The following is a 72,089-nucleotide window of genomic DNA, read 5'->3' on the forward strand; positions in this document are numbered from 1 at the left end:
TAACATAACATATTGATTTAGATAGTAACACATTTAAAACTTGGGGCTCCTGAGCTGAGCAGCGCCAGACCCACAGTATTATCTCTGCTTTTTAGCTTTCCCCCTACATCGGCAGGCTTAGTCATGTGCATGGGGTCTTACACTGGCCTGTTCTCTGAGGAGATGAGTTACATTGCGAGGCTGTTTGGTATGGGTTGTATGTGTTGGGATCTGTAGGAACTAGAACTTTGGTTCTGGTGTCAATTTGAAACAGAGAATCGCAGCTTTAATATCATACCAGGTTAATTGTCTGTGTAGAATGGGAGGAAATCCACGCAAACACAGGGAGAACATACAAACTCCTTGCAGATGTTGTTCCTGGCAGGATTCAAACCCAGGACTCCAGCGCTGCAAGGCTGCAGTGCTAACCACTGAGCCACCGTGTTTCCCCATCTTCTATTACATCTTTGTATCATTTAGAACCACAAATATGGTGCATTTGTAAAGCTGAGATTCTCTGGTTTAGAATGATGCCAGAACCATAGTTCTAGTTCCTACAATTGAAGGTATCCCACGAGCTTCTCTAAGTGAATCATCTCCTTAGAGAATAGGCCAGTATGACTCTTATCTGAGGTTAATGTACGCTTTTTAATATACAGATAAAATAAAAAAACACAGCTCATCGACTAGCATGGAAGATGAAATCCATATTTAGGAGATGGGGCACGAAAGACAGTCCTGGACAAAAGACTGTAGAATCTTCACAAATGACTATAAAAAAGTATCAGCACCGGTATATGTAAAAATAAAATGTTATTTTTAACATATAAAAATTAAAAAAGAGCACAGTAGCAAACCATGGGTTCAGTAGTCAAAATTCACAACAAGTCTACGCATTTCAGGACAAGAAACTTCCCTTACTCATGACATGGTTTCTTGTCCTGAAATGCGTAGACTCGTTGTGAATTTTCACCACTGAACCCATGGTTTGCTACTGTGCTCTTTTAAATTTTTATATGATTAAAAGTTAAATTTTACTTTTACATCTACCAGTTCTGATAATTTTTAACAATCATTTGTGAAGATTTTTAATATAACCCTAGTACCAGGGGTTCAGGGGTAAAAATTCTGGGAACAGAATCCCAGTTCAGGCATGCCAATAAAGGAATAGCTATTTTTACTTAAGCAACATCTTGTTATGCATAGTAGATCGTCTCCACATGCTCTGCAGAAAACTACTAACTTTCTATCTCTTAACTATAATTAAGAACATCTTTCGTGCAGCCAGGTGTCCTCCAGATTTGTTTAGTTTATATTCTCAAGGTTCGTCTGTCTCAATCCTTGTTCTGTCCGAACCTAAAGTGCTTTTATTATAGTCCGGCGTCTCTATATGTATAGTGTAGACATCACATCTCAACCACAGTATAATAAGCAGAGGATCAGGGAGGTGTGGTAAAATGATGAACACTTGGGGTATGTTCACACAGTGGAATTTGCATTCCGCGTGTGAACACTTCCACGCGGCGAGCCGCGACGGGATGCTGGTGCAGTGCACCGGCATCCAGTCGCGACATTAAGCTCCGGATTAGGCCTGAAGAATGGGCCTAATCAGGAGGGAGCCTTGCGCCATGGCTGAGTTAGCCACAGAATCTGCGGCAATATAGAGCAGCTCAAAGAAGCGAGCGGTTCAAATTGAAGTGAATGGGAGACATTTTTGGATCCAGATTTTGAGGTGGATTCCGTGTCAAAATCCACTCCAAAAAACTCTGGGTGAACATACCCTAATATTCACCTTTTCTCACCTCTCTCGGGCTCCCTTGCAGAGGTTGGTGCTCCATCGTGTTCCTCTTCCATTATCTAGTAGCCTTCTGGATGATGTCATGAGTAGAGATGAGCGAACAGTAAAATGTTCGAGGTTCGATATTCGTTTCGAGTAGCCCCTCAATATTCGACTACTCGAATCGAATATCAAACCCTATTATAGTCTATGGGGGGAAAATGCTCGTTTCGGGGGTAGGCAACGTTCAATCAAATTATACTGACCAAGTCCACAAGTGAGGGTCGGGCTGGATCCTCCGAGAAGTCTTCCCCGTGGTGTCTTCCGGCTCTGAATTCACTCTGCCAGGCATCGGTCCTGGGCAGAGCCGACTGCGCATACCCGCACTACAAGCGGACATGCGCAGTCGGTTCTGCCCAGGCCCGATGCCTGGCAGAGTGAATGAAGAGCCGGAAGACGCCGCGGGGAAGCTGCACGGAGAAGACTTCTAAAGGTAGGAGAAGAACCAGCGTTGATTGGCCAACTGTATAGCATTCGGCCAATCAATGCTGGTTCTGCATCGAACTTTTTTCATTCGAACAGCGAGTGGTACTCAATCGAGTACGAGTATTTTGAATACCGTAATATTCAATTGAATACCTACTCGATCGAGTACTACTCGCTCATCTCTAGTCATGAGCATCAGGAGACTGCTGAGGCCCATGTTTGGATCGGATCGGTCATGTGGGGTATGCCAATGTCAATACACTTTTTGGAAAATTTGTAACGAACCAATTTGCTCTTCTGTAGTTACTACCACTATAGTTACAGCCATGCCACTGCAGATCATTCCCTGCATTGCCAAGTAAAAGTAATGAAAAAGTTTTGCTTTGCCTATTCAAGTCACAAAGGATTCTGAGATTCCCCTAGAATAGAAATAGCAAAGTTTAACTTGACTTTCTGCACTGCGCTATCTTATAATAGAAGACAACAAAAGCCATTAATCCAGTCAAGTTAACGCTCTGTGTCACAATGTTGTTAACAACTTAACACATTAACGTCAAGCCAAACATCTGTACATAAGATCCGATGCAAAGTTACTATCAAATAGTTTTACTGCACAAATCGTTTCACCCCACAACTTTTAACACTGTTCTCACTGAAAACTGAGCTAAAACTATTTTTAACTGCACATTTCATTCCGTTACAATATGTGCAAAACACTTGAAAACCAGACCAGAACTGGCCATGTGAAAGTAAGAAACCATAACTGGAAACAAACCAAAGACTGGCCCAGGAGGACACTCAAAAAGTCACCGCTCAGACCAAATGTACTTTCCTACTTCCTTAGTAGTGACTCATAAATAAATAAAAATAACAAATATACTTACCGGGAGTAACATATTACCAGGTTTCTCGAAAGAACGTAGAGCGTTTCCTGTCAGTACATTTTCATTGGCAGATCATAGTGTTCATTATCTGTCCTTTATGTATAGTACAGTCATCACCTCTCACTCAGTGAGTTTATATCTGGACTGGATGCATTTCATTCTACAACCTTAAAGTCAGATTATGTTAACTAGCGACGTGTTACAAATGCCTATGAATGGTCTGCTCGCTGCGTGTATTTAGACTCATTTCTCCGTCTCTCGTACTCACAGTTCAGTTTCTGACAGAGCCAACAAGTGTGAATGGCTGTACAGGAAGTTAGCGGGAATACAACTGCCAACAACTCAAAGTGTGCCGTCATGACCTCTTCACCATGAAGCCATTCTGTAAAAACTACTTCCCAAAGTTTAAAAAAAGCCAAATCTTCTATATCTGTTCATCTTTATAGGCTCGGATGGCTTTTTTGAGAGGAAAATATTACAAGTTATTGGTTTTAAAATTTTGCATTGAAAAGTTGAGCCAGAGCTTGGGAAGAATCATCTTCCCACTTGGCATCAGCCTCATATTTTTTTGTTTGCCGTACTCTGGATCAACACTGTAAGGTTATAGGATGGAGTTCATAGAGCCATGTCTCCCTCCAACCTTACCGACTATGTTATTAAACAATGTAAGGTTATAGGTTGGAGTTGATAGATCCATGTCTTCATCCAACCTTACCGACTATATTATTTATTTTATTTTTTTAAATGTAGATTGTGAGCCCCACATAGAGCTCACAATGTACATTTTTCCCTATCAGTATGTCTTTTTTGGAATATGGGATAGAAATCCATGCAAACACGGGGAGAAAATACAAACTCCTTGCAGATGGTATTTTTGCCCTTGGCAGGATTTGAACACCAGGACTCCAGCGCTGCAACCACTGAGCCACCGTGTGGCCCCTACCGACTATATTATTAAACAATGTAAGGTTATAGGTTGGAGTTGATAGAGCCATGTCTTCATCCAAACTCACCTACGTATATTACTAAACACTGTAGGGTTATAGGTTGGAGTTGATAGGCCTATGTCTTCATCCAACCTCACCTACTATATTACTAAACATTGTAGGGTTATAGGTTGGAGTTAATAGAGCCATGTCTTACCAATACAAATACAGTATATGAAGGCCCACTGTGTGTATGAGACTTGAATAGAGATGAGCAAACACTGTTTGGATCAGCCGATCTGAACAGCACGCTCCCATAGAAATGAATGGAAGCACCTGTGACGCAGACTTTGCCGGCGGCCGGCGGCACAGGTGCTTCCATTCATTTCTATGGGAGCGTGCTGTTCGGATTGGCTTATCCGAACAGTGTTCGCTCATCTCTAGACTTGAACATTACAATTTTATATAAAATTGCGCTTTCATATAATTATCAAATAGTATGGGGTTACTCCAAGACAGAAGTAGAGAAAAGTTGGCGAACTTGTTAACTACCATGAGTCCATGGGGGCCTATTGATCTTTGCCCAACAGAAGATGTTGGAGAAAGGAAATACTAGACATGTTGAGTTTCAATGCCAGATTTTTTTGTTCTTAGGAGAGATAACCTTCTGCCAATGGTGTCATGTAGAGTTCAACTTCCCTCTGCCAATAGCCATCACATGCACACTCTATAGTGGCCATGTATATAGGGAAGTCATTCAGTTGACAGTTATTGAAGGTATATGGGCACTTTAGGTTACAGACAAGTGTTTACATGCCCTAGAGGCAAACCAGATGCTTGCAATGGAGCTCTTGGAGAAATGGGGCTCATTTCTGGCTGTTTCCACTTAATAGGCCTACTGCTTGGTAAGAAGGTGTACAAAAATTCTCTCTTCTCTCAGGAGATAAATTCTTACAAGTCAAAGGGTGATGAATTGGCCCAAAGGTCATGACAAAGATGTGACTCTAGTAATCGAAACCAAACACCATAATGAGGATCCAATTTGATCTATATTATGGTGCTCCCACTCTTCAATGTACACCACTTGTTACTGAAGCTAAGACAGTTCTTTATACCAGCATCAAAAACCTTATACTTCTCCACTTTTTGCTAAAATATCAGAAGTTAGTCCTGGCTAGCAGTAAAGTTCATTTTTGCCATTTTCTTCCATGGAGGAAGGTAGACACAAAGTTCACTATCTCTACCATTCACTGAAGTGTAGAACTTTGGTATTAATGTGAACATGGCCCACAAAGTTATCCATGAACATAAATAAAGATCTGAAGACTTTTTGGAGAATATTTATTTTTGTAAAACTTTGAATGTTGGATCTTTGGTGTACTTTGAGTTGTTGGATGTCTACCCAATATAGAAGGTTGTAGACTATAACAATAGGTAGAAGCATTCTCACTTGAGAATTGGTATTTTTGGAAATATTAAGTTTCTTGGGGGATATCTTCTTGCTACGAAGTTTTCCAGTCCCAGTGACTCCTATTCAGGTCATTAGCCAGCAATATATACTGATCACAAAACAACAGCTCTCATCATTAGTACTAAATGCACAATTTAGTTTGATGTTCCAAGTAAAGTGAAAAGACGCCTGTGTTTTTAAGGGACTAATTGACAGAGGTGTAGAAATACGGAGAAGCTAAACTCAGCGTAGAGGCAAAATGAGGGGGAAACTGGGATCCAGCGATGCTCATTGTAAAACCGTGTTTTCGTGCTACACGTGCATGCGTTAAGTAAGCAGCCTACGGGTCCTTTCCTACATCAGAAATTCTAATTCACCACAGCTGCCTCATGAATTATTATTTTCTCAATGACATTTTGCAGGCGCCAAGCAAAAAACAAACAAACAAATGTAAATGATCAAGCTGGTTTTCGCGCTCATTATGACACAAAGATGATGTTCAGTTGGAATCCCAGGCTGAAAGTTCCCCGACTTCCCAGTAACAAGTGAAGGCCTCAAAAATACAAAGCAATCTTTACTAAAAGTTGTCAAGGAAGAATTTCTACAACTCTCGTTGGTTGAGACGAATGGAATTCCCATTTAGTCAATGGGAATTCCCAACAGGAAGTGACATTTGTCAGACACTTCCTGTTTTATCTCCTCCTACCGTCTTTAAGCTTCCTTAGGCGGCTGTGCCTCACACAACAGCCTAACAGAATCTTAATAGATGTGCGAATTGTAAGATATTTCATCCGTTTATCAAATGTGGGTGAGGAGCAAATTTATTCTTGACGGCTCCCTAACCTCTATCCATTCATTAATGCTCAATCCGAGCAGCCATTGCTGATATAAACGGCATCTCTTTTTTGGAGACAGAGAGACATGTTTTCAGCTGATATAAATCTATTTCTCCTCCTTCCACTGTGCTGTGGAAACCTGTGAGCTCATGTGGAAATAAGAAGACGATTAGGCATTGTAACAGTGCTTTGTAACATCACTGGTGTATGAGATGATAACGCAAGACGTCTGCGAGGATAATGAACCATTCATAGATGTCTCTTCATTCATATACAATAAATTATATAGAAGTAGAAACACTCCGCAAGTCACCCTAAAAAAAGAAGAAGGAATACATATTTTATTGTCTATTAGAACTAAAATTCAGGAAATTTGAGGTTTTGCTTTATTTGTATATCCATTCTATCTATTTACGTCTAATACAGGATTGTTGTTTTACCATCGTCTTCTTTTTTTGTTCTCGGTTTATCAAGAATTTGTATTTGTTTGATATTTTATTAGATCCCATTATAGAATATGTCTGCATTAAATATATAAAATAATATATAAAATAACATATTAGATTTATATATTTAGTCCTATACTTTCTATACGTCTTAATTATTATTTGGTATATTTAATTTTTCTTACAATCATGTCTTTTATAAGATATTGCCTATTAAAAAAAGGAATCAATATTTATTCTAGTAATAACTGAACAATTATAAAATCTAAGAAGGAAATTAATTGATTTTTCATCAGGCATGGCAATGTTTGAACACCTATAAAATACGGTATATGACTTATTATTTTTGGAATTATTATTATTTTAGAATATCTCATTTTCTGCCAGGGGCTTATCGTTGGTCCAGGTCCCAACCAAGGTCTTAACAAATGCTTTTCTAAGGATGTGTGCCCATAGGTGTGATCTTCTGCAACTCTTAGGCATTGTGATGACGTAGAACCTCTCGAAGATTGTTTCTATTTAAAATTATTATTATATGAAGTTATTGAATTCTAAACCTACTGCAGTCTCCATAATGGAAGGCAGAGATAAAAACGTGTAACCTAGAAGAAGACGTCTAGTCAAAATAGGTTCTATAAGTAATCTAGAAGTTAAGAAAAACCAAGTGATGTGACTTTTTAAAGGAAACCAATTGGATTTGTAAGTCGGCAGTAGAGTTGCTTAGCTGAGCAGGTCAAGTCTAAATATAAAGTAGCTAAAATAGATCTTCTATTATGTGTTGCGGTGATGATATGCATGCTACGTAGCACGATACATGAAGTGGATATGGCAAGGAATGCTTAGGCTTTACAAACATGGCAATTTCTATTATCTTCCGCTTTCACGGCAGTAATTGGTTAAATCGACTCGTCTATAAAAAATCTCTCTTCCTTCATATGTTGCACCTATCTGACAGATCATCCTTGTCACCTTTTGTCTTGCATCTTCTCAGCACCTTCTAACATCTCTTGGCCCAGTGGACAACTTTGTGTCCCTTTTGTTTTCACTAGACACCTCACTACTCCTCACAGTCCATTGCCATCTGTCTATGCATTGCTGTGCCGCTGAGTAGTGTAGGATTTCTAAGACAAACAAATCTGTGTGTGATTTAACTGTTCACCAATGAAATGATGAACTGCCATCTGCTGTTTTTAGATTGGAAACCTTCAAAACAACAATGGAAATATATACATTCCATATATTGTATCTGGAATCGGAATGTTATTTCACCCCGATACATTCGTGAGATGATTCCTCCGTCGCAAGCAGCGATTTTCTATTCTATTGTACTTGCACGTCGCCAAAGTCACCAAAATGTTCGGCAAGAGAGAAAAGGGGCATAACAATAGATTTTATTTTTTTTGCATTTGTCATAGAACTATGTTTATGGTATGCAGTAAACTTTTTTTTATATAGGAGTGTAGACTACAGGATGAGCAGAAACATTTTGATGTGTGTTAATTCTCTAACAGACAAGCAATATACAATTTATGGTTTGCTATGTAAAATAGTGGTTATGAATAATGGAGCATTGTATTATCTCGACTCAAGAGAATACAAAAATAAAATCACCTTCTCCTCCCATGTATTTTTTTGTCATTCTTTTGATGTGGTGGGATGTTCCTGCTTACCTAGCTGTATTATATTATGTTTTTTGCATCCCTTTTCATATATACATGTTATAATTTTACCACTGTTCTGGTAACCTAGTAGCAGGTATATAGGAGCTAAGCTTGATAGGCTGGTGGGTGAGGGTGTCTATGGGAATCTCTTTTGTCTTAAGGTGCCTATACACCTTCCAGTACTCTCAACCTAATGGATTGTTCAGTCAACAGTAGAGTTGAGCCGATCTTGAGATTTCAGGATCGATTTTCCAGGTGATCCCACTCGTGAAATTTGCTCGATCGCTGATCGGCATCCGATCTTTTCCAATCCCAATCGCTCAAGCCTAGTCAACAGCTACTCATAGACATTTCATTCGATGGAGCTTCTTGGGCTAATCTCCTCAAAGAATGGGCATCGAAATTCAACATGACCCTGATATTATCTGTTGGGAAGCCTTTAGGCTCAGCCAACTTATCTCTTGAGTATATGAGAACTTTTACTTAGGTGTCTACTCCTGAAACCATCAATAGAAGTTACTTCCCGATACACTGACTTTGTTCGATGCTTAGATGGTTCATTGGCCAAGTCATTAGCTCACGACAGGCAATGCCTTGTGATATGTGACTACTACCGGTTGGAACCTGGAACTGTCTTAGATAAATTGGCTGGAAATTCTAATGCATGCTTTCTATTACAATATGCTAAAAACCTTACTCTGTCCTTGAGTTTATATTTAGGTAAGTCACATTGACCACTGGTAGTGCTCAGATGGTTCCTTGGCCAAACTAATATCTCAAACTAATATCTCAAGATAAGCAGTGAACTGGATTATTTGACCAGCTCTATTTTGGAACTAAGGACTATTTTAGGCATACCGGCTAGAAAATTTCTGACCTTGAGATTATGGTTGTATGAGTTGCATCCAAAATGAAAGGTAAACTGCTGGTAACGTTCTGTAGGTAACAGGTTACGGGGCAGGAGGAGCAGTGCAGATTCATATAAGGTTTTGTGAAAATATATTCCGCAATACTTACTTTATTTATCTAACCTTCTGCTCTTTCTGGGTTTAGGAGTCCAGTGGGTGGTTCTATATGTAGTTTACATGTCAATGACTTATTAGACTCCCAAACCTAGAAGAGCAGATGTTTCAATCAATAACCGACAAGTTCTACTCAATCTCCTAACTATAAAATGATACAAAAATCTTCTCCTGCCCTATAACACAGTGCGGCCTAATGGACTGCATAGTCAACGTGAAAGGTTGCGTAGTGTAAGAATGCTTCTTATAGGTAACTTTGTGCTCACTTCCCATAAGCACCGATAGATTTCCACAGCATCCTCACGAGGAATCTTCTTTTGCATTTGATAGAATGGGTTAATACTTGTTAATAGGCGTAATAATACCTTCCTTTCATCCGAAAACCTATTCTTGTGCCTAGCTGCCCATTGAAAATGTTGGTGCCAAAACTAGGAACACAATAGAGACACATCAATGATCGTATCAGTGATTGTTACGCATTGTCTACCCTAATAAATATTTGTGTGCAACGCGCGAGGCCGTCTTGTCATATATTAAAGAAAGAAAGGAATTTTTTTTGGAGCGTCCAAGCGCTGATAACTTAAAAATGGAGATTTCTTTGACAATACCAATTTCTGTTTTTGAAAACAGTAGACTGCGGGACTTTTGGTCGCAGATAAATGTGTAAGTGAAATGCAGACAGACAACATAAATGTTGTTTTATTCTATAACAGGATGTCACTCATCGGATTCCAAGCTCCCTCCTTTTAATTGCCGAACGCTAGCAATGCCTCCTACTCCGCTGCTTATGGAGAAGTGGCCAAGTAGGAGGCAATGATGCCTGAAATCTTGTGTGCCGCTCTGCTCTAGCTGTGTGTGTTTTCTGTTTGCAGCGGCATACCCTGCACACAATCCCTTCTAAGTGCCTGTTTGTGTGCAGGGGGAGAGGCTCTGATTTCTGGCTGTGACAAGCTTGGCTCGGCTACCTTGTACAAGCGTTTTGCAAGCTTTCAGACCCTTCTGGTGACAGCCTGCTGGGCTGATCCACAGCACTTCACATGATGGGCTGCTTGTTGTCTGATAACCTTTGTGTTGCGTTAACAGGATGCCTGTGTGTGAATGAGATGTTCCATAGATAAATGATTATCCTGTATACAAATAAATAAAATGCAAATGTGGTTTGTAACGATGGCTGGGGGCAAGATGAGCCTTCTGTTGTGTTTCTCCATGCCCCCCTACGAGAGCGTAGGCGTTTCTGTGCCACCCTGTGTGTATGGAAGTGCTCTTTTCTTTTGCCTCGGTTCCAGGAATGAGATGGCTCTGCCAACGTGGCAGTGCTGTCACCAAGCAAGGAGCTTCCTGAGGAACAGATGGTACAAGCAGGGAGAAAGGAGGTGCCAACTGCCATCCCACGGGCACTTGGCACCTGCGTTCCAATAAATGTGATCCAATCGACTTATGCGCCAGGCTCTGTTCCATCTGAACAATAGCGCCGCCCGTCCATTGGCAGTGAAAAGGGCCACAGAACCGAAGGGAGGGAAATGGATGAGGAAGCACAATCAGTTAGTCATTCTTGGACTATAGCAAATATTGATTTTTTTCCTCTCTCCCCGTACCTCAGTCATTATATAGAAGCTGTACTCATCCATGGGGTATAGAAGGACCCGCCACAATACCTTCTCAAGTCAAGATTGCATAATACAGGTTACTAACTTCTACCCTGCGGCATTCAATAAGAACAAACATGGGAATAAGAAGGGAATATTTAGAAAGAATCATTGCAGTTAATTGTCACATTGGCCATAAGCCATTACATCTTATTTCCTTGAGCTGCCAATGTGATTTTACAGAAAAGGCACAAAGGATATCCAGACAAGCAGAATGTTTTTAGCCCCGCGGCAGTCTGTAAGTAAATAAACAGATAAATGTGGAACTTGGAGTTCTAGGCTATTAGAAAATGCTGCATTACTCCATAGAGCCTGCCGGGGTGGTTTATGCGAAAAAGTCATAGAGGGGATAGGTGCTAAGGGGCATGTTCCAGAAACAATGCAACATTTGTCCATGGTCTGTTTTGGGAATTACAGTTCAGAGAAAGTTGCTTGGTGTTGTTTCAGAAAAAGTTTTAAAAAACTTTTATTTTCTAGTACTGGACTATCCCTTTAAGTCAGAGGTGTAGCCAGTGGGGAGGCTGCCCGGGCCCACTCAGTCTGTAGGGCCCACCTGGGGGCCGCCATAATACTTTACTTTTAACTAGATCAGTGTCTGCATATCTACCGGTAAAGCCAAGAAAGTCTATAAATGCGTCTCACAGTAAAACTGAAGTTAAAGAGGACCTTTCATGGTTTGGGGCACAGGCAGTTCTATACACAGCTGGAAAGCCGACAGTGCGCTGAATTCAGTGCACTGTCGGCTTTCCCAATCTGTGCACCGGGTGAAGAGCTATGGAGTAATGTGAGTGATGACAATATGTGTACAGCGTTGTTGAATATGTTGGCCCTATATAAAACAATTATAATATTTTGGGGAGCTCATGAATCTCCCACAACTACCATGGGTAAAAAAAAAAAAAAAAAAAAAAAAATCACACTTGTTGCATATGAACATATCTTCACTGGATAGAGAAGACACCACCAGAGGTGTCTGGAAGTGGAAGCGAACACACATGCATGCTCATCCAATAAGAACGTCAAAATAAATGGTTTCACTATTGAAGGTGTATAGGCACCATCGGAGGTGTTTTCTATAATTTGCTATGGTCATTAGATAGCAACAGTCCATGTAGGTATCGGATTCTCATGTGTGATCATTGTTGCTATGACACCCTACCTATGATGGATCAATGGTCTATTACAGTCTAATACAAAGCAATCTATTTTCTCCAGCCAGGACTTTGCAGAGATGCAGCTAGACGGTATAGGATAGAAGCCGCTTTCTGTGCTAAGACCGATGTGCTTTCTGGAAAAAAAATGCAGAGTGGTCAGAATAATAAAATAGACAGGGTAGATGTGTCTTAAAGGGGCTATTCAGGAACTGAGATTTACCAGTTTCTGGTCTGGATTCTGTACATTTGGATCCTGACATAGTACCAATGCACCTGATACCTGGCTTCTTCCTCCTATCCCGGTTCCTTGGTATTAAATGCACTGTGGGGGTAGCAGGCTTGTAAAGGGAGTCAGGTATCAGACATGTGAACCAGCCCAAAAACCCAATGTTCCAAAAATGTAGGACCCAGGCTAAGTTTTAGTCTCTGGATAACCCCTGAAGAGTCCATGAATAAGTATTTGTCTTATATTATTGGGTGGTTTTCAGGAATATCAACTAGTATCTGAAGTCAGTGGCAGATTGGGCATTTTTGGCACCCCAAGAAATGCTATATCAAGGGCTCCCCCAATACTGCCCTCTTATTGTCCCCACACATAATATACTGACCCTTATTGTCTCTACACCCAATATATTGCCCCTATTGTCCCTACACCCAACAGACTACCACCTATTGTCCCCACACATAATATACTATCCCCTTAGTGTCCTTACATATAATATATTACCCCCTTATTATCCCCACACCTAATGTACTGCCCCCTTATTGTCTCCAAATACAATATACTACCTATTTACTACCCCCAAACAAAATATATTACCTCTTTATTGTCCCTGCACATAATACTACACCCTTATTGACCTCACATATAACATACTATCCCCTTATTATCCCCACACCTAATATACTGCCCATTATTGTCCCCAAACACAATATACTACCCCTTTATGTCCCTACTCATTATATACTGCTTGAGGTCAAGATCACTTGATCTTGCTTGGGTTGCTTAAAGAGTAACACCTCCCCTGCCTCTAGAATGTAGTATGAAGATTACTTAAAGAAGGCCTGTCATCTCTCCAGACATATCTGGTTTAGTATATCTTGGAACACCCATTTAATACCCCTGGAGCATCTTTTCTTATAACTGTGTTGTCTTATTCCTCTGTGATTCCTCTTAGAAACCTTGCAATATTAGCTGGGTTTGGGTGGTAAAAGAAAACAGAGGATGACAAGCTAAAATAAGATGGGAATAAAAAGCACAATTTTAGTAAGGTTCAAGTGTCAATTTGCTGAATGACTTGAGGGCTATGATAGACTATTCGAGTAGATGATCTATTTTATGGAAATTGAGAAATAGAGAGCCATGGACTTCTACTACTTTTTTACAAGTTCCTATAGACCGCCATGACTGTCCTTGTGAGACTCTACATATGGTTAGAAGCAACAGACAGACACCTTCTAAAACCATCATTGGCTATATAACCAGTAGATTGAAGGTGGAGTCGACAAAAATTTGATGTATTTTCAGAGAAAATGGGGGAGGAAACATAAAACAGCAGAGGGCGGGTTCACACCTGCGTCACGTCTCCACTTTTGGGTTTCCATCTTCTGCCGAGAGAAACTGGACTGGGGACAGAAACCCAGTGCTCAGTTTTCAAACCCATTCACTTGAATGGGTTTGCAAAGTGACCGCCCATGAGCGTGTTCTGCCTCTCTGCGGTGAGATTGTTTTTTTAACTGGACACAAAGTCCTGCATGTCTGACTTTGTATCCGGTTAAAATTTTTTTTAGTAAGACTGATCTTTGTCTTCATAACAATATAAATTCTACTAACTACAATTCTACTGATCTCCAGGGTCCTAACAGTCTAAGAGACCTAAGCGATCAGTGGAGGTCCAACACACTGCTGATCAACTGTTTGAAGGTACTGTGGTGCATCTGTTTTATAATGACCATGCAATGCAATTACAACTTGTAATTATAGAGCATAGCTGCTACAAAATAGATGCAGTGTGATGTGAATGGTGAGGAAGCCTACACAGTACATCTTCCACAGAACCCCCCCCCCCCCCCCACACACACACACACACACACTGTATAATGCTCCATAGTGGCACCCACATAGTATAATATGCTCAACAGTGGCCCCCACATAGAATAATATGCTCCAAAGTGGCCCCACACAAAGTATAATATACTCTACAGTGGCCTCACACAGTATAATATGCTCCACAGTGGCTCTGCCCAATATAATATGCTCCACAGTAGCCCCCACACAGTATAATACACTTCACAATGGCCACAACACAGTATAATATACTCCCCACAGTAGCCTCAAACAGTATAATATGCTCCAAGAGTCCCTCTTGAGCTGCTTCAGGTGAACCCCATGAAATTTGACGAATATTTGTGTGGTTTGGCACTCTGGTTAGTTTTGGTGCTATTATTATACACTGGGGTCACCTCAGACCCCAAAGTATAATAATCAGAGGCCCAGCGGAGGTGATGGAAAGTGACGAACAGTTATACTCACCTTTCTCCTGACTTTTGAACATCCCCGCCCCATCCACTACTGTGCAGCATCCTCCCTGATCCTCTTCTGCTTGCGACTGTGGTCACGCGCCCCAGAGCTCACCATTGGGGCCTGCAATTGGGCCTCAGCAGTCATCTGTGATATTCTGACATCGTCATGTAGGCGCTCCACATGTGACTGCTGGGACCTAATCACAAGTATAAGCAGTGACCCCTGGGGAATGAGACATCAGTCACAGGCTAGTAGAGCCCCAAAGAGGATGTTGAAAACTGTCAGAAGCCAAGGAGAGGGAAATATAAGTGTTTCTTATTTTTAATCACCTTCCCTGGGCAGGCTACTATTGGAAAGGAGCCCGACAGCATTCCATTAGCAACATGTCAAGTGGTTGGGGAATTGGACTTTCCCCAATTGCTATCATTATACCATCTCCAGCCAGCCGAGGGTCCCATACTACTCCAGGCTTGGTCGTATTATTACCCCCAGAATGAATTTTGGGGGGCATCAAAGTCGGAAAACACGTTACCTCCTCCTCCTCCAAAGGGCAAAGGTCTCACCAAATATTGATGGGATTTACATTTCTCTTTACTTCATTCACATTGCATGTTCTCAGTTCACTAAAATAAACTATTAACACTTCTATTTCTGAAAGCATTCTTACTTCGCATCATTTTTTCCACACCTGTCTAAAACTTTTGTCACTACTGTATTTTACAGTAAAGTTTATGATTGACATTGGCTATATTTATCATCTGTAAAATCAAACATCATTTCCACATTGCTTCCTAGAAACTGTCAACAAGTAGGACAACTGATGGTAATTATTCCAGATTTTGTATTACTTGTGTGTAAACCTATGACAGCTCATGGCATTGACCCATCAACAACATTTGTAAATGCGCATTAATAAATGAACAACCAATTGATTAATGTATATTATCTAATATCTTCATTAATATTAAGCTGGGCTGCAAGATCGGATTCAAAATGGCGATCGAGTAAATTTCACAATTGCGATGGGAATTCCGATCCCAATCTTTTCCAGCGGGATCTAGGCCGGAGGTTATCTCAAGATCGGCTCAGCCCTAAAAGTGACTTTTCCCATAGAGAAGCATTGACTAGGGTTGAGCGATCGGATCGGAAAAGATCGGATTCCGATCGGTAATGGAGCAAATTTCACGATCGGGATCAGCTGGAAAATGATCGGAAATTGGATTTTAAAATCGATCCTGAAATCTCAAGATCGGCTCCATCCTAACTTCCACCGCTGTCCGCCCATGTGTTTCCATCCTAAATCCCCGGAGAAACTGGACAGGGGACAGCTTGCCGACGGTCAGCTTTAAAACCCATTAACTTGAATGGGTTTTTAAAGGTAACCTCTGGTCTCTGTATGTGGCCTCTCTGCGGGGAAACTGTTCTTTTTTGCATTGACACAAAGTCGTCTATGCAGGACTTCTTGTAGTCATTGGGGTCTTAGCATGGCACCCAACCAGCCACTATCCCATGGATAAGAAGATAGGCGTTAATCTTGGGCCAACCACTTAAAGAAGCATTTATTATGCCTTGTACACCAGTTTTGCTCCATGCTTTTTGCAAAAAATTTTTTTTAGAAATTCTTTATTTATAACAAAATAAAAACACAACAAACCAGCAACGAGGTAGGACCCAATAGACACAAAGGGGTCCGTAAACAGAAAAAAATGGAACAAACAGCAATACAGGGCAAGTCAAATACAACAAAGTAAGTAAAACCCCCAAGACCACCCAGACACAAGCAAAAAGAAAGAGGGGAGGTGAAGAGGAGGGAGAGGAGAAAGAGCAAGAAAGGGAGAGAAAAGAGAAGAAGGGAGGAAAGAGAAAAAAAAGGGGGGGGGGTAGTTTTGGCCCCCAGAGGTGGGGAACAAGGCCCCCGGTGCGGCTTCAAACCATCAGATCTCTATATGATTGTGAACCCTGGAAGAGAATCCATGCTGTGCAAGCATACATAAAGAACCCCGCGCATCTCTGAGGGACGCCGTGTGATCCTCCGTGCACTGGAACCCAGTTTACGAACCCAGTGGTGAAGAGAAGGTGGGTGGGACAATTTCCAGAGCGCCAGGATACATGCCCTAGCGGCATTAATCATGTGCCACAGGGAACACCTACGGTAGGCACAGATAGGGAAGTCCGAGAGGTGGAGCAAGAAGAGGGCTCGGCGAGTAGGGGAGGGGAGTCTGTAAGATCTGGACAAGCAGTCTGTGAATGCCATCCCAAAAGTCCCTCAGCGCAGAGCAGCTCCAAAAAATGTGCAAAATGTCCCCTCCTCTATGTCACAGCACCAACAGACAGGAGATTCAAAAAAATTTTTTATATTTTTAAAACTCTGCGCCGCTTTTGGAAATTTCCCAAAAAGGGGGAGTGCCGAGGGCATGTCAGGGACAGGGCCATCAGTCGCACCAGATTTATCATCATTTACTGCAGAAATCAGGCGTAAATAGGAGGCAACATACTGGTTCAGTGGTGAGCATTGCAGTGCTGGAGTCCTGGGTTCGAGTACTGCCAAGGACAACATCTACAAGGAGTTTGTATGTTGTCCCCGTGTCTGCATGGATTTCTTCCCATACTTCAAAGACATACTGATGGGAAAAAGGTACATTGTGAGCCCTATATGGGGCTCACAATATATTTTTTTAAAAAAATGGCGTAAATAATGTATGAAATGTTTTGCAAGTATGAGCTTGGATTTATTGTCCTCGAGGCGCACAGCCCGACAGAGGGTGCACCTCATTTATGACGAGGCATGTATCTCATCATACACGAGGCTCTGTGCCCATGAAGACTGGCATTAATAACCCCAGTCTTTATAAATCTGCCCCATATTGTTCAGATTTGCATCCCTTGGTATTATGGCATTATCAGTTTTTCATCTTAGATCAGAAGAATCTGTAGGTGGATTTCAGTGCATGACCTGGTAGCCCAAAGTTGACTAAATATATTGATTAAAAGCAATCACATTGCATACTGAAGACACATTGCAAGATATGTCCCATTCCAGTGTAATATACGATGGAACATAGAAGTGGCTGCAAATGAAGAATGTGTCCAGTGGTCTCTTTATGTGTCACAAAGGGCACTTTAGCAATAGTATAAGGCCATCAATTCTTGGCAGGGACACCGTATCCCTGAGAGACAGAAGCACATAATTGAAGGCAACAGCTTTCATCATCTGTGCTTCTATTTTGAAAGATCATATGCAGCCATGTTATTGTATTATAAATGTCAGCGCTATGCTCCACATTGTAAAAATAAAATCATTTCATACAAAAGACAAATTTGCCGTCACATTTTGTGTCTATACAATTATTGCTGACATTTAGTCATAAATAATGTACCATTGATGGCATTTAATATATATATATATATATATATATATATGTAGATTCTGAGGTATACTTTATGATGTTTGATGATATGATTTCATGTTAATTTCCCTTAGGAGGTCTATTATATCACAAGGTGTCTCAAGAAATGATATCCCATGGTCCCTTAGAACATTTCATGTCATATGACATTTCCATATCTATGTATAAGTAGAATTCAGAACAATATATAGTAACTGCACATGCAGTACTCACATTAATAAGCAATTCGTCCATTAGGAAATACATCACAAAAATGAAACATATATACATACATAAAGATACATACCTATGCATACATACAAACATACATACATGCCATTATAAATACATACATACAGAGATACATACATGCATACATACATAGACATACATGCCATCATACATGCTTACATACATAGATACATCCTACTAATATTATAAATGTGAAAGTTTTTGTGTTTGTGTGTTTGGACGTTTGTTCCTCAATCACGCAAAAACGGCTGAATGGATTTGAATGACATTCGGCACATAGATAGATTGTAACCATGATTAACACATAGGCTACTTTTTATCCTGGTAAATGACATGGCTTCACGACTGTTATGAATTTATGTACACATTCTATATTACACTGCTCTTATCTCAGCTTCTGTGAAAGCCAGGGCTATCTCTCCGTGTAAACACATGCTAATCCTCAGTGTACACACATTTATATATTATCTGATCTGCTCCAGGCAGTGCTGACAAACTGACATGGGTAAACACCTTTAATCCAAATTGGCAGTTTGCCAATTTTCAACATGCCTGGAAAAAGAAAATCTAATCTGTCACAAACAACAAGAGCTATGAAGATAGTCAGAAGTCACAAAGTTCTCCTCAAGCAAAGCTGAGGGGGATCATCGACGCCAACAACACACTCATTATATGGCTTCCCATCGAGCTGCTGAGATACCAGAACAATCACGGGCACAGCGCGAGGAATAAGTTCAGTGGCAGGCCAGCTTGACAGCTGTCAAAACGCTGGAGCAGGCAGATCATCAACACCAACAACATGCTCATTATATGGAGCAGGCAAACCATTGACGTCAGCAATTTGCTGAATATAGGCTGATCATTGACGCCAATAACCCGCAGACGAAGTCGCGGGCAGAGGCTAGTACATACATACATACACATACATGCCATCATACATGCATGACCACATACATACATGCATTTACCTGCAGTTTTATTATTATTATTATATTATTATTATTATTATTATTATTATTTATTTATTTATTTTGCAATTGCACAAAATTTATAAGTTTATGTTCACATATGCTCTGAGCTGTCCGTTGTTCTTGTCCATCAGAGGACCAGAACATTGAACAGGCCGACTGCTACAATACCAGATACATAAAGAGCCCAATGGAACCCATTGACTATAATGGTAGCAATAATATGAACGATAAAGTTCTACATGCAGGACTTTTTCATCCACCTATTTTAGGTGGACACGGCAATGGATTCTCTTATGGAGATCCCGAGGCAGAGGTGAACTTGGCCTAAACAGTCTAAGAAAAAGTGAAAAGGGCTAAAAAATTTAAAAAATATATCATTGTAGGTTCTTCCATTTTTAATGGATTTTATATAATAGTAAGGTCAATGAGATAAGCATAATGTGAATACAATGTTCTGTACTTATAGCACTTAGGCCATGGCTTCATGGTGGACATGAAGTTGCATATGGTGATTTTATGGTCATATGTTGTGCTAAAGAGGACCTTTCATGTCCATAAAGTTTACCTTACGACTCTATTCACAGGAACATCAACACATATAAGACCTGATGGTGTCATGTCTTACCTGGATTTCATGCTGGAAGCCCCAATGCTCTGATGGTTCCATTCTAATGGACACTACCAAAGCCCAGTAGACCCTGCCCTGACAGAGTTTGTGCCTAATTTATGAAAACTGGCTTAAATGATGACAAATCAATTGCGGCCTTTGACCCCATTATTCCTCCATCACACCTCTAGGACCTGCACTTTAGTCCCCTCACCCCAACTCCATGGATGGAGAGGTGACCAAGCTTATACTTCTATGGGAGGAAAGGTAATGGCAACAGTCTTGGATGTTTTCTCTTACAATTCTCGTACAGATGTAACAATGTTTAACTTGACACTGAGAGTAATATGTTGCCACAAAGCAAAAAATGCCATTGAAAAACCATTGAAAGAGTTGAGTTAAAGTTCTGTGCCACCATGATGGGGATAAGGGTCCTTAAGGAGACAACCCTTACAGCTTTGCTACTTCTTTAGAAGTGAATGGAGGATGATGTGCACATACCACCTCTGCATTTACTCTTCACCTGGTTGTGGCAGACCTTTCTGGAGATAGGTAAGGTGCCACATCTATCAGTCTTTATGTGTAATATGGAAATACACCTTTAAAGAGGTCCTTTCGTCATCACCAACTACTTCAGCTCTTTGCATCATTCAATAGTTGCTGCTCCATTGATTTGGAGACTGATTTTTTTTTTCTCTAGCCTTGTCCATTCCTGAGCAATCAATGCTGTTAATGTTATGTCAGGCCGGGGCCTCCTCTGTGCTGCATGTAGGCACCCAACCCGATCCCTGTACAGTGCCGGAGTGGTGGCCTGTTCCGGCACTGGGGTAGGCTGGTGGCCTCCGTGCTTGAGTGTGCGGAGGTTCCGGTTTCTCTCTAGCACCAAGACCGGCACTTCTGGGGTCAGGGGGGTCAGCGGTGGGCTTGAGGCTATTTAAGCCTCATTTTGTTTTCGACCTGTCGCTGGTTATTCATTTCCCTGCGGTATTAGCTCCCCTAGTGACGAGCCTCTCTCCAGTTCCCTGTCTCCTGTCCTGTATCCTCCTGCCTCTTTCCCTGTACCTGGATTTCCCTGGATGTGTATGACCCGGCTTGCCTGACAGGCCTCCCCTCCATGATCCTGATTTGGCACCTTCCTGACCTCTTGTGTATAATTTTTGTTCCGCAGCACACCCAGGACCGTTTTTGCCCCAGTGCTTCTAGTTGCCCAGGGCTTACTGCGTTATTTGTTGCATCCGGTTCCTAACAGTTAATTTCAGAACAATAATGCTCTTTTATGTCAGGTGGGCGGCCCTTGTTTCCACTAAGGACCTCCCACCTGACAGTGAGAGCTAAATTAGTATATTAGGTGCTGAAACTAATAGAAATGATTGCTCGGGAATGGTGGGGGCTAGAGAAAAAATTCCAAGTGTGCAAGAATCAGTCAAGGATACCAAGAGTTGCACTTGGTGAAGGTCCTCTTTAACTATGATTTTACGATTAGGGTGTTTTATTCGTTGTGTCTTAAAAAACTCTTGAAAACTCCATCCGTATAACTTGTAATGGTTGCATGCATCTGTACGAGAAGTTTCAGGCCCACCGACATAGTACCTGGAAAACAAGACAATTCTGATCCTGAGCCCAGACTGTTCCCTCTGCGTAAATAATACACATTTCACACATTTATCAATTAGCATCGGAGAGCCCTGGGATCTGCACCTTTGTGTACTCAGAATTGTAAATTGCTAATCCAGGTACGGCAGTAATTGGAGCCTGGCGTGGTGTGAAATGCTGGTGTCATCACTTCAGTCTCCCTCTACCTGTAAATCTGAGTTGGGATCGCACATCTCCTGACTGAAGTGACAGGCCTGACAAATCAATCCTCACGGGCTCCGTCTTCACACCAAGCGAGTGTTGCAATATACGTCAATTAATATTGCTTCTTTATTTTCAGCATGGCGACAGCCCTGGCACAATAAGAGAATGACTGTCATACTGGAAACCACAGGAAGGGACAAAGAAATGCGCCGGCTTTCATTTAAAGTGTCCCAGGAGTATATCCTGAGGTTGTGGTCTCAAACAAGGCAGCTCTGAGTTAAGTATTTTTGTCGCAGGTTCGCTTTGATACTATTTCTTCGGAATGTCTCTATCTGATCCTTATTCTCGACCTTTAAGGTTGACGGAGATTAAATTCCTCATATTATTTAACAAATTGAGAAGAAATTACATGTTTATTGTGTTCACAGGTCTCCATCATTTGCATCTCAGAAAGAAAAGGAAAAACTATATTGAATGTTAGTCACTTGCAGAAGGGAAGCTACGGCTGTGATTGACTTATATATTATATGGTGCAGAAACACTGACAAAACATTGCAAATTGTGTAGCCGCTATGACTTTCAGGGGCACAGGCTTACCCTGTACATGGGTATTTGTAGATGTAGCATTAGGGGTCATGGGCATAACTACCAGGGGAAGATCTAAGGTAGAATTTGTGATAACTATGGATGATGGAAGAGGAATTGTACTCCTGTACTGTGACATTGCCATGTGCACTATTGGGACATCACTGCTTATTATTTCTGCACTGTGACATCACTGTGTGCATTATCCCTGTACTGTGACATCACTGTGTATATTATCCCTATACTGTGACATCACTGTGTGTATTATCCCTGTACTGTGACATCACTGTGTGTATTATCCCTGTACTGTGACATCACTGTGTGTATTATCCCTGTACTGTGACATCACTGTGTATATTATCCCTATACTGTGACATCACTGTGTGCATTATCCCTGTACTGTGACATCACTGTGTGCATTATCCCTGTACTGTGACATCACTGTGTGTATTATCTCTGTACTGTGACATCAGTGTGTATATTAATCCTCTACCGTAACATCAAGGTGATTATTAATCCCTTGACTGTGACATGATTGACATCACTGTATTTATTATCTCAATACTGTGACATCACTATGTGTACTATCCTGTACTGTGACATCAGTGTGTGTATTATCCCTGTACTGTGACATCACTGTGTGTATTATCCCTGTACTGTGACATCACTGTGTGTATTATCCCTGTACTGTGACATCACTGTGTGTATTATCCCTGTACTGTGACATCACTGTGTGTACTATCCTGTACTGTGACATCAGTGTGTGTATTATCCCTGTACTGTGACATCACTGTGTATATTATCCCTGTACTGTGACATCACTGTGTGTATTATCCCTGTACTGTGACATCACTGTGTGTATTATCCCTGTACTGTGACATCACTGTGTGTATTATCCCTGTACTGTGACATCACTGTGTGTATTATCCCTGTACTGTGACATCACTGTGTGTACTATCCTGTACTGTGACATCAGTGTGTGTATTATCCCTGTACTGTGACATCACTGTGTATATTATCCCTGTACTGTGACATCACTGTGTGTATTATCCCTGTACTGTGACATCACTGTGTGTATTATCCCTGTACTGTGACATCACTGTGTGTATTATCCCTGTACTGTGACATCACTGTGTGTATTATCCCTGTACTGTGACATCACTGTGTGTATTATCTCTGTACTGTGACATCACTGTGTGTATTATCCCTGTACTGTGACATCACTGTGTGTATTATCCCTGTACTGTGACATCAGTGTGTGTATTATCCCTGTACTGTGACATCACTGTGTGTATTATCTCTGTACTGTGACATCACTGTGTGTATTATCCCTGTACTGTGACATCACTGTGTGTATTATCCCTGTACTGTGACATCAGTGTGTGTATTATCTCTGTACTGTGACATCACTGTATGTATTATCCCTGTACTGTGACATCACTGTGTGTATTATCCCTGTACTGTGACATCACTGTGTGTATTATCCTGTACTGTGACATCACTGTGTGTATTATCCCTATAATGTGACATCACTCTGTGTATTATCCCTGTACTGTGACATCACTGTGTGTATTATCCCTGTACTGTGACATCACTGTGTGTATTATCCCTGTACTGTGACATCACTGTGTGTATTATCCCTGTACTGTGACATTAGTGTGTGTATTATTCCTGTACTGTGACATCAAGAGTTCAGTGGGTGGTACTAGTTATACTTATACAGAGCAGACTGTCAATCACTGAGAAGGACCGCCTACTGGACTCCTAAGCACCTCCTGCTCTATAATATACTGCCTATACATCAGATAGTAATTTCAATGTGACAGGTTAACCTCAATATTCTTCTTTTTCTGTAGCAATCACATATATAATGTATACTTGTATACTGTACATGCCTCTAACAAACGGCACCCAGTAAACAATGTCTACAAACCGTATACATCCTAAACTGAATATGTCATCACTCTATCAATACTGGGAATTAGATGTCTGTATTTCTTATTTTCAAAGGGGCCAATCCAGCATCATTGCTGCTAAACGGTGGTACATTTATACTGAGTGGTACCTAAAAAGGCGGTGACAGATCCAGGTGTGAAGTACTTTGCATTGCACATCACCTAAACCGTCTCCGTTCCTCCTGCCTTCATTACACCTTGTGGTCTAAACTTGCTGTTTCTAGAAAAAAAATCCCTAGTGAAAAACACCTACTGTCTGAAAGAGCGCAAACACTATATTATAGCCCACGGGGTAACAGGTAATGGACCGAAACTGGGCGTCCCAAGAGCATCCTTCTCAAATTTATCCCCAGTATTAGTATGAAGAGGGGCTTGAAAAATTTGTATTCATACCAACCTATTGTATTATTTGGGGTTCAGTCTTTTAGGTGGTCATACAGAATCAATAAGGAATAGATATTCCATACATAAATACATTTACTATATAGAAAATTTTAGGGAAATGGCTATTCTCAAAACTTTTCTGACCACATATTGCATTCTCTACAATGTGTTGTCATGAGTTTCAGAGGTCTGTAAGATTTGGCTGAATGTTCCTAATTGTTACATTTAACCCTATAAACCAGTAGGGGCCACGTGTAGCCCACAATGCCGTTTTAGGGGCAACCAATTGTATGGACAAACCTATGCTTTATTGGTTAGCTAAGACCTATAATGCAATATGTTGTGGTTTGGAGCTGAGAGCCTACTCTCTCTGACCTTAGGATAAGATTATACCAAATTTGGCTGTTTTTGTAACTTCCATAAAAGTCTATGGAGAGAGCCACAACTTCTCCATTCAGTCCACATCTGGATACGGTATATAAATTGGCCTCCCAATACAGAACCTGTGTTGATGGACGTCTGCTATGACTGTTGCTGTAGGACCTTAAAGGTGAGATCTACATTTATGGTGCATCCTACAAATAAGGTAAAAAAGTCTGAGTTAGGAATAACCCTTTAACAATGGTCTCCTATATGGTGTATAGACGGCTGTGTCATGTTAATATCACATATTACATATTATGACATCCATATGTGGATATTCCTGTATGCCACAGGAGGTCTATAGGAATGATATGATTACAAAAACATGGCTTCCTTCTTCCAACCATGGTGCTACATCTCTCCATGAGTTGGGTCTGGCATTGCCTCTCAGCTGTGAACGGAGACTCAATTGCTGTCTCACAAAACCTGCGGACAAATGGGGTCCTATTTTGGAAGAAGACAGCCATGTTTTTCTAATTCTGGGTCCATATATGCCTTGTACAAACTTTTCAAGGCACCCCTAAAGTTCTTTTGATTCCTTCTGTGAGCTTCCATCTAAGGCTGTATTCACACTGAGTAACGCTGGCGTTTTTTGTGCTTATTTTTGCACATAGCGCCGCGTTAACGCCGCATATACGCCGCGTTAACGCCGGGCAATGCCACCGCAAAATAACGCGGCGTTAACGCGGCGCTATGTGCAAAAATAAGCACAAAAAACGCCAGCGTTACTCAGTGTGAATACAGCCTAATATGTCCAGTACCAGTAAGTGGAAGAATCTTCCAGTACAATTCTTATTGACCTCTTTGCACAATAGTAATTAATCACTCCACTGCCGTGTACAAGATAATGTAGATGGCAGGACTAGGCATGTGTGACCACCAGCTTGGACCTGTTTGGTGGACATTCTTAAAGGGACTCAAACAAACAGCAGGGGGCACCAAAACTAAGTTGTAACAGCAATATCTGGACACAGGCACATGTGTTCAACTCATTCCAATTGAAAACTGTATGAGAATATGTAAAACCTCGGTGGTTGTGATATTATCTGTATAACGTTATGTCACGGGATGGTTAGAGTCTATACTATAGGCCATGTGTAATATATATTTGGTGTGGAATGTATTCTCTAACATGTTGTATACATCAATGTGTAATTGGCTGATTGGGGTCTAGTATGTTAGCACATTGTATGCAAATACCTCTAACTAGCAAGAACCAGTGAGGACAATGGGTGGAGATAATCTGATTGGTGTCCCCAAGAAGATGTTGGACGGTGCATTGTCCATAGTAGACAGGAAGTCTGCTCTCCTTGGTATAGGTGAGGGGGGAAGGAAGGATCTGTGACTCAGCCCTTCCCACCCACAGATATAGGATGTAACAGTCTTAGTATATAGTATGTAGTAGCAGTTAGTATGGGTTAGCCGGCCTGTGCACAGCTCTGCAGAGAGCCAGGATTTAGTTACAGGACCAAGGAACCAAAGCTATTATTGGATTGTGACTTCTGTGGACTTATTGTTATTACGGTTGATGTGACCGCCGCCGGCTACTAACTTTGTGGATTACAATAAATTGCTGTTGTCTCCCGACCTCTTGCGTCCGTGTTGATTCAAGATATCCTCCGGAGGAAGGACGTATACCTTCGCTCCGTGACACGTTAAATTCACTATTCTTACTTTTTACTGATATGGTAATTTTCCTATTTATCGGAGAGGACAGCCATTTGACCAACGCCCCTGTTATCTGAGGGAGGGGGTACTGTGGTTCTCCAAAACAAGAACACTATGACAGATTCTAAGACAATTGAAAGCCATAAAGGAATGAAGCTAGTAAGGAGTAACCTCCCCTAGAACAATGCCACCAGCGCTCAGCACAGGCGTCTCGTATACGTCTACGTGGAGGTACATTCTGGGTTTACTGTTTGTTTGTTTGTTGTAATTAAAAAGGTGCCATCAACAGAAATGCAAGAAAAACTCACAGCGATATAGATAGATATAAACGCCTCTCCCAGTGTGGAGATTTAACTCTCACTCCTCTACATGCTTCTTGTCCCATGTGTGTTCTATCATGAAACTGACAAAGCCAAGAGAAGTGACACATGTCCGTCATTGTAACATACATTCTGTTATCATACATCAGGTAATGCTGGCCAAGCACTACGCCGCAGCTACAGACATCAGCAGACATGAGGGATATATTGAAATAGAAGCTGTCACGTTCCATGTGTAATCCCATATGGTATCAGCACAGTATAGAGCAGGAGGAGCTGAGCAGATTGATATATAGGTTCCTGGGAAAAGATTCAGAAGGGCTTGTAAGTAATTCAGAGAAACCTAATGTCTTTCTGTGTTCAGGAGTCCAGTGGGTGGTCCCTGAATGCCATTCATTACGTAAGACCGCCCACTGGACACCTAAGCATCGGATTTTATATAAAGTTATTCAGAATATTTTTCCATAAATCTACATATAAGGTCTGGTTCACATTTGTGTTTGGATTTCCATTTGGGGAGTCTGCTTGGTGACCCCTGAATGGAAACCTATATGCATTAAAAAGCAGTAACCTAAGGAAACCTGTGGACCCCATAGACTATAATGGGGTCCGTGTGGTTTCCACTCTGCTTCCGCTCGAATCATGCGGAGAGAAAAGTGCTGCTTGCAGGACTTTTATCTGTACATGTTTCATGCAGAAACCACGCAAGTGTGAAAGCCCCCTTACCTGTGTTCTACCGGGTGTTACGATTATGGCCAAACTAAATTTATATATTTTTGTTCTATTTTAATACCTTTAAAAAATAAATAAATAAATAAAAAAAAATAAAATTCTTGGAGTTGCCACAGTCTAACAACGGTAACTTTTTTATATTTCCATATGTGGAACTATCAAAGGTATATTTTTTTGAGTGGCCAGATTTATGTTTTATTTTAGACTATTTTGGAGAATATCTGACATTTTGGTCACTTTTTATTTAAATTTTTTAAATTTATTTATTTTTGGTAGGTAAAATGGCAAAAAGTTTGGCTCTTTTGTACCACCAGTAGATAGACGCCTTGGTCATGCATAACCAAGGCATCTAAAGAGTTGCTACCCGCCATTGTAGCAGGGTCTTTGCTCAGTGGCGTAACTAGGGATGGCGGAGCCCCTGGCAAACTTTTCACATTGGGCCCCCTGCTGACCGACGCTGAAGACCTCGACCAACTGACCCCTACCGCCGCCGGTAGTATTGATCCCAGAGTATAATAATTGGAGACCCAGAGGGATACAAACATAACAAACTACTGTTACTTACCTATCTCCCAACTCCCCTGCATTCTTCGTCGCTGTCGGACATCTTCCGGGACGTCATGTGACCGGGGTCCTGCGTCGCGGGTCATATGACATCACACAAGTAGGCCGAAGATTGCCCGGAGCCTGGAGAAGTAAGTAACACAGTTTTTTATGTTATCTTACCTCTCCCACGCCTCCGATCATTATACTATATAAGACCCCCGAGTATAATAGTGCTTGTGGTGCCCGCGCCATCACTTACCGATCCCAGCCCTTGCCAAGTATATAAGGTCTGTTGCCGGCTGGAATTACTCCAGTTGGTAACGGCCTATTAAAAAAAAAACAAAAAAAAAAACACAGCGGTAGCGGCTGTCGCCGAGCCCCTGATGTCCCGAACCCTGTGGCAGCCGCTACCACAGTTACACCACTGTCTCTGCTGTATAATAGTCTTGAGTGGCCATATGGTGCCATGTACTCGTATGTACCATATATATATATATATATATATATATATATATATATATATATATATATACAGTCCTATGAAAAAGTTTGGGCACCCCTATTAATCTTAATCATTTTTAGTTCTAAATATTTTGGTGTTTGCAACAGCCATTTCAGTTTGATATATCTAATAACTGATGGACACAGTAATATTTCAGGATTGAAATGAGGTTTATTGTACTAACAGAAAATGCGCAATATGCATTAAACCAAAATTTGACCAGTGCAAAAGTATGGGCACCTCAACAGAAAAGTGACATTAATATTTAGTAGATCCTCCTTTTGCAAAGATAACAGCCTCTAGTCGCTTCCTGTAGCTTTTAATCAGTTCCTGGATCCTGGATGAAGGTATTTTGGACCATTTCTTTCTACAAAACAATTCAAGTTCAGTTAAGTTTGATGGTTGCCGAGCATGGACAGCCCGCTCTCAAATGATCTGAAAACAAAGATTGTTCAACATAGTTGTTCAGGGGAAGGATACAAAACGTTGTCTCAGAGATTTAACCTGTCAGTTTCCACTGTGAGGAACATAGTAAGGAAATGGAAGACCACAGGGACAGTTCTTGTTAAGCCCAGAAGTGGCAGGCCAAGAAAAATATCAGAAAGGCAGAGAAGAAGAATGGTGAGAACAGTCAAGGACAATCCACAGACCACCTCCAAAGAGCTGCAGCATCATCTTGCTGCAGATGGTGTCACTGTGCATCGGTCAACTATACAGCGCACTTTGCACAAATAGAAGCTGTATGGGAGAGTGATGAGAAAGAAGCCGTTTCTGCACGTACGCCACAAATAGAGTTGCCTGAGGTATGAAAAAGCACATTTGGAGAAGCCAACTTCATTTTGGAAACAAAGATTGAGTTGTTTGGTTATAAAAAAAAGGCGTTATGCATGGCGTCCAAAAAGAAACAGCATTCCAAGAAAAACACATGCTACCCACTGTAAAATTTGGTGGAGGTTCCATCATGCTTTGGGGCTGTGTGGCCAATGCCGGCATCGGGAATCTTGTTAAAGTTGAGGGTCGCATGGATTCCACTCAGTATCAGCAGATTCTTGAGAATAATGTTCAAGAATCAGTGACGAAGTTGAAGTTACGCCGGGGATGGATATTTCAGCAAGACAATGATCCAAAACACTGCTCCAAATCAACTCAGGCATTCATGCAGAGGAACAATTACAATGTTCTGGAATGGCCATCCCAGTCCCCAGACCTGAATATCATTGAACATCTGTGGGATGATTTGAAGCGGGCTGTCCATGCTCGGCGACCATCTAACTTAACTGAACTTGAATTGTTTGTCCAAAATACCTTTATCCAGGATCCAGGAACTGATTAAAAGCTACAGGAAGCGACTAGAGGCTGTTATCTTTGCAAAAGGAGGATCTACTAAATATTAATGTCACTTTTCTGTTGAGGTGCCCATACTTTTGCACCGGTCAAATTTTGGTTTAAAGCATATTGCAAATTTTCTGTTAGTACAATAAACCTCATTTCAATCCTGAAATATTACTGTGTCCATCAGTTATTAGATATATCAAACTGAAATGGCTGTTGCAAATACCAAAATATTTAGAACTAAAAATGATTAAGATTAATAGGGGTGCCCAAACTTTTTCATAGGACTGTATATATATATATATATATATAGTGCCATATATGTACTCGAAATAGTGCCATATATGTACCATGTTTACAGCAATGTCTAGTCGTAATCGCTGGGCCTATGTTATAAAATGTAAGATAAGAAATATACCAAGTGGTTTCCTAACTCTATCTCCTTTATAAACATGAATCATATCTTTAATATCTCAATGTATGGGCTAAAACTGAAACCTGTGCTTATATTATATATATATATATATATATATATATATATATATATATATATATATATATTCAACATTATTCAGATCTACAAGAAAAATAAAAAATTCTGCTAAACTCTCGCTTGATTGAAGAATACTCAATAGGATTATCAGAGAGCTCATGTTTTCATTTACCAAGATGGCTTTCTGTTTTTTTTCCGCAAGACAATATTATCATTCCAATCTCTTGTTTATTCTGTTAAGTGGTAATCTAAATAACAGATTTTGTTGAACTTCTTTCTGCTGACTGTTTTTACACTTTTTTTTACCTCTACCCTCCAACATATTTGAGACTATCTCGTAAAACAAAAAAGTCACTGCTCAAGTCGGAAATTTAAATACAGCACAGATTTCTAGAATTGTATCCTAGGCAGTAATAATGGATTCGTGGAGGAGAAATATTGCGCCATAAATTGAGTAGAATTTATACACATATGTGACCCGTTGTAAGCAATAGCAGTTTACTCTAAAACAAATCGGAAAATATAAAAAAAAAATTGAGAAACAATGAAAAAAATAAACAAATAAAAATATTAATGGGAAAATTAAGCCAGTTATTGTAGATGAGAGAGATTACATGTACAATATGGTTGGACTCTTAGTGGGTGGTACAATTATGGGGAAGAAAGATATGGGCCGCCTATCTCAATCTTATACACTGATCTAATCCCTTTCAGCAAAAGCTACAAAAATAAACATGAGGTTCTTAGTATAATGATCAAGGTGTATAAGTCTACTAGTCACTTCATGGCTATTAGAGATGAGCGAACAGTAAAATGTTCGAGGTTCGATATTCATTTCGAGTAGCCCCTCAATATTCGGCTACTCGAATTGAATATCGAATCCTATTATAGTCTATGGGGGGAAAATGCTTGTTTCAGGGGTAGGCAACATTCGATCAAATTATACTTACCAAGTCCACGAGTGAGGGTCGGGCTGGATCCTCCGAGAAGTCTTCTCCGTGCAGCGTCCCCGCGGCATCTTCCGGCTCTGAATTCACTCTGCCAGGCATCGGGCCTGGACAGAGTGAATGCGCATGCCCGCACTACAAGCGGGCATGCGCAGTCAGCTCTGCCCAGGCCCGATGCCTGGCAGAGTGAATGAAGAGCCGGAAGACGCCACGGGGAAGCTGCACGGAGAAGACTTCTAAAGGTAGGAGAAGAACCAGCGTTGATTGGCCGACTGTATAGCATTCGGCCAATCAATGCTGGTTCTGCATCGAACTTTTACATTCGAATAGCGAGTGGTACTCGATCAAGTACGAGTATTTCGAATACCGCAGTATTCGATCGAATACCTACTCGATCAAGTACTACTCGCTCATCTCTAATGGCTACCTCTTTACAGTGGGTCCCCTGTCTACACAGCGACCACCACCACCGCAATGCAACGACCCAATGGTCCAGCAACACCCTTGCCACCAGACCATGTCCCCAGGCTCTGGGCCGTCGTAAACTACAGTTGCCATAAATTTTGTAGAATTTATACCCAGATGTGACCTGTTCTAAACAATATCAGTTTACTCTAAAAATAAATCTGAAATTATAAAATTTGAGAAATAATTTGCAAAAATATTTATAAAAATATGAATTGGAAAATTGAGCCAGTTATTGTAGATGAGATAGACTATACACGGCATGGTTGGACCATTATTGGATGGGGTATTTATAGGTCTTCGTTTTTTTTTGGTTAAAAGATTGATACTCAGAATTTTTAATTGTGTCTTTGGGAATTAGTGTCTGTTCAGTCAATAGTGCAGGTCTGACGTCAGACACTAATTTTGGATGGAAACGTCTGACCCATAATTTAAGTTCGGTTTTATCTCCAAGGTGTATGATGGGATTAAGGTCCAGGTTCTGTCAATACTTGTCTTCATGGACCTCACATATACTTTTATGTTGGAAAGGTTCTTTGCCAAACTGTTGCCAGAAAGTTGGAAGCATACAATTGTCTACGATGTCTCAGTACTGTCTTAACATTACCCTTAACTAAAGATTAGATGCTTAGGCCCGGTTCACATCTGTGTTTGGGTTTCTGTTCGTGGACCCTCCAAATGGAAATCTAATCTGCATAAAAATGTTATTACCTTAAGAAACCCACAGGCCCCATACACTATAATGGAGTCCATGTGGTTTCTGCTTGGTATCCACCACTTACGGTGGTGGTTTTCTCTCCGCATTTTTCATGAAGAGAGGGGAACGGAATCCCTGACCAAAGATGTAAAGCAGGCCTTAGTCAAAATCTGGAAAATGGCCCCCAAGCCATTATCGCTCCACCATCAAATCTTATAATAAGGGTAAGAAGGGGTAATGTCTCTCTTAGAGGGACTTATTAGAGATGGACTTATTAGACCATGCATGCCCTGCTAAGAATTCTGGGTAAGTGGTATGCAAATATTGGTAGATAATAGGAGCTTATAGGTGGCACTTTCTCCTAGTTCCACCCATTGGAAGGTAGCTCCCTATAGATTAATGCATAGCTTTTAAAGAAACCTAACAATATAGGAATAATAGCCAAGCCAGAATACCTCCTCCAAACAGAAGAGAGTAAAAGCTATGGGTGATCTTCTCATTTTCACATCTACAGAACCTAAATCTTTCCACAATTCTGGAGCCTGGAAGATAGTGAAAAAGGATACGAGTCCAGACCACATGGACTCATGTTGACTTGTGTGTAGCTACTTGGTCATGGAAATCAGTTTTACAAAGCTTTTGACCAACAGTTCATACGCTGATGTCACTTCTAGAGGCAGAACTGAATTCTGTATTAAGTGACACAACAGAGGATAGAGGACTATTCTACAAGATACGTAGAGCAAGTAAAAGGGACTGGAGTAATGCATGGGATGGTAGTAATGCAAGGGGCAGGACTATGAGTTTGGAGTCTAGGACCCAGCTCAGTATTGAATCTGGGAAATATGGTAACATATTGTGGATTTTCGACAGACTGAATTTACCCGTGTGAAGCTAACCTCTAGCCATATACTGTATATTCCATACAGGAATTAGAGAGTGACTTTAGTCTAGCCCAGAGTCAGTACCATAATGTTCTACATTTTACCAGGATGTTATCATTGTTATGTGTTCCCAGACTGACATGAGTTTGATGACTGTGTGATAGTAAGATGTGATACATTTCTCACAGCTATGTACTAATAAATTGGCAGCATATGTTAAGAAAAGAATCTGCCATGAATCCATGGAGAATATCACACAAATAAATTGTATACAGTGTGATACCATAACAATAAGAAAATAAGAGAGAGAAAGAGATAGATAATAGATAGATAGTTACATAGTAGATGAGGTTGGATGAAGACATCAGTCCATCAAGTCCAACCTATAACCCTGTAAACTCCTACAGTGTTGATCCACAGGAAGAGATAGATAGATAGATAGATAGATAGATAGATAGATAGATAGATAGATAGAATAGATAGAGATAGATAGATAGATAGATAGATAGAATAGATAGAGATAGATAGATAGATAGATAGATAGATAGATAGATAGATAGATAGATAGATAGATAGAGTAGGCAGATAGATAGATAGATACAGTAGGCAGATAGATAGATAGATAGATAGATAGATAGATAGATAGATAGATAGATACAGTAGGCAGATAGATAGATAGATAGATAGATAGATAGATAGATAGATAGATAGATAGATAGATAGATACAGTAGGCAGATAGATAGATAGATAGATAGATAGATAGATAGATAGATATAGAATAGATAGAGATAGATAGATAGATAGATAGATAGATAGATAGAGAATAGATAGAGATAGATAGATAGATAGATAGATAGATAGATAGATAGATAGATATTCTATACAGCACTCCTTTTCAAGGAACTTAGAAAAAATGATATGTTTACTGATCCAATGTTTGGGGGACATGCAGGTGCGGCACTGACTTGGTCCGGTATATACTATCTATATACCCGAGCTGCCTTTCGTTCTTTGATCTCAGCTACCTTCCTATCTGCAGGAACAACGTGCAGCAATTTGTCATTTTCACATGAGGATTCTGCATAGGAAGAGGTTAAGTGTTAGATATTAAACAAGACACACTCACACGTAAAAGCCACCTGAAGATGCTGAAGCCCATTCTGAAAAGCACAAGGCGCAGGCTTTCGTGGGGCTTGTTTTTGCATATTGTCACATAAAATGTGTTATCTTGCTAGCTTCAAAACCTTTTTTTTCCTCTTTACATTACCATCTGTTGCAGGAATCTAAACTTTGAAAACAAATTTAATTGATAGAGCAAGGCATGATGGGTAAGTCTTGGCTTTATGCCGGCAACTAGAATGGCATCAGTAAAGATATGGCTGAAGTGGAAAAAAACCCAAATATTTTCCGACAGCCATTTTGAATTGCTGTTAAAGTCAATGAGGAACCAACGTCGGCAAATCGAGGAAAGATCTAAATCATCTATTTGCAGCAAACATAGAAGTATTTTAAGACGTGTTTATTTTTCGTTAACATAGAAGAATATATAAGACACGTATAGGGGAAGCTGCAGTCATGTACAGCATGGCAAAATCTTATCAGTTTACTGCAATTTGCCAGTTTTACGCTACGGTTATTGGCCATGCTGCATAATAGCGGTGTGCTTTATACCGTAATAGTGACAAATATCTAGTAATACTAGAAGTCTACTAGACTTCTGTCCTGTACTGCCATGTTTTCACTATGGGACAGCAGGGATTCCTATCATAGATGACTATGATGCTTGGAGTCTGGGAATGCGTAGTGTTTGGGCTGGGGAATATGGCCAACATATGGTGCACATTTCACAGGCCATTCTACAAATACTGCCTTGCTAATATAGAGGGTCTACCCCTTCCTTGACAAGAGTGGCAGAAAACTAATTCTGTTGGGTGCCATGAGTAGATCTCTATGCAGAGACCTGGTATAGGAAGAGTGACTGAGCATGTGTGTCCACCAGTACTCAAGCTCATTAGGTGGACGTGCACTGTGCTGTACACTTTGAACACCAGAGGGCACCATATTATGAAAATAAACATAACTCTTGATACCTATCTGAATGCATCATGGTCCGGGAAAGCAAAAAGGTATTATACAATGGCTACCCAGGCTGAAGTTAGGCCAGATTGCTCTCCACCTGTTTTCCTATTGGTTTTGAAGGCAAGTTGTATGTATCGGCCTACATCCCTGTAATATATTTGCTACTACCGCTTTAATGTACAGTACATAAGACCATATAAATAACTGATACCATGTACACAGTCCAGACATATATATATATATAACTATATGAAAAGGAGGCCTTTAGACACCTGAAAAATGCTGAACTATATAAAAAACTTACGTTTAATCCCCTGCAGAAATTTAATTCTGAGTTATCCATTCTTTTACAGGAAGCTGTCTCTGATGGCATAATTACACAGGATCAGTTTACTTACCTTCTTCCGGCATCTCCCTCCATTTCAACGATATATTTTCTTCCTAAAATACACAAAAATTCGACAAACCCCCCAGGTAGACCTATTGTGTCAGGAAATAATAATCTATGTGAGCCAATATGTCAATTTGTTGATTATCATTTAAAGTCACTAGTTGAAAATCTTCCCTCCTATCTTAGGGACACGACTGACTTTTTACAAAAAATAGACGGTATCCATTTGGATTCAGATATGATCATGGTAACTTGCGATGTCGAATCATTGTACACCTCAATTAGACATTCAGATGGCCTCCAGGCGGTACAGGAGTTCTTGAGAATGTCTTCCATGGATACACAACTGGGTGAGTTCATTCTTAAGTTGCTCAGATTTGCCTTGACCCATAATTTTTTTATTTTCAAAGATGTTTTTTATCTCCAATGTCAAGGCACGGCAATGGGGGCGTCTTGTGCGCCCCCATATGCAAATTTGTTTTTGGGAGCATGGGAACGTGCGATATTTCTCACTGATCCTCCCCCAGGGGTGGAACGTGTCCACTTCTGGGGGAGATTCATTGATGACATTTTCATTATCTGGCAAGGTACCCCTGAACAACTTGAGACGTTTATGACATGTCTAAATACCAACAACAAAAACATTTTTCTGACTTACAAACATAGCAATCATATGATAGATTTTCTAGATGTTAAGTTAGAGTTAGATGTTGATGGAAATATTCAAACCAAGCTATTCCGCAAAGAAACTTCAACAAATTCTTTGTTACATTTCCAGACTTCCCATCCTAAACACCTCATTCAGAACATACCAGTTGGTCAATTTTTAAGAAATCGCCGCATTTGTTCATCCGATACATCTTTTCTTGAGGCCTCTGCTGATCTTAGTCAGCGTTTCCGTGATAGAGGTTATGAAGAAGAGTATATTCAACGTGGATTTAAGAGAGCCTTTTCAACTCAAAGAAAAGATACATTCAAGGCCCGATATAAACCCACCTCCAACAATCAGGTCAGATATATTACCACCTATAACTCCAGATGCTATGAGATGAATCGCATTCTTCGAAAGCATTGGCACATTCTTACTCAAGATCCAATTTTAAAGAAATATATACATACTCATCCGAGTATAACTTACCGTAGATCAAAAAATTTGAGGGACATTCTAGTGCGAAGCCATTATTCTTCTAACTTACAACCACGCATATTTGGTGCGACAAAACCAGATCTTGGATGTAAACCGTGCGGTAGATGTATTGCATGTCAAAATGTCGATTATGCCAAAGATTTTTGGAACACGGATAAATCGCGGTTTTATCAGATCCGCCATTCCTTGAGCTGTAATTCTATAGGAGTCATCTACTTCGCACTATGTCCATGTGGTTTGATCTATGTTGGTCTTACAAGTCGTGAATTTAAGAAAAGAATCAGGGAACATGTTATTGCTATCCGAAATGCGAAGGATGTAAATGATAATTCCCTTTTGAAAACCATCCCTAAACATTTTAAGTCACATCATGACTCTGATCCTTCACTATTGAGAATTAGAGCGATTGATCAAGTTATACCGGGTCCCCGGATGGGAGATTGGAAACGCATTTTAGCACAAAAGGAGACACGATGGATCTATACCTTGGAGACTCTTCACCCAAAAGGTTTGAATGAGAATATTCAGTTTGTTTCTTTTTTATGATTCTTCATTTATGTTTTTAATGTTTTTTCTGGTTGGTAGTTTGAATTATTTAATATGCATGTTATTAGTTGATCTGCAGTTACCTATTTGTGTATGTGGCTCTTTGAGTACACATTGCAATTTTAATTTTGTTTTATTGTTTTTATTAATTTCTAATTTCTTCTCTTCTTCTTTTTTGTCTTGCTCATAATAGGGTCATATCGTGTCTAGTGGTCTATGGGACTTACATTGCGGTTGTCCCATTCTGAAACGTCGACTCATATTTGACATGCGCTCATCTATATGATCATATCTTACCTTCATTATTGATATTTTATATCTATGTCACTATGATGCATTAAATGTAATACTATGTAAATTATTATTTTTATAATGTCATGTACAATATATTTTCACTGGGGCATTAAATCTCTTCATTATAGTATAATAAAATATAATATTATAATACATGCACTTTTTATCACTTATTTCACTTTATTCACTCATCACAGTGCACTTCACTTTTTATTTTTTATTTTTTATTTTTTGTTATCCACCACAAGTCACCCTTGCACATTTTTTTCACTTTGGTATACCTTGTATCTAGGTCCTTGTTCACATCTAACGTCTTACTTTGTGACTTTTTGCTCCCAGTTATAGTATAATTGTTCTATGTGCATCTTGATCCTTTGTACTTATTCACATCTAGTTTTTTCTGGTATGTGTGTGTGTGTATATATGCATATATATGTGCTTGATATACGACAATACAGGCTTATGTTTCAGTAAGTTCAGCTACATCACTTTATTGTTTTTTGTACCTATTCACACTTGGCGTTTTTTCTAGTACTGTATGTGTGTGTGTGTGTGTATGTGTGTGTATGTATATATATGTATATGTATGTATATATGTATATATATATATATATATATATATATATATATATATGTGTGCTTGAGACACGATAATATAGGACTGTGTTCCAGTAAGCTTAGCTACATCACTTTATTATAGCTCTGTGCACCTTAACTCTTTGTACCTATTCACATTTAGTGTTTTTCTAGTACTTGTATACATATATACCTGAGATACAACAATCCAGGCTTATGTTTCAGCAAGCTCAGCTACATCACTTTATCATTACTCTATGTGCACTTTGATTCTTTGCACCTATTCACACTTAGCATTTTCTCTAGTACTATATGTATATATACATATATGCTTGAAACACAACAATATAGGCCTGTGTTTCAGTAATCTTAGCTACATCACTTTATTATTGCCATATATGCACTTCGATTCTTCGTACCTATTCACATTTAGTGTTTTTTTAGTATCTGTATACATATATGCTTGATACAACAACCCAGGCCTGTGTTTCAGTAAACTTAGCTACAACACTTCACATGTCTTCACCAGCTTTTTCCAATACTATCAGCTGCTTCAATTTGCTCATTAAGTATGACCCTATATATTCTCCATACAAAGCCACGGTAGTGGCGAAACGCGCATCGGGGCGCGTTCACTACATGAAGGTCCACCCATAGGTAATTTACCACTTGATATCATGTTATTTCACAGAATATTTTAAAAAACTATATGTTATATATGCACTTTAGAAACCATGGATGTTTCACATATCCTTATATATATGTAATGTAAGAGTCATTTATTCATCATCAACCATTAGTATTCCATCTTGGGCCTTCATTGTTCTGTTTGGTTGTATCACCCCATTCATTATTTCTGTCTTATATATGTTTTAAAATGTATTTAAATAAAGCTTTATATATTTTTTGCTAAACATTTTCTGTGGCAGTGCGCTTTTTTAGCATAGTGTTCTCCTTATATTAATGTGACCACCTGTCAAAATCCAGAATACTTACCTTTGGCAGAGCGGACCGCTGCGAGACGTGCGGGAAGAGAGGGGATGTTGTGATGATGTCACTGGGATGTTGAGCCATGCCAACTCCAGTACCGTGTCCAGCTACGCTAGGTTACGCAGTTGAGCATCCATGGCGCGAACAACCTGATCGAGGTGGTCCCACAGATTCTCAATTGGGTTCAAGTCCGGGGAATTTGCTGGCCTAGGGAGTACGGTAAACTCATCCTGGTGCTCCTCCAACCACACACGTACATTGCGAGCTTTATGACACGTCGCATTGTCCTGCTGGTAGATGCCATCATCCTGAGGGAGAACATTTTGCATTTGTTTTGGACAGTACTATATTGTTCTCACCCAGGGACTATATGAATACAGGGGACTTCCATTTATATATGTCCTTATAATTACCGCAGCACCAAACCTCCCATGAGGCGACCTGAAGTGACCGCATCAGGTGGCGCTATGCCAGGGCCCCGGGGGGGGGGGGGGGGAGGGGGCAGCAAACTGTCCTGGACTGGCTTAGCATCACTGTCTCGGCAGCCCGACACGGGAAGCGAGCGGTGGATTGGGGAGGCCCTGTGGACGCAGCGCTACTCCAGCGGCCTCCTATCACGCTTAGGCAGAGAGCAGGTCCTCTCCCTGCCTGCTCTCTGCCTGCTAACGCCGCTCCGCCACACCCCCCTTTGATCTGCCCCGCCCCCTTCGCTCCGCCCTGCCCCCTTCGCTCCGCCCGCTAAGACCCACCCCCTCCTCCCGGGGCTTTCTGTCGCTTGCCCTGGGTGGCAAAAAAGGTAGGTTCACCCCTGAATTACCATAGTTCCAGTGTCCTATCTTCCTTGTTCTTTGGTCATTCTGGCCATCAGTTTAGGGGGAAAAAAGTCAGAATTTGTAAGGTACATGTACAGAAGGGTTTACAAGCTGCCCTGTGTGAACAGGATCTTGAAAAGGTTTTATAAGCAGAGGTGCTGAAGGTGTAATAGGCCATATAGATGTGTATACACAGACACACCAATGATACCAAAAACATTGGTGTGTCTATGCACAATACAAAGCAAGGTATTTACATGTGATAAAGTAAGGGGATTTGGATAGAATATGTCACTACCATATGAATGGTGGCGTCCTCCACTGTTCTTGTAAATTACATCTCTGTGGCCCCTTCACTCTTCTTCCCCGCACCCTGCAGTGGCGCTCCCATACACCTGGCTGTGTGGGGAACATTTATGTGAATGTAGGGGGCCAGGGTAATACTGAGTAGGAAAGGGCTGTGTAGGGGTCACCGTTTTGATTGACTCTGAAGTCGGGGCTCCATGTAGCATAAACGCCGTGGAAAAAAATACTGCGTTTTACAGTCCCTGCCAAGTAGATGAGATTCTAGCGGTTTTTCCAGAAAGTCCACAAAGCTTTCCTCTGTGGACTTTCTGCTTCCAATATACCTACAGGGCATGACTGACATGCTGCAATTTCCAACACTGCAATGGTTTTGGAAATCGCAGCATGTCCGCTGTGCATATTTTCCTGCAGGGTGTGCATGGGATTCACTAGAATCCCATCTACTATGCAGTGAGTGTAAAGCACAGTGATTTTTTTTTCTGCGGCATTTACGCTTTTGATTTGTTTTGTTGCAGATTTTACTTTTTTCTAAGCCAAACCCATAAGCGTCTACAAAAGAAATGGTACTATCAGTGGTGTAACTAGGAATGGCGGGGCCCCGTGGCGAACTTTTGGTGGCTCCTGCACACAGTATTATCCCCCATAGTGGCCCCTGCACACAGTATTATCCCCCATAGTGGCCCCTGCACACAGTATTATGTCCCACTGTGGACACCCATAAACAATTATTATACTCTGGGGTCTTTTTAGACCCCAGAGTATAATAATCGGAGACCCAGGGGAATAAAAACATAAAAAACTACTGTTTCTTACCTGTCCCCTGGCTCCTACGCTGTCGGCCTCCTCTGCCGTCCTTCAATAACGTCGGACGTCACATGACCCAGGACACAGGCCGGGTTCATGTGACGTCAGAGACGTCATAAAACTAGGAAGGAGGCCTGGCAGGATCGTGGAGAGGTAAGGAACAGTGTTTTTTATGTTTCTTACCTATCCCAGGTCCGCCAATCATTATACTCGGGGGTCCGAAAAGACCCCCGGTTATAATGATAGTAGCGGTAGGTAGCCCCTATTGTCCCGGGCCCTGTGGCAGCTGCCTTTGCTGCTATGGCAGTAGTTACACCACTATATAGGAGAATCTTATACTTCTTCCTTCTGTACAACCCACTCCTGACTTTGGCTCAAAAAAATGCAGGAAAATCTGGAACAAATAGAAGAACCTTTTCCACAATGTGGGGTCATAACCTATGTATGTAAAAGGATAGCGGTGACCTGTGTGGCATATTCATCATAGGTCGGAAAAAGGAACTCAATTGGTTGGGGTAGAAGGATGTCTCTCTAGCGCCACCTATAGAGAATTTTTTGTGTATATCACATGACTAATAGATTTTTTTTCTTTTATGAAGACATCACCCTAAATGACTGGCTGACTGCGACCACGCCTATCCCCGACCTTCACAAAGTGCACTAAAGCCCCCTTGCTTGGAGGATATGTCCCTGGCCCAATGATTAGCTATATATTCTCAGGAGGGGGTTCAGCCTCTCTAAGGAATCCTCCTTAGAAAACTCCTCTTGTCTTAGTAGCCCCAAGCGGTGAATGAAATGGAAAGAGGGACAGAGGGGAAGCCATGAACAGCTTCTAATCTCCAAATGTTATCTTCCTCAAGGTGTTGATTCTCAAGTGCTTTTCCTATCAAATCCTTAATCTGAGGAGCTTCTTCACACCTGTGGAGGAAAGGAATCATTTTACCTTGTGACTTTACAGAAGGTTTGTTTGTGCTAGAAGATAAGGTGTTAACCCTTTGACAGCAAATGACTTATTTGGAGATAGGAATCTATTTAAATGGCCCTAAGAATTGGAGGTAGCATTCCTCAGACTCGGTAGGATTATTGCAAATCTTCAGGCTACTTCTTGTACAAAGCGCGTACACCTAGACGCCGCGCCAAGTGACATACTATGTGTATACTATTACATTACATTTTAAACCTACCAAAAGTATTGAGGATTTTTTTTTTTGTCCAGATATCCTTGTTTTAGACACTGCGAACAAATATGTAATTCTTATTTGGCTACGGTCCCACATTGCAGTTTTGGCTAAAAAGTCGCATTTTACAGTTCCGGCAACGTGTATGATATTTCAGGTAATACCATACCTACATCGAGGGAAAAAATAGCAGCAGTCAAGTTATGTTTTCAAAAATGCATGTGTTTTTAGGAAATACAACATGTCGATTTTAGCAAGCGTATGCCCTATAGATTTAATGAGGGAGGAAAAAACGCAGGACCACATTGCAGAAACGCAGCTTTTTTGTTGCAGTTTTTGCAGGAGTGAATTGAGCAGAAAAGAGAAGTATAACACCTTCCTATATATTTCCCATTCCGTTTGTAGCCATTCTTGGATTTGGCTCAAAAAACCGCAACAAAATCTGCAACAAAAGAAGCTGCGTTTCCGCAATGTGGAGTCTCAGCCTAAAGGGGTTTGACAGCACCCATTTTTTTTACAGCGCCCTACTTCCTTCTAGGTGCTAATTCACCTGAACCTCAGGATTCTGGCAGGTTCTGAGTCATGTGATCGGCACCTGAGTCGATCTGCCTCCTCCTTTCTCTGCTGTGTTCACTGACATTTCCCTATACTATTGGGCCAGTAGAGTAGGTTATTGACATGATAATGGCAGCCCCTATAGTAGACAAAGAAAAGTAAATGGCGGATCTACATAGGTGCCTGATGCTGGGTCTGACCGCATGACGCAGATCCAGAGCCAGCCTGGGAAACTAAGGTACAGACTAGAGATGCGCGAGTACTGTTCGGATCAGCCGATCCGAACAGCACGCTCCATAGAAATGAATGGATGCACCTGGTACTTCCGCTTTGACGGTGGCCGGCCGCTTAACCCCCCGTGTGCCGGCTACGTCCATTCATTTCTATGCGAGCGTGCTGTTCGGATCGGCTGATCCGAACAATACTCGCTCATCTCTAGTACAGACGAAATAGAACCTGGGGGAAGTACAATTAATAAAAAGGTCACGTATAGTCTCTTCAAAGGGTTTGTCTATAAGATAGATGACCTGTACGGAGACTTCTGAATATTAGTTTGAAGTGAGAGTTGATCCATTAGTGTTGCTTCCACCATTTTATGTCATGTTCTTTGGTCAGATGGCCTGTTTGCAGCTCAGCCCCATTCAAGTTTATTTATTATTATGATTACTTATACTGTATAGCGCCATCATATTCCGCAGCACTTTACAGATATTGTCAGTCACTGTCCCATATAGGGCTCACAATCTACATTCCCTATCAGTATGTCTTTGGTGTGTGGGAGGAAACCAGAGTACCCGGAGGAAACCCGTACAAACTCCTTGCAGATGTTGTCCTTGGCAGGATTTGAACCTAGGACTCCAGCGCTACAATGCTAACCACTGAGCCACCATGCTGCTTTCATTCAAGTGAATGGAACAGATGCAATACCAAGTACAGCCACTATACAAGGTACAATGCTGTGTATTGTTTTCAATGGAGAAGCTGCTACGCCTGTCTGAGCTATGTGTTCTCTTATTGGCGGGGTCGTTGTGTCAGACTCCTGACAATCTTCATTTGGTGACGTATCCAAAGTTAGCAAAATTCCTTTAGGCCAGAGTTTTACAGTGATGGGATTCTGGTTAGTCCTGTCTACACATTGCAGAAAAACTGTTGCAATTTTGTAAATCGCAGCATGCCAATTGTAACTACGGAAATGCTGGCGTTTCTGTATAGGTATAATTGAAGCAGAAAGTGCTGCAGGATAAGATGCAAAGCTTTTCCGCCATGGTCTTTCCTGCGTCGCTTTTTGGCTGCGGCTTGCTACCTGGGACGGACTGATATGGGCGAATTAAAATAGAATTCTCACATAGCAGAATTTTTGCAACTTTTTGACCAAAACACGTAGATTTTCAGACACAGAATTTTTTTTTTTCCTTAAATGTAGATTGTGATTGCACGTAGGGCTCACAATGTACACTTTTTCCCTATCAGTATGTCTTTGGAATATGGGATGGAACTCCATGCAAACACGGGGAGAACATACAAACTCCTTACAGATGTTTTTTTGCCCTTGGCGGGATTCCAGCGCTGCAAGACTGCAGTGCTAACCACTGAGCCACCGCGTGGCCCCAGACAGAAATTTCTGTAATAAATCTGTGAAATGTTAATTTACCCATATGATATACAATAAACCATATCTGTTATTTTTTATTTTTATGGTACCAACATGTTCTAGTGAACTGTACAGAGAACATCATCACTTACTGTCAGTTTTGGATAATATAAATTCCAAATAAGCTATTAGGATGAGACAAAACCCATTCTATGCAGTTGTTGCCTTTTGTAGGATTTGAACCCAGGGCCCCAGTGTTAACCACTGAGCCGCCATTATCTTGCAAGTTATAGAAAGTTACAAAAACCTATTAGACGAAAACAGAATTGCCTGGCAGCAGCTTAACAATGCAGCTTACCCATTACAACCAAGTGTGTGTATGGGGAAATCGAGGGGAATATCTGTCGGCAGATTGGGCATATGGTACGTGATCTAGGGGCCTTTAGTAACATCATATAATGTGTGGATAGGTTTAGCTGCCCATACACATTAGACATTTCTGGAAGATCCTATCAATGTTTCTACTATTCACAAACACATTACACACTCATTAGATAGAAGTCAGTTGATGGATAAACAACCATTAAACAAATGATCGCTAAGTGAACCAATGGCCAATGGGTTGTCCATTGTTCAAGCAATGGACAACTGTACCATACACAGTCAAGGATTAGCCATCATCAAAGGGATATTTCATATTTCTATTTTCCAGATCATGACCTTCTGTCACAGGTCAACTAAAAAGATTGTTCATTGTTAAACCAATGAGAGGGTGTTTCCATTAAAACAGTCCACTTTAATCAATTAATCTCATTTCTAGTGTATAGGACGACATTTATATGGATGGGATAGTCTAAGATTAAAATAATATCTATATTTCATGAAGTTGAGGCTATGTTTACATCTCCATCATAGTCTCCACTGGAGACTCCTTCGCAGAAACCGCTGGAATTTGGCGAGAAGAAAAGTCCTGCAAGGAGGAGTTTTCTCTCTGCTGTTCTCAGCATGAAAACAGCAGACACCCGGGAGACCCCATTATAGTCTATAGTGGTTATCCATTGTTTTGGTGGTTGGGTTCTCCATGATTTGGGCTTCCCGAATGATGGCGAGCCCAGCACAGATGTGAACCCAGCCTTAATGCACATGGAAATTAAAAGGGACTCACCAGGCTAACTGGAAAACCCACAGAAGGCCAGGGAAGGCATAAGATGAAGAATGAAAGCTACATTCTGGTGGTCTGTCCCCTGTTTCTTCTGTTGCCGATGGTGCTAGGACCAGAAGTGGTGAAGCTTACATGACAACTAGATCAATCATGGTTACATATGCAGTACCATTGAAATCACACCACTGGTCCTACATATGTGACCACCAAGGCCAGTGATTTTTCACATGTGCAGAACTGAAGAAGTATCAGCAATGATGTCACCAAAACTGCAGTGACATCACTGGTTGGCCCCAGAAGTCATGGGAACTTTATCATTTCTGGTCTGGCTAGATACAGCAGTGTTGGGGAATGAGTCACCAGTATAAGATAAGATAATCCTTTAATAGTCCCACAGTGGGTAAATTTCAGTATGTTACAGCAGCATAGTAATACAGATACAGGATAATACACAGTAGAATATGGAGCACGAGAGAGAGTTCAGTTGAGTGAGTTTTTTTAAAAAATTTTTATATAGTACCTTCCCAAGGATCCTATGGGGTTTGACGGTCTGATATTAATGACCTATCCTACGATTAGTGAAGTAACAATAGTAATATCCTGGAAACATTCTTTAAAAAATGTAATTTGCATAAATATATATTTAATACATTGGCCCTAGAAGACATAGAGTCCTACGACTGTACTCTTCCCTCTACTCTATTCCCCCCACGAGACACTTTTGTGGTTGCCATGTCTATGTGAGTGGAGAGTGCTTGATGTTTGTTATTTTTTACACTTTGTCATAAGAGTTTTAGAGATTGTAGCTCAAGGAACACACACTGTGTATGTACACACAAAGACTTCCCGGCTACTAGCCTTCTCAGCTAATCTGTATGTCAAAGATCATTTAGCTTCTTAAATTACGTCTTTCAAGCACTTAGATGGGCTTTAAGTGACCACTTCACCATCATAAACATTCTAAATGCTGTCACTCACAGACCGCCGCTCGCACTTTCCTCTTGTTTATTTTTCTTTTTAATTATGTAAAGAAACAGACAAATAGGCACTTCACCGAAATGTGTCCGAGGAGAATCCCAGGGTGCCATGTGCATAAACAAAGAGCAGGCCAAACCAAACTTCCCTGACATGCCATCGATTCCTGAAATCTATCTATCTATCTATCTATCTATCTATCTATCTATCTATCTATCTATCTATCATCTATTATCAAGTCTATCTATCTATTATCAACTCTATCTATCTCCTATCTATCAATCATCTATCTATCTATCTATCTATTTATCTATCTATCTATTATCAACTCTATCTATCAATCATCTATCTATCTATTAATCTATCTATCTATTATCAACTCTATCTATCTATCTTTCTGTCTATTATCAACTCTATCTAACTCAACTCTATGAAATTCAACAGCCCCGTTCTTTCTCCCAACATCTGCCTTTGGAGGAGAATCAGGACATTCAGCATTAATATTATCTAAAATGTAGGGGAACCTTAAATGGTCAGTAACTTTTCAAACAACTTAGTCTTATTTAATAATGTAACGCGCAGCTTTTGTCATTGTGCTCAGATCTATCGTTTTCTGTGTGAGGGATCTTTCTAGCTGTACTCTGTCCAGGATCCCCTGGATATCCTATAGTTTGTTCACTTGGGTTTTCCCAGCTATTTGTTGCTTGCTATTTTACAGTTACTTCTTGCAGAATTGCATATAAATAAACCAGTAGTAGTAATAATGGATGGGGATTAACAAGATCATGACATATTGTATGCACAGCAGAAAATCTATTTTTAAGCAGTGATTCCTTTAGGAGGTATCCAATGCATCATGGGAAGTGATGAATAGGAAGTGTGGAGAAGAAAACTATTGGAAGACTTCTCTGTATTATACATGTTTGATACTAGATGTATCGGGCTGCTAGGAGGTTTTGTCTTATCATGGATCCAGTAAGTGGCATGTTAGATGTACAAACTAGCCCTGACAGCTAACACAGCCTCTGCATTTGTTACTGTAAATATGTCTTACATAAATTGAACCCTAACCCACCTGCTTGGACATAGGATGGTGACTAAGTGTCACAAGGATTCATGGTCATAGTGCCTAAACCTCCTAGGAGCCCAGACATTTTAGGAACTTTCTATTCTACACACACCCTGCCTCAGAGCGAAATGAAAAAAATGTGTTGCAGCCATAATGGGGCTGTTCGAAGCACAAAACCTGATAGGAAATCATTAATGAAGTCTTATACCATCAGAGAACAGATTGATCAACAAGACCCTGCAGATCGTTCAACTTCTGATAAAAACTTTGGTACCCATTAATTCACCATTTTGGTTCAGATTGATATTGTATTGATATATATATATATATATAGGACACAATTTACTTTCTTAATGTTGGTTTCTCTAGAAATTTTGGATATAACTTGAGATAGAGCAGCTACAAGCATTGTGCAAGCTCACGCTTGTGCCTGTATTTCTGTAAAAGCGAAGTCCATGTCTGACTGTGGTATAGAAAAGAAATAGAAAGTATCAGCAGCAAATTCCTCATCTTGCCTGGAGACTTTAGGTCATTAACAGGCCACTAGAGCAGGTTGGAGTTACAGTCAATTGAGATGCGGAAATATCCTAAATGGCTCTAATGCAGCAACTAAGTGCTTCTTAAATTCCAGAACTTTTACTAGAGCAAAGTGAATCTGCAATGCTATCTGTATATGCTATGTTCTTAAAGGAGGGGAATAACATGGGAAGAGGGAGCTGGGGGGGGGGGGGGGGTTACACTGTCAACAAACACGGGCTGAAGTCGCTTGTCTTATGTGTAGCCGCATCAAACTAATTTGTCAGTTTATGAAAGGGAAATTGAGTCTGACCTGTTGAGTTAAAACAAGTAGCTAAAGCGACTGGTCATGTTTCTTTACAATTTAATAGAAAATTGTACATGTAGTATTCTATATACCGTATTTTTCGGACTGGACTATAAGACGCACCTAGGTTTTAGAGAAGGAAAATATGGGAAAAAATTAAAAAGCAAAAAATGGTAAAATATTTAATATATGGGACTTGTAGTTTTGTAACAGTTGCAAGGCCACATTGACAGGTGACCCTGCAGCTGTACGGGGACGCATAGAGCGATGTACTTTTTAGTTCTACCATTTTGGGGAATGTCTATTGCTTAGATCACCTTTTATTTAGATCAGAGGCAAAACGGTGAAAAAAAAAAACCCAAAAAACGGCGGTTTGGCACTTTTGATTTTGTCATTTGCTGTACAGGAAAAATAGTAGATATTTTGGGACACAAGGATACCTAATGTGTATGTGTTTCACAGTAATTTTCAACTTTTATATGTATTCTAGGGAAAGGGTGAGTTAGAAGTTTTACTTATTTTATTTTCTATTATTTTTTCTAAACTTTTTATCTACTATTTTATTAGCCCCCGCTAGGGGGCTCAAACCTGCAATTATTTGATTGCAAGTCCCATAGATGGCAATGCAAGTGCATTGCCGTCTATGGGAGATTCTATACATTAATTTTGCGGCTGGTCTATGACCAGTGATATTGTTATGACAGGCCTGGGAGCCTTCAGTAGTGCAGCAACAAAAGGAAATAATTCAAAAATAAATACCTGCCCGGCTAGGCTCTAACTAAACATAGAATAGGTTACCTCACCTAGAATAACAGAAATCCAAAAGCCAGTTGAATCATTCAGGACACAGCTCCAAAAATATGACCTCTCTGCTCTCCAGCCAAGCTCTGCCCCCAGTCTGCTGCTGGAACAACTTCTTAAGCCTCCTTGATGAGCAGATTCTCTGCAGCTGAGTCGCTGCTGGAAAATCCACAAAGTGTGGACTGGAGGGGGGTGGAATGACAGGTCCCACTACCAACCTACCTATCATTCCTAAAAATCCAGCCCAGTACTGAGCATTTACCAAAATGCTCAGCAGACGAAAGTTGTCTGCTGAGAACAACATTCCTGGAGTTTTCTCATCTCACCCACCTGAGTAGTCTGGGTGAGATATACACTCCCTCCATTACCTGACCAGCCATAGGCTTACATAAATACACAAATATCTTATGTGTGTGAATATGTCTCAGACAGAAGGATCGGGCATGTTGATTATACTATGTCCAATTAGTTTGATCTTATGGGAGATGAGCCAGAGGTTTACTTCCATCTACCAATGTGGAACAAACATATTTTGCCATGCTAAGTGAAGTGGGGAGATGGGGATGGGTGTAACAGATGAAGAACAACATGATTAACATGAAGAACAACACTATATCTAGTAATTTTATAACATATTGTTCAATTTTTAGCAGTTTCCCATTATGCATGCTGTAGATGAAATTTGCAGTCCTCTCTTAGCAGACGGGCAGAAACTAGCTTGCATACACTACACATGGTAAGTAGACTGGCTCACCTCCTGTAAGTAGGACAGAAATCTGCTCTATAACTGCATCTTTCACAAGAAAACAGCTGCAGGACCATGAATAAATCAGCCTAAACCTTTATTTGTTCTGCTATCTCTATCCCTCCCCTCTTCCTTTTCCCTCTCCATAGACTTCTATAGAGGTAAGTCATCTGAGTCAGGTGACCTGTAGTCTGTATTGATCTATATTGCAGTGATGTGCACATTGAGGAAAGACACCCTGATAGGAGCAGCAAGAGACATTTCTCTCTGATAAGATATACTACACATTTTCTTATAATCACCAGTACTATTCATTTATGCAAAGTGCTTATTAAAAAGGAGATGTTCTTACACAAGTGTATGTCAGGAAGACGTCCTCTTTCCAGATTAAAAAATGATATTTGATACATTTCCAATTTCAGGCTTCTGTTTATAACCTAGCAATATGCCCCTTTATCTCTGTCTACAATCCTACTCATGCTCTCTGTTCTGCCAATGACCTGAGATTTACATCCTCTATTGTAAGAACCTCCCACTACCCTATCCAAGTCTTCTCCCGAGTTGCATCTCTTCTCTGGAATGTTCTACCTTGGGCAATCACATTAACACCCAACTTCTACAGCATCAGGCATCCCCTAAAAACAGACCTCTTCATGCATCACCATCACATTTCCTTCTGTACTTACATTCCCCAAACTAACCCTTCTCTGTTCACCCTCCCTTACCCCTACTATACCAAAGGACTTGATGCCTTGAAGTGTATGCCCTGTATGAATTGATTTATCGCTATGTAATTTCTCATTTTGTCTATACAAGAATCCTATGATTTGTAGTGTTGCAGAATAGGTTGATTCTATAGAAATAAAAATGTAAATATATTCTGTGTGTGAGAAGTAGATCCCTTGTTTTACAGGTTAGACTGCTCAAAGCGCATGCGCACAAGTCATTACTTTGGTGGATATATCATTTCCCTTCAGCAAATATGGGAGAGGAGACAGACCTAATAGCCATTCACTATCATGAAAAGCTAGTCTTCACCGCTCTTTATTCAAGTTTCCTTGTAACATCCTAAAATCAACCAAAAAAAGCTCCCTATTATCCTAGGTGTGCTAAACACTAAAATGTAAGATGACGGCTGACATAGTTCGACAGGGCTTACATAGTTCATAGTTCAATAGGGCTGATGAAAGCCATCTTCCAACTGCAGCTTCCAACTTGCCAGATAATAATCCTCTTGACTCCTTGTTTTCTTTCAGATGGTTTGATGCATGATTTATGCAATCATAGCCGGGTTAATCTTATAAGAGTCTGTGGATGGATGTGTGTCTTAAAGGGGTTGTCCAGAGGCAAAAAAAAAAACAAAAAAACATGACCGATACCCTTATAAGATACTGCAAAAAGTATAGAAGTTACCTATTATTTTTTTTTTAATAGAAGGGGCAGTCACATGATCCCAGAGGCTTATGGTTTTTCCAAAAACTGCGATATGTCCTTTTATATGTGCCCTGGACTTCTCTTCATTCCTTCTAGTACAGTTTCCACCACCCATCCACCTGCCTCTATTTCAGCCTACCAACCCCTATCACCTACATGACCCATGATGCTCTGAGGGCCCCTTCACATGGCGTAAGTGCTCGGCTCATTCCGAGCCGTACACGCGAGCGCTTCTAAACTCTTCCCATTCACTTCAATGGGAGTGCGCGTAAAGCCGGCTTTACGAGCGCTCCCATTGAAGTGAATGGGAAGTGTTTAGAAGCGCTTACGTGTATGGCTCGGAATGAGCTGAGTGCTTACGCCGTGTGAAGGGGCCCTGGAATTCCTGACCCCTTTCCCCCCACATAACCAGTGATAGACCAATTCATATGGCATTATCACGACTCACCATACATACACAGATACCTACATCATATTCCATAGTCTCCTCCGCCTAGTAGTCACCTCACCCCAAATCAGAAACAAACACAATATCCCAATTTTTCAACAATTTCCCAATTTTTCAATGAAAAAAATTATCTCTGTTCTACAACAGATTTTTCTGTGCTAAATTTTGATCTCCATTTTTGGTTGGCAGATGGAAAATTGTGCCAGAATTCTAGAGCAAACTGGATAAAAAAAACATGCTGTATATGGCATGCACCAGATTTCTTAATATATTTTAGTTACTTTTTACCCCTTTTTAGGTGGAGTGGCATCCTAAATGTATTATTGGGCCAAAATTTTGGCACAAAACTCTGGAGTAAATGAAACCGTTTATAAGATGGCATATTGAAAAGGAAAATGTCAAACATGTCTAACAAGGTGCATCTTCTGCCAATCTCCCCTAGATTTTTGCTGCTATTATTTTAGACAGGATTAATAAATTTGTCATAGTATTTTGCTGTGCTTTTCTTAATATTTTTTTCATGGTATTTTTTGGCCTAAAATGTTCCGCTTTCCACGTGGAACCCATTGAAATCAATGGGAAAAAAAGCCTCCCATTGATTTCAATGGGTTCTGCGTGGAAAGCGGAAGCCATTGAAGTCAATGGGAGTATTTTTTTCAGCGCTGATTCTGATGCGGGTGCCGCGCCAGAATCAGTGCCAACTTTCTCTGTGTGAATGGACCCTTAAGGAATATCTCAGCCTGAAGTATTTATTACCTATTCTGTGAGTAAGTGCTAGATCAATGACGATCCTATTGCTGTGTCTTAGACCAATCTCTAATATGGGGGAACCCAGTGCTCGGTTAATTCCAACTGCAAGATTGTGGCTAGAAGTTTCCATAGGATAGTGGTGGAACATGTGCCCTGATGCTCCATTAAACATAGGTGGCACATATGGAAAGACACTTATGGTGTGCAAACCGATAGGTGATCATATTCCTCAAATACCCAAATAAAAAAGATGATTTTCAGAAAATCACTAATCTTGAATTAAAACCCAAAATGGTAACGTTTTCTGGAGTCAGTAATAACGTATACTACGGATTGCCACGTGAAGAGAAGTCATCTCTATTTACGCTGTTGACCACATATGCAAAGCCTGACCAATCTACGGTATATTCTCAGGAATCTTCTCGCCCTTCTCATTACTCTTTTTCTCTATATTTTCTCAGCTGGTTTCTTATTTTGGTCTTTTGTGAATGCGGTTTTTACATTGCTAGAGGGGAGCAGAGGACAGTGTGGTAGAAATGAGATATCCAGCTCTAAATCATGTGTCTACAAGAATAGTAGAGATCGTCCGCAGGCAGAGGATTCACAGGGTTGTTTGACAACATTACACAAAGCCCTCTTTGATCCTTCATTACCTGGAACATCATCTCTCTGTGTCTTATTTTGGCATGGACTGCCAGATTACGGCACATAAAGAGTGGGTGCTTTTGTCTGGTGCTCTCAGTTTAACAGCCCTATTAGCTTCTCATACAGCGGTAGAAAAATGAATCCTTTACCAATGTCCAAATACTCCAGCTTTAGAATTAACATGTATTTACTGTATAAATCCTGGTCAGAAGGAAATTATTATTCTATCTATAACAATGAGGCTAAAGGTATACAATACAGATAAGAGAAAGTCAGCCAAACTCCTTCATTTTGAAGTTTTAGGCTAAGTTCACATGGGGGGAGGTATAGCAGGTTTTGGCACCGAGAGTGATGCGGGGAGCCACGCCACTCTCGAGTCAAAACCTGTCTGCCGCGACTGTCACGGTCGTGGCTTCCTCCCCGGAGTTGGCTCAAATGAATGGGCTGACTCTGGAGGTTACTGCCGCCAGGCGGACGCCGCGAAATCCGCCTGAAGAAAGGGCAGGCCGCTTCTTTTTTCTGTGAGTGGCAGCATGCTGCTCCCAGGAAATAAGTAGCCTGGCAGTCTCCATAGACCACCATTGTGAGGGGGCAGACTATGACATGCATTACGCACCATAATCCGCCCCCTCTGTGCCCGTGTGAATGGGCCCTTGGGTGTATGGGCACCTACTAGCGGTTCCGTGATAGATGGCGTCCAGGAAAGGTCAGGCATGTTGAATTTTTATATGTCCATTCCTTTGTTATGAAAAAGGCGCTTGCGGACACATGACGCATTCAGAACACATGTATATTCATCTAAACTTAGCATTAGTTTGCATTGGGTTGTTAGGAGTGATAGGTGTCAGCTATTTTTGGCTTATGAATTGCACATATGCTGAAAAATTTTGTTTATGTTAAAGGGGGTCGGCCATCAGAACCCAACATATCATCCCAGCCCTGCAGATACTAAGATACATATAGCACTGCAGATATCTAGAAAGACATAAGTTAGGATTACCTTACTCAAACAGTGGTTTCCTATTATATGCTCCTCCCTTTTGGACACGCCCATGAGGAACGAAAAATTAGTGGATCACTATAGCTCAGGATCCCATAGACTCCTTTAGGATAAAGCCATTTAGGATGGACTTAAGAGAAACCCACATTGTGAAATCCGAGATCTGTATTTGTATATACTGACTATTTCAGACTAACCGGAGGGGAGCATATGCCAGTACACAGAAAGTTTCTCACTGTGCAAATGTAGTGTCATGTACAAAAGACCTGAAGTATTTTCTATTCCAGGGAAGTCTTTCCAAAACTCTCACTACTCAGGGCAGGATCTGGTGATATTACAGCATTTGGTATGTGTGATTTGGGTGAGATGTGAAAATCACACAGAAGAAATAGCATGTAAACGGTGTGATTATGAATAATGCCATACAATTCAGTAGCATTTCTGGATAAATCCCATTCATATGCGCCATTTAGTGCCAGCTAAAAAAAAAATATGCAGTTAAGAGGCAATATTTTTACACTGTTCAGAATGGGGATTCTATCCGAAGCTCTCATTAAAGTAACAAAAGCAAGATTCCTGCTGTAAGTGTAATGTCTCTTACTAGCGATGTGGATTCTCAAAGCTAAAACCAGCAATGTTTAGCCTGGGGTAGGAGGTCTTAGGAATCTAGCCATTATTTATCTTTAACCCTGTCAGGTGAGATGGGCTTTACTGGTATAATACCGGTCCCCAGAAAAGTCACTAGATTGGTTGTAGAAGCCTCAAGACCGCAGTAGAGTCATCAGGAACAGGGCCAAGGGTTGGCACCAGGAGTGCAAGGAAAGAAGATTGGATGGGAACATAGTAAGAAAATGAGCTCAGGGACAGGCATAAAACAACAGGTACCAAACAATTCCAAGAACAGCGCAAGAGCCATATTCAAGAACAACACCGAGACAATGTAATCTACAACCTGACTACATCGTATTTCTTGAGAAGGAGAGTAACAGACCCATCCATCAGGCAGAGAAGATGGGGGCCATCATGGCAGAAGGATAGCAGTAAAGGAGGTGTCAGGTTTTCGTGCCGGTGGATGAAGCCATTTATGGGTAGTTGTTGGGACCTGATGATGGAACTGGGCCAGGGGAAGAAGACTAAGCATTCAGATGTTACTCATGACAATAAAGTTATTCAGAATTTCGAGTGAAGGTTTAGCTTCTAGCTTTCCACCATGTATACAGGACTATACATAAAGGCTCAAGTCACAACTTATTCATACATTGTAGCAGCATTTACTATATATTCCCTTTCCTTCTCTCTGGTCATAGACCACAATGAGAATTTTTCCATAGTATGTTAGTATACACATCTCATTATTCCCATCCTCCGCCAATGTTCCCCATATAATAATTGAACCACAGCCCCCTCCATAAAATCCCTCCGCCACTATATGCTGACCAATACTACTTATAAAGGTTACCTTTCTCAATTCTGATTTTGGAATACTGTGTATCCTAATTCTACATCACCTGTCTCATTTCAGTGCACCAGAGGACAGGAGTAATATATTACTAATATACAGACTATCTATCAAAAGATATCAGAAAGGAGATCATAAAAGTTTAATCAGCCTTATGCGTTCACACGGAGTAACGCCGGCTGCCATTCACAGCCATACACGCGAGCGCTGCGGAAGGCTCCCAAACACTTCCCATTCACTTCAATGGGAGCGCTCGTAAAGCCGGCGTTACAAGCGCTCCCATTGAAGTGAACGGGAAGTGTTCGGGAGCCTTCCGCAGCGCTCACGTGTACAGCTGTGAATGGCAGCCGGCGTTACGCCGTTGAACGGTGGTGAAGGCAACCAGTCAGCCCCCCAGGCTTATGTGCCGGTCACAGCTGTGACCCCTATTATTAAACCAGTGCATGTTGAATATACGTCCTGTCCATAACAGCCTGTATCCCATCAAGGCAATTGCAGTTGCTATTGTTATGTGCTAAGAAACCAAGCAATACTCTTTGTCAATAGCGCGTAGTGGTATAGATAGCATGCATGTCTTTAGGTATCTGCCATGGGGCCCCTGGATGGACAAGTCCCCATTTTAATAAACGGTGTAAACCTTTATGTATACGTTGCTGCAATGTAAACAAACAAGCACATAGAAATTTGCCTGTATCATTAAATTGGGATAGAGTATCGGTGCTCGGATACCCCATCCCAATATAATGATACAGGCAAATGTCCATGTGCGTGGTAGTTGTACTGTGATCTGAAGCAAAAACTGAAAAGGACTCCATATGTATCTTTGCTGTAGAACCCCCTTATCTTCTAGGTTAGGTATATGCTCCCTATCTACATATAATGAGAACCATTTCACGTCTAAGACGTCTCCATTCCAATTATCTTAACAGATAAGTGCATAAAATATTTCAGAAATATTAATAATGTCGGTCATTACGTCGCCTATCATCAATGACTATTGCCCACTTTGCTTTTGGAATGGATCGGAAAGCTCAATGTGATCCCTCCAGGCGTAGCAGGGTTAATATAAGGGCAGCTGGAACCCGGCTACAAATTCCAAAACAGAGGAACTTCACATGCCCAAACCTTAAATATTACACCAAAGCAATCACACTGTCACCGGCAGCCTCTTATTACAAGAGCTCGGAGCTCGGTAATAGCAGGTAACAGCGCTGGAGCTCTTTCCACTGTGAATGTGAGAAGGGAGGGAAGAGGGGGAATAGAGGAAGACCAGGCATCATTTTTTCCCTCTCCTAAGAAATCCATTATATCACATTAAAAACATTTTATCTTGTTAGCAATTTTCCATGGTGCTTTACAGGGTGACCGCTTGGCATTAGAATCTAGGTAATAAGATATAAAAGTCTCCTTTTTAGATGGCTTTGAATATAATTTTAAGGCACTGTGAAACCAATACAGGAGTTTTAGATAGCATTAGGGAACTTTATTTTTCCCAGAAAGACATTTCATGAAAGTAACAGCAGAACGTACAGTGGCCTCAAGTATAAGATTGTATTTGTTGACAGGCGGAACAGCAGCAGGGAAATAGTGAAAGGCACCTCATCCCCGACAAATTCTCCAACCATTTTTTCACAGTCTATAACTTACCTGCTCTGTAGTCAATGGGAAATAGAACATATATGGATTTCACAATATTTAATTATTAAAGCCCATTGTAGGTGAGCAGAGCAATTACTGTTAAAGGGATCATGCAGCCCCAAATACATATTTCATACTGATGATGTAGCCATAGGATAGGTCATCGCTATGTTATCTGTTGGGCTCCAAAAGCCTGACCTTGGCCAGATCTGGGTGATGGAAGCTACAGCAGAGTATAGGGAGCGTAAGCAGTTCTGCTTCTATTCCAGTAACAGGAACTTAGCTGCAGTTCCTTAGTCATACCACTAGGCAGACGTCTGCCTGTCTGGTAACGAGCTGTGCACCTGTGTGTCCGTCACATGACCATGGACTGTACATCATATGATCATGGACTGATTCTTATCCACTGGCAGGGGCGTAACTTGAGGGGGTGCAGAGGGTGTTGTCGTATTGGGGCCCAGAAGCCTTAGGAGTAGGGTTGAGCCGATCTTGAGATTTCAGGATCGACTTTAAAATCCGATTTCCGATAATTTTCCAGCCGAACCAGATCGTGATCGTGAAATTTTCTCGATCGCTGATTGTGATCTAATCTTTCCCAATCCCGATCGCTCAACCCTAGTCAATGTTTCTGTATGGGAAAAGTCACTTTTAAGGTTGAGCCAATCTTGTGATTTCAAAATCCGATTTCCAATCATTTTCCAGCCGATCCCGATCGTGAAATTTCCTTGATCGCTGATCAGGATCCGATCTTTTCCGATCCCAATTGCTCAACCCTATTTAGGGGGCCCATAAGCACTGGCATCAGTATTGAGATTGCAGCTTCCATCTGGCCCATAAACCAAGGAGACCCACAGATTCCCCTAACCACACTAAGGGGGATTAAACTCCTTAGTACCCGTAACCATCACTATCAAGAATTCACTGTAGGGATGAGGTAGGGGCCCCGGACAAAAGATTGCACCGGGGCCCACAAGACTTCAGTTACGCCACTGTCCACTGATAGCAAGCATAATGAATAACATGAAGCAGGGATCTAGAAAACCATGAAAAATTGATAGACAAAGTATATTGGAGTCCAGTAGAGTCCAGTGGGCGGTCCTACTCCATGATTGGCAGCCTTCCCTGTATGACTATACATAGAGGTAGTATATTGCAAAGAACAAAGTTCTTGAAGCCTGACGAAGTGCACTAAGCACGAAACAATCGTCGCTGTTTGTTTCTTTGCATCATTCCGTCTTCTGTACCCCGATGGTCAAGGTTTGACCTTTTTTTAAAGAGGATGAAATAAAAACGAATGTTTTATGTATCCCGTGGCGGGTGAGTGCCCTGTTTTCTACACTTCACATATACATAGAGGTAGCTGTCTTTTACTGATGGCACCACCCACTGGACTCATACACATACAAAAAGCAGGGAATTCAATCAATAAATCACAAGTTATACTCAATCTTTTCCTATAGAACTATATATCAATCTGCTCAGCTCTTTGGCTATATACTATTCTCTGCTGCTTGTTCAATGTGATGCCTTCTCTTCAGTGCTTTCACATGTTATGGATTTAGGGCTTGAATAACGGCAAATCCATATTTCCATGCAGTATATATATTGATGCCTATGGAGAAAGGATGCTTTGAGTAGTTTGTCAGGCCAATGGGTAAAATGGATTATAAAGTGACAATGACTTTTGCATCACTGTCACTTTTCTTTTCTCTTTTATAAGGGCAAGTCATGCAAAATGGATTACTCTGCAGGCAGACCATTAGCAAAGCGAGAGCACCTTTCATTGCCAACAAATTGGTAACCCGTGTCTATTGTAAGGCAGGATAGCACTAAAATACAGAATTAATATAATATATTGTGCAAAGTAATATTTTCTGTCCAGTTAGGGATATTTACTGTATTATGTGATGGATGGAATTGCTTTCATATATTTATCATGTTTATTTATATAGCGCCATTATCAACACTGTCCCATACAGGGCTCACAATCTACAATCCCTATCAGTATATCTGGGGAGCGTGGGAGAAAACCAGAGTACCCAGAGGAAACCCATGCAAACACGAGGAGACTTGTCTGTTCCTCATGACATGTCTGTTTTAGTATATTTATATAGTTTTCTTATATTTTTGCACTGTACAATTCTGCTGCTAGAAGGTTATGAAATAAATTGGGTGTTACCGGTTGGGGGCACTCTTCAATCAGTGCTAATTGTATCAGATTGTGTAAAGACACACCCCTTTGACAGGTGGATTGATAACACCCAGTTATTTGCAAATATAAATACTTACAAATTTTGCAGTTTTATTGATTTTCTCTATCTGTCTTAGGGCGGGTTCATACCTGTGCCCGGTCTCCGCTTTGCAGGTTTCCGTCTTATGCCCGAGAAACTGGACAGGAGACGGAAACCCGGCGGTCAGTTTTCAAATCCATTCACATGAATAGATTTGCAAAGTGTCCGCCTGTGAGCGTCTTCTGCCTCTCCGTGGTGAAACCGGATTTTGTAACCGGACACAGAGTCAGACATGCAGGACTTTGCATCCGGTTAAAAAACAAACAGTTTTGCCGCGGAGAGGCAGAAGACGCACACGGCCGGACACTGTGCAAACCCATTCAAGTGAATGGGTTTGAAAATTGACTGCCGGTTTCCGACTCCTGTCCAGTTTCTTGGGCAGAAGACGGAAACCCGCAAAGCGGAGGCCGGGCGCAGGTGTGACCATGGATATGACCATAAATTCAGAAGCCTTGATTTCCTTATTGTGGACGGGTTATCAGGCAGGGACAGTATATGTATGGCTAAGATTCTGACAAGTCCCAGACCAAAGAAAGTTCCTTGCTGTATCCATTGGCAACCAATAAGTAGGAAGAACTAGCGCCACTAAGATGGTTAGAGAAAATCTTTAAAACTCAACAAAATATATTGGATGTAAAGCTAGCTTGGTTTCCATTTGGGGATTCCATCCCCCTTTTCCTTTGAAAAATGCAGAGAAAGTCCTGCAACCATTCTAGTTTATGGGGTCTGCGGGTTTTAAGCGGATTCAGTTTCCGAAAAAACACAATTGTGAACCTACTTCTGTTACACTTACTTTTGCTCTATATTTCTTTACCTAACTATAGAAATCTTCAATAAATTTATAGATTTCATTTTAAAAAAATTAATTTAAATTATTAATTTTTGCATTTTTTTTTAAAGTTTGGTTACGTTTGTGGGAAAACCCTTTAACGTATTATCTAAAAATAGACATGTCAAGGCTCTTGACGGGTTCTCGCTAAGTATAAAATGACTTTAAAGCCGGGGCTTGTGTTTGTAGTCATTATCGGCTTGGCTTTAAAGAGTTAATCTAGCCATCATGGTGTCATTTGCGCTATATTTATCTACAAATAGAGCATTTAGTCCTCATTTTTCCGAATACTTCCCTGGCACTTTTGAACTTGAGAGACCCTATAGAATGAATGTCGCCTCTAGGCCTGAATTTGACAGGGGAAAGGAGAAGCCTCTTAAAGCTAGTTAAAAGGCCAGTGGTTGCCTGACATACCTGCATCATGTTACACAGTCAGATGCGTTCACAGACAGGCCATCTTGTTGTTGCATGCATTATTCACTTGTCTTGGTGGGCTAAGGTCTGTCCATTTCACCCGGATAAGCATTTTATCAAACGCTATGGCTGGAGGATTATGAGACACTAAGTCTAACCCATCTTTAGAAATCTTCAGCGGCGGAGACAGAAAAATACTTAGTCAAATTATAGATTACGGCGCACATGAAATAGCGACTTTGACTGGCTGAAGGGACTGGTTCCTTCTAAGGCTCCCTGTTGTTTAAGGGCCCTGAGGGGATGGGCTGCAGATCACAAGGGGTATCACTCGTCAGGCGTGCCGGGTCTCGAGTGACAGAGTACAGGCACTGCAATTAATCTGATATGACAAGTGACAATCTGTTATGTTTTGTGTCGAATGCAAACATACAAATGTTTGCAATGAGCTTAGGGGCTGGATATGACAGCTCACATCATTTTTATTACCTTTTCCAGTGCCACGCAGTGTATTAACCGCATAGGAGCTGGAGCTTATTAAAAACTGGGGGGGGGGGGGGTTTAATCCAAAGGCAGAAAAAGCTAAGAAAATCAATATATTTTTTGAAAAGATAATGTGCATAAGAAGAGTCTCGATCGTCCTCCTTAAGTTACTCCATCCATGGAGAAGTCAACTGTAAAACCAGGTCTACAATAGTATAACATGAATAGCAAGCTGCATCTACTTAAACCTTGCAGATCAGTAATGGTGGTACCATACAGAACAGTAAGTTTGTCCTTAAAGGGGTAGACATATATGGCTTATCTACGGGATATGCTACGCATGTCTAAAAGACGCAGCTTTCACCTCTGGCACCTGCAAATCTCTTCAGAAAGCTGGAAGGTTGGATCATTAAACGGGTTATATAATGGATATAATGGATACTGATGACCTATCCGCAGGGTAAGTCAAGGTATCTGCTAAGTGGGCGTCCAACGCTTGGCCCCAGCACCATCCAGCTAAGTGATCTGATGGAAGGTCTATACAAGATACACATCTGGAAATGGCTCTCCTCCAATTAAAGTACATAGGACAGGTAAAAAAAAATCTATACAATATAATATCTACAGTAAAGTAAAATAACCTCAGCCGTCACCGAATTTACATCACAGACAGGATTACAATAGGAGATAACGCCTCAATAGATAAACCCATTCACTACTGAAAATTGATTATATCCAAGCTTATCTACTCCCCCTCCAGCAAAGGCTATAAAACTCTCCATAGACTGGGGTCCAGACTATTGCTGCCTATGGCCATGACTATGACCAAAATGAGGAGGAGAAGCTCATACAAGATGGCAGCCCCCATAATCATGAATAAAAAATTTACACTCTGTAAATAAAAACAGATTAGAAAAAATTGAAAGATTGATTTTAATAAATAAAAAATTGGCGACCCATTCCTTTTAATAGTAGTAATGTGCGGTAATGTATAACTATTACAGTGATACAATATAATAGGTGATACAATTACTAGGAATCCAACCTGATTTTTTTTCTTTTTTTTTTTGTCTTTTTCTATCCAAAAATTATGGCCGGCCAACATTTTGCTAAAGCGTATTGTTTTCATCCAAGGATACTGACGTGAAGACATTAGTTGTACTGACGGTGAACCGCAGAATGATAATAACTGCAATCACAATAACCTGCACAACCTCCTCCGGCTTCATAAAAAAATTACGGACAGATTAAATTTTTTTTTTTTTAGCGGCATTGTAAAAAAAAAGTGTCTTTTGTTACATGAACTGCCCAGGAATTTACGGACGCTACGAGGTCACAGTGCGGAGAGATGCAAACGTCATCACCCGTATAACACGTGCATGCATGAGAAAATGAGGGATGAAATGCAACGCAGTGAGGAGGGAACTTATTGCTATAGGATGGTGATATGTCCTTACCAGGAATGGGGTAAGGTTTCCTGAACGTAACTGTGATGGTGAGTAGTCAAGAGTAGAGATGAGCGAGTAGTTAAATACTCGATATTCAATATTCGTTTCGAGTAGCCCCTCAATATTCGACTACTCGAATCGAATATCAAATCCTATTATACTCTATGGGGGGAAAATGCTCGTTTCAGGGGTAGGCAACATTCGATCAAACTGAACTTACCAAGTCCGCGAGTGAGGGTCGGGCTGGATTCTCCGAGAAGTCTTCTCCACGCAGCGTCCCCGCGTCGTCATCCAGCAATGAATTCACTCTGCTAGGCATCAGACCTGGGCATAGGCGACTGCGCATGCCCGCACTACAAGAAAATGGCCGCTTACAGTCAAAGCGGCCATTTTCTTGTAGCGCGGGCATGCGCAGTCGGCTCTGCCCAGGCCCGATGCCTAGCAGAGTGAATTCGGAGCTGGAAGACGCCGCGGGGATGTAGTGAGGAGAAAACTCCTAAAGGTAGGAGAAGAACCAGCGTTGATTGGCCGACTGTATAGCATTCGGCCAGTCAACGCTGGTTCTGCATCAAATTTTTCCATTCGAATAGCGAGTGGTACTCGATCGAGTACGAGTATTTTGAATACCGTAGTATTCGATCGAATACTTACTCGATCGAGTACTACTCGCTCATCTCTAGTCAAGAGTTATAGTGTTGAGGGAATGTGAAGAGAACATGGATGGAAGAAGGAGGTGAACTATTGACTATTCTCTCTCGGTAACTGTTTTTCTTTTTAGTGTTTACTCCTTCAGATACATTGTGTCAGGGTGAACATTTTTATATCTACCCAGCATACTAGCACTACTAGGGAGTAGGGAACCTACCATTCAATATGTACACATGACCTGACGAAGACATTAACGGGAATTACTATTTCTTCTACACTGGACACAAATGGGAATTTGCCACTTTCCACTTTCTGTGTCTTGCTCACCACTTTATGAAAGGTAGAGGAATGGGACAAAGACCAAAAGGGGCCAAAGTGTCCCCAGCTTGACAACGTTACTATAACCTACCCCAGAAAACTGGAATGAGTTCTGTAGGAGGTCTATCCCATTTCTTGTCTGGTGTAGACTTCCATTCTGGTGCACAGGAGCTGGAGCCTCTTCATAAGTTAGGTGCAGTCAGTACCAGTCCAGGGCTTCATTGATCATATAGAGAAAACTAATCCACGGATGGAATTAGATCAAAATTTAAAATCAAGTACAGAAAGAGCACAACGCGTTTCGGGTAATTCCAACCCTTTTTCAAGTGCGTAAAATACAGCTTGTTTGGGAAACAGTAGCATGCCCTGTAGGTTCCTGTTCAGTCTGGGGAACACAGAGATCTCCTTGCAGTCTCCTAATCTCAGACACACACACGGTGTGTTCCCCAGACTGAACAGGAACCTACAGGGCATGCTACTGTTTCCCAAACAAGCTGTATTTTACGCACTTGAAAAAGGGTTGGAATTACCCGAAACGCGTTGTGCTCTTTCTGTACTTGATTTTAATAAATTTTGATCTAATTCCATCCGTGGATTAGTTTTCTCTATATGACCTTTTGAGCGCGGATCCTCGCTTTTTTCTTCTCTACATTTGCCTCCCCGGTCCTCCGGTGTATAGTCTTGGAACCGCTGCCACTCTCACCAGAAGGGACTTTTTATGGAGATTTAAGGTGTTGTGATCTCATCACAACCCCCCCCAGGTGAGAGGCTTATCGGTCACTCTTTATTCTTATTTATTCATCGATTGTAATACTACTACACTTAGTGCGCTCGGTGTCTCTTTCTCTTTTTTCTTTCTGCAGGGCTTCATTGAGACTGGTGCACCGAACACCAGTCTTAAAAATTTACCCATTGATGCAATGAACATGTTGCCCTTTTACCCTAATAAAATGGCTCTTTGCACTTCTTCCGGTCCAGACCAGAAGTGCCCCCACCAAAATCCTTGGTTGTTTTCCTGCATCCGGTTTCCAAACTTTTCCTCCGGCACAAATAAAAAAGGACCCATACTTTCCTACTACAGATCACCACTTTCCTACAATCCTTCTATATCCTTGACGCTGATCATACAGGGTTATAGCTGTCTATTGCAACCCCATAAGATGAGTGCATTTCCATTTACTTGGTCTTTTTGGCCTTTTAGCACTGTTTTCCGATAGTCCTATTGTAGTGAATGCAGAAGGCAATGTTGAATAAATTAATACTTGTACTGTAAGTAACATATATATATATATATATATATATATATATATATATATATATATATATATAGATAATCTGCTCAGCTCCTCTACTCTTCAACATGTCGCTACCTCTCAGTAAAACAGTATATCCTTGTTTCATTTTATACAGTAGTGTTGTGTTCTCTACTCCATAGACTACTTTATATAGACTTTATACTTCCTAATACACAAGTTGCTGTACACTTTACATTCAGTAGTCCATGTAAGAAAAACTTAAAAGTTTCAGTAATTGGAAACATTCCAAGGGTGAAAAGGGTCGTTGCCCCATCACAAAGTCATTTTATAAGGGTGTGTTTGGGTCGCATTCTTAAATTTCCTTTTTGCTCAAGGGTTGAGAAAGCCAGACAATAGGCTGCAGTGCTGGATGAAATATCAAGTTGTCTGCCAGGTTACCCTGCCTTTGTTCCTTAGAGATTTCTTTAGCATTTGTTTACTACATTCCTACTAGTATTCCCAGCCATTGTTTTATATGTTTAAATCTAAGGTATTATAGAGACATGAATATTAATAGGCTGTAATTACAAGAGTAATTAAGCAACACATCCTAATGAATTTCTAATGCATCTCTGTAGATGGCGAGTGGTCCTATGTACAGTAATATCTCAGGTATACCAAGGAACAGGAAAGATCAGATACCAGACAAATAATGGGAATCCTATAGAAATATGTTTCCACCTAATCGTAAATCACTTGGAAACATGACTTTAGCCCTGAAGTAATGCAAGGCAGAGTAGGTAATATATGGACTATATGGCGGCATTGTCTAGGCTGTCACATCTACAACAAGTGTTTTAGCATTTGATATAGAACATAAGCAATAGATTTTGTATATATTCATATTATATCTCCAACATTAAATTATTGCAATATTTTATACAATAATACCTGTAATTCCACTTCCTATCACACTCCTCTATGGTCAGCACAAGGGACACGGCGCCCATCATGGTGAGAACCCGATCTACCACCGCCATTCTTGTGGAAGATGTTAGTCTCCACCACCTTATGTGTAGGGTGCCGAAGAAAGACTGGAAGCTAAGCAGCGATGAGGAGGAGACCCCATATCACAGATAAGACCTAGAACCCACTGCATCATGCTGGGTGACAATGGTAAAGTGCTCAATGCATCTCAGGGCAGCAAGCACCATAAGCCTGATCAAAGAAGGGCACAGTGCTAGATTTAGGATCTGTGAGGTTGAAAACAAGGAAGCGGCTACAATGGGCTTTTTCCAATCTTGGCATGGAACCCTGCACTTTCTAGTTATACCCATGCCTTTTGCCCTGGCCCATGTATAGAAAAGCAAGGCTTAAAAAAAAATAAAAAATAATAATAATAAATAAAAATAAGTCTTTAGCATCACTAATATCTACTAGACATGGCAATACAGGTGTACTTATGTATGCCATAAATATGTCAGATATTGAGGGAAATTTTGTAGACTGGCATTCTGTACATCAGTCTTAATGAAGCTCTTAATTATTATGAGGCTCCGGCTTCTTAACGGTGTTGTTCCATCTCAAGGATCCTACCTCTACTGGTAGCTTATGTAAATTGAAGACTTTTCCTAAATATATTGCATTGGAAATTCTGCTTGGTTTACCTGCAATGTGAACTTATTCCTTCCATTGTTGACACTGCGTAGCTATAACCACGGACCTTGGAGATAGGACAAGTGACGTCACTTACTCTCTGCCCTTGCCGGAAGGGCAATCCTTCAGCTAATTGCAGTTTGCTGATAAATTCAAGGAGTCTGTTATATCTCTATGTAAACACACAGATGACACTGAGTACATTCTGTATAAGCATCTGCATATTATCTGATCTCCATAAGTGTTCTGTGTCCCATTCAGTAAGAGGGAGGAGAGGTACGAGAAATACAGCAAATGAGAAGCAGACACTGTAGGCAGCGTGCTGAGACACTGAGATGGTGAAAACGCCTTTAATTCAAGTGCATGCCCATTCGGCAGAACAGAAATCTACAGAATTGGCCAGGAACTAGTATAGATTTACTATATAACTCGCACCATTTTTCTGGCGTGAGTTATAATAAATTTGTCAGGCCAAAGCATCCTAACCCTGGCCCACCTTGGTCTCCATCCCGATCCACCCACTTTCATAGAAAGTTGTAAACTGGGCACAGAAAAGGGGAAGCAGAACATCTTTGGCCCAAGAAAGACCCATGTTCCAAGATGCACCATAACTATTCCCAGTTTCCCAGCCTAGTGGGAATAGTTAATTTCCCAAAAAACTTTTTTCTATTAGTTCAATAACTTATTAAAATATTCCTGGCAATGCTGAAGATTAGCAATGGCTTTCCTCTATAAGTCACATCCCGTCATAAAACACTTTCTTTATATTTTTTTGAGAACTGTCAAAAATGTAGAAAGAAATAAAAAATTGGGTGTATTGTACTTTTGTATTTCTTACTCAGATTTTCTAAATTCTTTGTAGGCTCTGTATTTGTATTTGTTGTCCCGGTACGGGCTCTACGTGATAGAGGCTACAGCTATTATCTCCATATCACAAAATTATTCCATGGTAAAATTGTATGACAAAATCCACCCCTTATATCATTCACCAAGTCATGCGCAACTAAACCCTGTTCAGGAAAAAAAATTGTTATTTTTATTTCTTTTCTTCAGATTATTTTTGTTATTGCATTGACAATAAGAAGTGGTTTTCAAGGGTAACAAGCAGAATTATGAAAACTCCTATATACGTAAATGGAGCAAATGACATGAAATAATGTAAGACTAGTAAAAAAAAAAAAAAACAGTCAAGTATTTGCAAAGTAACTCAACTTTTTATGCACAGTTCAAAGCTGAATGCTGTAGTTAAAGGGAACTTTACACCACCTCCACCAAAGTCGGGGTCCCACGTGGCACAAATGCCAAAACCGCGAAAAATCCACTGCAAAAACTGCAGCATTTTAGTCCCCGCAAGGTGGTGACTACATTTATATACATATTGGCGTACACCCACCCATATGACCACTACAACCATTCATTAGACCAGTGACATAACTAGGAATAGTGGGGCCCAGTGGCGAACTTTTTACATGGCCCCCTCCCAACTGACGCCTAAGACCTCGATAGACCAACACCCCCCCCCCGCTCGCAATATTATTCCCCATAGTGGCCCCTGCATACACAGTATGATGCTCCATAGTGACCCCTGTTCACACAGTATAATGCTCTATAGTGGCCCCTGCACACACATTATAATGTCCCATAGTGGTCACTGCATACATACAGTATTATTGCCCCATAGTGGCCCCTCCACACAATATTATGCCACATAGTGACCCCTACACACAGTATGATGCTCCATAGTGGCCCCTGCACACACAGTATAATGCCCCATAGTGGTCCCTGCATACATACAGTATTATTGTCCCATAGTAGCCCCTCCACACAATATTATGGGACATATTGCTCCCTACACACAGTATGATGCTCCATAGTGGCCCCTGCACACTCAGTATAATGCCCCATAGTGGTCCCTGCATACATACAGTATTATTGCCCCATAATGGCCCCTGCACACAATATTATACCACACAGTGACCCCTACACACAGTATGATGCTCCATAGTGGCCCCTGCACACACAGTGTAATGCCCCATAGTGGTTCCTGCATACATACAGTATTATGTCCCATTGTGGACACCCATGAACAATTATTATCTTTTCAGACCCCAGAGTATAATAATCGGAGACCATGGGGAGCATACAAACATAAAAAACACTGTTACTGTTACCTATCTCTGGCTCTGCTGCACTCCCCACAGATGTCGGCCATCTTCAATGATGTCTGGAACATCACACAAGTAGGACTGAAGCCTGCCCGGAGAGGTAAGTAAATAACGCTCGGCTGGAGTACCGGCCTATATATAAAAAAAAAAAAAAAATGCAGCGGTATCGGCTGTCGCCCCCTAATGTCCCGGGCTCTGTGGAGGCCGCTACCACTGCTACCCCGGTGGTTACGCCCCTGCACTAGACTTGTACATGTATGACACAAGACCCCTGAAGCAGCAGCACTGGAGTGTTGGAGAATTTAGCAGGTAAATATTGATTCTTTTGTTATTTTAGACCATTTCCTGATTTTGGTACATTTTTTTTACAACCTTTACCGATACTGTTGTTATTCTCAGTCATATTATTATCAAATTTTCATATAGACAAAGTGCATGAAATTCAGCTGAGAATCATGAAAGAACAGCGAGAACTAGATTTCAGACACTTCTGAATGTCAGGTTATTTATAAAGGTTGTAGATGAAGCATTTAACCGCTGTTTACTTCGACGCATCTATAATTTCAAGATATCAAGAGAAATTTCTTAAACATTAATACCACACACTGAGGGGAAGTCATTTTTCTTCACGTCAATTTTTGGCATAAAAAAGTTGAAAACAAGTGGTTTGCAACTTTTAATGCCACTTGAGATATGGAGCTTTTGAACTGGCCTCTCTCTTTGCAGGGCATGGCAAGGGCAAGACCATTGGCCCCACCAGATTCATCATTCTTTACACAACTTAGGTAGCATAAATGGCAAAAAGTAATCTACGCCATGGAGCAGGGGCATAACTACCGGAGTAGCAGCGGATGCAGCTGCCACAGTGACCGGGGTATTAAGGGACCCAGCGGCAGCAGCTACTGCTGTGGATTTCTTTTTTTAATGGGCCGTTACCTGCTGGAGTAGGTAGCAGGCCCTATTTACTTACCGATCCTGGCTCCTGCTCGTGGCTGCTGGTGCTCTCCATTTTGCAGAGGTGACTGTAAGCAGGAGTCGGGAGCGGTAAGTGAGGTCGTGGGCCCACAATCCCCACAAACACTATTATTAATACTCAGGGGTCTTTTCAGACTCCCGATTATAATAATCAAATGCCCAGGGGAGGGGAGGTTAACATAAAAAATACTCTTACTTACCTCTCCTAGCGCCGACAGGCTTTGGGTCTCATTGTGTGACATCCCAGACATCACATGGGCCGGGGCTTGTGTCCTTATGCATCGCGACGCAAGCCCTAGCTCAGGTCTGATTCATTATTGAAGATGGCCAACATCAGTAGGGAGTGCACCGGAGCCCAGGAGAAGTAAGTAACAGTGTTATTTATTAGAGATGAGCGAACAGTAAAATGTTCGAGATTCGATATTCGTTTCAAGTAGCCCCTCAATATTCGACTACTCAAATCGAATATCGAGCCCTATTATAGTCTATGGAGGGAAAATGCTCATTTCAGGGGTAGGCAACGTTTGATCAAATTATACTTACCAAGTCCACGAGTGAGGGTCGGGCTGGATTGTCCAAGCAGTCTTCTCCTTGCAGCGTCCCCGTGGCATCTTCCGGCTCTGAATTCACTCTGCCAGGCATCAGGGCCTGGGCAGAGCCGACTGCGCATGCCCGCACTACAAGCTGCACGGAGAAGACTTCTAAAGGTAGGAGAAGAACCAGCGTTGATTGGCCAACTGTATAGCATTCGGCCAATCAATGCTGGTTCTGCATCGAACTTTTCCATTCGAATAGCGAGTGGTATTCGATCGAGTACGAGTATTTCGAATACCGTAGTATTCGATCGAATACCTACTCGATCGAATACTACTCGCTCATCTCTATTATTTATGTTTGTATCCTACTCTAAGTCTCTGATTATTAAACTCTGGGGTCTGAAAAGACCCTAGAGTATAATAATTGTTCATGGGTGATCCACAAGGGGGCATAATACTGTGTATAGGGGCCAAAAAGTTCACCACAGGGGCCCACCATTCCTAGTTACACCACTGCCATGGAGGATGAACCTAATTCATGACCATGTGTTTCCTTATGAATTAAGGTTTAGCTAGTAACCAGAACATGTTCCCCAAGTGCATGGACTGAAGAAGGCGTCAAGTTGTCTTTATGTACCTAGATATGAAGTGAAATGAACCTTTGCCCCCATTGAGATACATCTCTGTTTAGTAAATAATATGAGAATTCTGAAGCATTTTTGCTTAGAACTCGGTGTCGTGCTGTTCCTCCTATTGTACCTCCAAGAAGTGTATAAATAAATCAACAACTGGGTGGTATCATTTCGGTGGTGTGTCTGTACCTACTCTCAGCCTGGCCGGGGCTGACCTATATGACAGGAGGTGTGGTAACGCCCAGTTGTCTTTTTATTAATCTTTTTTTAGTACGAATATTTCACAAAGATTACTAAAACAGACGTCAGGACTCGTGGTGTTGGAAAAAAAAGTCTACATTACCCCGTTGCGCAGGTATGCACACCCACAACTAATACTTGGTAGGATTGTAATTTCCATTTATTATAGCAGTACGTATTTCTTGACAGAGGCCTGCATGTTCTATCCAAAATATCTTGACATTTCCAGCTATTCATTATCCCCTCTATTTCTACTAAACCCCCGG

The sequence above is a fragment of the Leptodactylus fuscus genome, chromosome 7 (assembly GCF_031893055.1).
Source record: "Leptodactylus fuscus isolate aLepFus1 chromosome 7, aLepFus1.hap2, whole genome shotgun sequence".
In the NCBI taxonomy this organism is placed as follows: Eukaryota; Metazoa; Chordata; class Amphibia; order Anura; family Leptodactylidae; genus Leptodactylus; species Leptodactylus fuscus.